Source organism: Castor canadensis, chromosome 6 (assembly GCF_047511655.1).
Source record: "Castor canadensis chromosome 6, mCasCan1.hap1v2, whole genome shotgun sequence".
In the NCBI taxonomy this organism is placed as follows: domain Eukaryota; kingdom Metazoa; phylum Chordata; class Mammalia; order Rodentia; family Castoridae; genus Castor; species Castor canadensis.
In genome coordinates, this window is record NC_133391.1 from 154,845,957 (window position 1) to 154,918,045 (window position 72,089).

At 33.8% G+C, this 72,089-nt stretch overlaps 2 non-coding genes across 2 annotated transcripts; both read left to right on the top strand.

Moving 5' to 3' along the window:
• Nucleotides 1-12,419: 12,419 nt before the first annotated feature.
• LOC141424338 (U1 spliceosomal RNA) lies at nucleotides 12,420-12,583 on the top strand. The gene has a single exon (XR_012449288.1). It is a non-coding gene; the product is annotated as a U1 spliceosomal RNA (small nuclear RNA).
• Nucleotides 12,584-35,151: 22,568 nt separating this feature from the next.
• On the top strand, nucleotides 35,152-35,258 carry LOC141424383 (U6 spliceosomal RNA). The gene has a single exon (XR_012449321.1). It is a non-coding gene; the product is annotated as a U6 spliceosomal RNA (small nuclear RNA).
• The last annotated feature ends 36,831 nt before the right edge of the window (nucleotides 35,259-72,089 follow it).

Consider the following 72,089-nt stretch of genomic DNA (forward strand, 5'->3'; position numbering starts at 1 on the left):
AGTCACCTTCCCATATGAATCCTGTCGCTTTAAGGTTACTGTATTAGCTCCTCTGCAGTGGGGACATCAAACACTTTCAAGTTTTGAGTTTCCTACCTATCCACAAACCTCCCTTATGTGCTCTCCCCTTAGTGTGTGAACCAAGTACAACAACATTACTGCCTTTGCCCTAGATCTATAGTCCACAAATGAGGGAGAAGATACGATTTTTGGACTTCTGAGCCTGGCTAACCTTGCTCAGCATGATGTTCTCCAGTTCCGTGCATTTACTTGAGAATGATAAGATTTCATTCTTTTTCATGACTGAATAAAATTCCATTGAGTATAAATACCACATTTTCTTAATCCATTTGTCAGTAGTGGGGCATCTTGGCTGTTTCCATAACTTGGCTATTGTGAATAGTGCTGAAATAAACATGGGTGTGTAGGTGCCTCTGGAGTAACCTGAGTCACATTCCTTTGGGTATATCCCTAGGAGTGGGATTGCTGGATCATATGGTAGACCTCTGTTTAGTTTTTTAAGAAGCCTCCACATTATTTTCCAGAGTGGTTGTACAGCTTCCATTCTCACCAGCAGTGTATGAGGCTTCCTCTCTCCCCACATCCTTCCCAACACCTGTTGTTGGTGGTGTTTTTGATGATAGCTATTCTAACAGGGATGAGGTAGAATTTTACTGTGGTTTTGATTTGCATTTCCTTTATTGCCAGAGTTGGTGAGCAGTTTTTCATGTGTTTTTTAGGCATTTGAAATTCTTCCTTTGAAAAACTTATGTTTAGTTCAGTTGCCCATTTCATTATTGGTGCATTGATTTTGGGAGAGTTTAGTTTTTGAGCTCCCTGTATATTCTGGTTATCAGTCGCTTGTCTGATGTATAGCTGGCAAATGATTCCTCACACTCTGAGGGTGGTCTCTTCAGTTTAAGGACCAGTTTGGTTTTTGTGCAGAAGCTTTTCAATTTTATGTAGTCCCATTTGTTCATACTTTCTCTTAGTTGCTGAGCTGCTGAGGTTCTATTGAGGAAGTACTTGCCTATACCTATTGCTTCCAGAGTATTCTGTGCTCTTTCCTGTACTAACTTCAGAGTTTCAGGTCTGATATTAAGGTCCTTGATCCATTTTGAGTTGATACTAGTACAACTCAAACAGAGTGATAAACATGGATCTATTTTCAGATTTCTGCAGGCAGACAACCACTTTTCCCAGCAACATTTGTTGAAGAGGCTGTCTTTTCTCCATCCTATGTTTTTGGTGCTTTTGTCAAAAATAAGGTGGGCATAGCTTTGTGGATTCATATCCAGGTCCTCTATTCTGTTTTACTTGTCTTCATATCTGTTTTTGTGCCAGTACCATGCAGTTTTTATTGCTATTGCTTTGTAATATAGTTTGAAGTCAGGTATTGTGATACCTCCAGCATTGCTCTTTTTGCTAAGTATTACGTTGGCTATTCGCGGTCTCTTGTGTTTCCAAATGAACTTTAAGGTAGATTTTTCAATCTCTGTGATGAAAGTCATTGGGATTTTGATGGGAATTGCATTTCACATCTAGATTGCTCTCAGCAGTATAGCCATTTTTACTATGTTTATTCTACCAATCCATGAGCATAGGAGATCTTTCCATCTTCTGTAATCTTCCTCGATCTCTTTCTTCAGGAGTTTATAGTTCTCTTTGTAGCGATCATTCACATCCTTTGTTAAGGTTACTCCTAGGTATTTGATTTTTTTTTGAGGCTATTATAAATGGAATTGTTTCCACATATTTTTTCTTAATTTGTTTGTTGTTGAAAGTGCTGAATCCTAGCCACTAGAACACCAGGGAGCGATTGTTCATTGTTGGTGTATAGAAAAGCTAATGATTTTTGTAAGTTGATTTTGTATCGTGCCACCCTGCTATAGCTGCTTATGGTATCTAGGAGTTTTTGGGTAGAGTTTTTTAGGTCTTTAAGATGAAGGATCATGTCATCTGCAAATAGGGATATTTTGACAGTTTCTTTACCTATTTGTATTCTTTTTATTTATTTTCTTGCCTAATTGCTCTATCTAGTGATTCCAGGACTATGTTGAATAGGAGTGGGAATAGTGGGCACCCTTGTCTCATTCCGGATTTTAGAAGAAACGGTTTCAGTCTTTCTCCAAGAAATATGATTTTGGCTATAGGTTTGCCATATATAGCCTTTGCAATGTTGAGGTACATTTCTTCTATTCCTAGTTTTCTTAGAGCTTTTATCATGAAATGCTGTTGAATCTTATTACTTTTTCTGCATCTATTGAGATGACCACGTGGTTTTTGTTTTGCTTCTGTTGATGTGCTGTCTTACATTTGATGATTTGCTTATGTTGAATCACCCCTGCATCCCAGGGATGAAGCCAACTTGGTAGTGTTGAATGATCTTTCTGATGTGTTGTTGGATTCAGTTTGCCATTATTTTATTATTATTGGTGATTTTTGCATCAATGTTCTTTAAAGGGATTGGACTATACTTCTTTTTGAAGGTGTCTTTGCCTGGTTTTGGGTTGAGTGCAACAATGGCTTCATAAAATGAGTTAGGCAGTGTTCCTTCCCTTTCTATTTCATGAAACAGTTTAAGGAGATTTGGTAATATTTCCTCTTTAAAGTTAAAGATAATCCACCAGGTCCTGGACTTTTCTTTTTTGGGAGAGACTTTTTTTTTTAATTTTTATTGTTTTGTTATTCATATATGCATACAATGCTTGGGTCATTTCTCCCTCCTGCCCCCACCCCCTCCCTTACCACCAACTCCGCCCCTCCCTCTCCCATCCACCCCTCGACACCCGGCAGAAACTATTTTGTCCTTATCTCTAATTTTGTTGAAGAGAGGGTATAAACCATAATAGGAAGGACCAAGGGTTTTTGCTAGTTAAGATAAGGATAGCTATATAGGGAGTTGACTCACATTAATTTCCTGTGCATGTATGTTACCTTCTAGGTTAATTCTTTTTGATCTAACCTTTTCTCTAGTTCCTAGTCCCCTTATCCTATTGGCCTCAGTTACTTTTAAGGTATTTGCTTTAGTTTCTCTGCGTTGAGAGCAACAAATGCTAGCTAATTTTTTAGGTGTCTTGTCTATAATCACACTGCCCTTGTGTGCTCTCCCCCTTGTTGTATTTGCCCTTGATCTAATGATTTTGGTCTTTTGGGCCAGGCTAACCTCACTCAGAATGATGTTCTCCAGTTCCATCCATTTACCAGTGAATGATAACATTTCGTTCTTCTTCATGGCTGCATAAAATTCCCTTGTGTATAGATACCACATTTTCTTGATCCATTCTTCAGTAGTGGGGCATCTTCGTTGTTTCTATAACTTGGCTATTGTGAATAGTGCTGCAATAAACATGGGTGTGCAGGTGCCTCTGGAGTAACCTATGTCACAGTCTTTTGGGTATATCCCCAAGAGTGGTATTGCTGGATTAAATGGTAGATCAATGTTTAGCTTTTTAAGTAGCCTCCAAATTATTTTCCAGAGTGGTTGTACTAGTTTACATTCCCACCAGCAGTGTAAAAGTGTTCCTTTTTCCCCACATCATCACCAACACCTGTTGTTGGTAGTGTTGCTAATGATGGCTATTCTAACAGGGGTGAGGTGGATTCTTAGTGTGGTTTTAATTTGCATTTCCTTATTGCTAGAGATGGTGAGCATTTTTTCGTGTGTTTTTTAGCCATTTGAATTTCTTCTTTTGAGAAAGTTCTGTTTAGTTCACTTGCCTATTTCATTATTGGTTCATTAGTTTTAGGAGAATTTAGTTTTTAAAGTTTCCTATATATTCTGGTTATCAGTCCTTTGTCTGATGTGTAACTGGCAAATATTTCTCCCACTCTCTGGGTGTTCTCTTCAGTTTAGAGACCATTTCTTTTGATGAACAGAAGCTTTTTAGTTTTATGAGGTCCCATTTATCTATGCTACCTCTTAGTTGCTCTGCTGCTGGGGTTCCATTGAGAAAGTTCTTACTCTTTCCTGTATCAACTTTAGAGTTTGTGGTCTGATATTAAATCCTTGATCCATTTTGAGTTAATCTTTGTATAGGGTGAAATACATGGATCTAGTTTCAGTTTTTTGCAGACTGCTAATCAGTTTTCCCAGCAGTTTTTGTTGGAGAGGCTGCTTTTTCTCCCTCATATATTTTTAGCACCTTTGTCAAAGATAAGTTGGTTATAGTTGTGTGGCTTCATATCTGGATCCTCTATTTTGTTCCACTGGTCTTCATGTCTGTTTCTGTGCCAGTACCATGCTGTTTTTATTGTTATTGCTTTGTAATATAGTTAGAAGTCAGGTATCGTGATACCTCCTGCATTGTACTTTTGACTGAGTATTTGCATTGGCTATTCGTGGCCTCTTGTGTTTCCATATAAATTTAATGGTAGATTTTTCAATGTCTTTAATGAATGTCATTGGAATTTTGATGGGAATTGCATTAATCATGTAGTTTACTTTTGGGAGTATAGACATTTTTACAATGTTGATTCTACCAATCCATGAGCATGGGAGATCTCTCCACTTGCTGTAGTCTTCTTCAATCTCTTTCTTCAGAAGTTTATAGTTTTCCTTGTAGAGGTCTTTCACATCTTTTGTTAGGTTTACACCTAGGTATTTGATTTTTTTTTGAGGCTGTTGTAAATGGAATTGTTTTCATATATTCTTTTTCAGTTTGTTCATTATTAATGTATAGAAATGCTAATGATTTTTCTATGTTGATTTTATATCCTGCTACCTTGCTGTAGCTATTGATGATGTCTAGAAGCTTCTGAGTAGAGTTTTTTGGGTCTTTAAGGTATAGGACCATGTCATCTGCAAATAGGGATATTCTGACAGTTTCTTTACCTATTTGTATTCCTTTTATTCCTTCTTCTTGCCTAATTGCTCTAGCTAGGAATTCCAGTACTATGTTGAATAGGAGTGGAGATAGTGGGCATCCTTGTCTAGTTCCTGATTTTACAGGGAATGGTTTCAGTTTTTCTCCATTAAGTATAATGCTGGCTGTAGGTTTGTCATATATAGCTTTTATAATGTTGAGGTACTTTCCTTCTATTCTTAGTTTTCTTAGAGCTTTTATCATGAAATGCTGTTGGATCTTATCAAAGGCTTTTTCTGTATCTATTGAGATGATCAAGTGGTTTTTGTCTTTGCTTCTGTTAATGTGGTTTATTAGGTTTATTGATTTTCATATGTTGAACCACCCCTGCATCCCTGAGATGAAGCCTACTTGTTCGTGGTGAATAATCTTTTTGATGTGTTGCTGAATTCGGTTTGCCATTATATTGTTGAGGATTTTTGCATCAATGTTCATTAAGGAAATTGGCCTATAGTTCTCCTTTTTGGAGGTGTCTTTGCCTCATTTTGGGATAAGTATAATACTGGCTTCATAAAATGTGTTAGGCAGTTTTCCTTCCCTTTCTATTTCGTGGAACAGTTTAAGGAGGGTTGGTATCAGTTCTTCTTTAAAGGTCTGATAGAATTCAGCAGAGAATCCATCAGGTCCTGGACTTTTCTTTTTGGGGAGACTCTTGATTGCTGCTTCAATTTCATTTTGTGTTATAGATCTATTCAGGTGATTAATTTCCCCTTGGTTCAATTTTGGATGATCATATGTGTCTAGAAATCTGTCTATTTCTTTAAGATTTTCAAATTTATTTGAATATAGTTTCTCAAAGTAGTCTCTGATGATTTCCTGGACTTCCATGGTGTTTATTGTTATCTCCCCTTTAGCATTCCTGATTCTACTAATTTGGGTTTTTTTCTCTCCTCATTTTAGTCAAGTTTGCCAGGGGTCTGTTGATCTTGTTTATTTTTTCAAAGAACCAACTGTTTGTTTCACTAATTCTTTGTATGTTTTTTTTGGTTGTTATTTCATTGATTTCAGCTCTTATTTTTATGATTTCTCTCCTACAATTTGTTTTGGGATTTGCTTGTTCTTGTTTTTCTAGGAGTTTGAGATGTATCATTAGGTCATTGATTTGGGATTTTTTAGTCTTTTTAATATATGCACTTAGAGTATATTTGATGAAATTGAGTGCACTGACCTTGGGTGCATATATGTTGACATTTCTTATTTCCTTTTGGTGTATTTCTCCTCTTAGTCATCTGGAGTGTTCTTCTTTATCTCGTTTGATCAATGTAAGTTTGAAGTCTACTTTGTCCAAGATAAGTATTGCTATTCCTGACTGTTTTCAGGGGCCATTGTCTTGGTAAATCTTCTTCCAACCTTTCACCCTAAGCCAGTGCTTGTTTTTGTAAAGGAGAAGGGTCTCCTGTAAGAAACAGATTGTTGAATCTTCTTTTTTAATCCAGTTTACCTAACAGTGTCTTTTGATGGGTGAGTTATGTCTGTTAACAATTAGTGTTTGTATTGATAGGTATGTGCTGATTCATGTCATTTAGTTGTTTTTGTTTTTTAAGGGTTTGATTGTGCGCAGCTGAATTAATGTTACTCTCTGATTCCTTTTCTTTTCTTCTCCTATGTTTTGGTACTGCATGTCCTCTCATGGTTTTGTTTGCTTTCATTTTCTGTATGCAGAATTCCTTGGAGACTCTTGTAGTGGCAGCTTGGTGATCATATATATTTTAGTTTCTGTTTATCATACAAGAATTTTATTGCTCCATTTATTTTGAATAATAGTTTTTCTGGGTAGGGTATACTAAAGTTGAAGTAATTTTAATTCAGTGCCCTGAATACCTCACTCCGTGTCCTTCTTGCTTTTAAGGTTTCTGTTGAGAAATATGCTGTTATTTGAATGGGTTTACCTTTGTACATTTTTTGTTTTTTTCTCTTTTACAACCTTCAGTATTCTTTCTTTATTCTCTGTGCTTGTTGTTTTAATGATAATATGCCATGGGGTAGTTCTATTTTGGTCAAGTATGTTTGGTGTCCTGGAGGCTTCTTGTACCTGAATGTGCATAGCTTTCTCTATTTCTGTGATTATTTTGTTGAATATATTACAAATCCCTTTTGCTTGTACCTCTTCTCCTTCAATTCTCATGTGTCTCAGATTTGGTCTTTTGATGGCATTGGTGAGTTCTTGCCTACTCCTTTCACAGGACTTGTGTAGTTTGATTAATAGCTCTTCAGTTTTTCCTTTAATTTCCATGTTATCTTCAAGTTCGGAAACTCTGTCTTCTGCTTGTTCTACTCTTCTGGAGTGGACTTCCATTGTGTTTTGTATTTCTGTTTCATTCGTTTTCTGAGGTGTTCCATATCATGGGTCACTTCCTCTTTAATATTGTCTATTTTCATCTTTAACTCATTTATCTCTGTATTTATAGTGTTCTCTTTATCACTTTGATATTTATTTAGGGCTCCTTTGAGTTCATTTATTTGTTTCTGTGTCTTCTTGTATTCTTTATTTTTGTGTCTTGAAAGGAGTGCCTCTTGTACGTTTTTATTAACCTTGTCTAGTAACATCTCTATGACATTCTCAGTGATTACTTGCAGGATTTCTTCTTTGACAGTGTCCTTGTAGACATTGTTGGGTTCCTTGGAGATGTTTATCTTTGTTTTCTTGGAGTCCAGAGCTGGGTATCCATTTTCTTCATTTCACTCTCAATCCTGTAGTAAATTACTTGTGGGCAGAGAATGGTTTCCATCTCTTCCTCATCTTCCCATTGCTCCACTTGGTATTGTGCAACTATGTTCTTAATAGGCTAGTTGGTGTTTCAGTCACATCTTGTCTTTCCCTTGGTTTAATTTTGTTTTGTAACTGTATTGGGTTTGTAGCTAAGTGTGTGTGTGTGTTATTTATATTCCTGTTCTGGTTATAATTTTGTATTTGCTAATTCACAATAATAAAACTAACAATAAAAAAATCAAAGAAATCAATGTGGAGAAATGAACAAGCAAACAAGAAACAGAACAAACAAACAGACAAAGAAACATACAAACAAAAATTCGAGGTTCAGGAACAATAGAATTACGTTCTTATTTTAATTTCTGGTGTTATTCCTCCAGCATCCAATCCTGGTGTTGGTATTTAAGCAGAAGCTCTGTTGTAGTGTCACCTGGTGTTTGGGTAGTGTTTGTTCATTTGATTTTTTCTTCTGTCTTTCAGAGCCAGCTGCTTGGTCAGCTCTTCCCTCAGTGGGGTATGGAAGTTTAAATTTGTATGCCCTCCTCAGGTTCTGAAATCAGTTCTGTAGACCACCAGCTGTCCCTCTTTGGAGTTGGGATTTCACTGTGCTTGATTACTGGGGGCTTGTTTCTTTGCCTTGTCCCCTTTCTCTGGGGCAAGGTCAGTGATCAGCCAGCCAGTCCCCTGCTGTCAGTGTTTTGTGATTGTTTGATTATTTTCAATTTTGCAGTGTCATTTGACTTCAGATGTTGCTCACTGGCTCAGGAGATGAGGTTTGTGACTGCTACCTGCCCTATTTCAGGCAGTAACTTATCCCCTGCCTTCTGTCAGTCCTTCTGCCTTTCCAGGCTTTGTTTACTAAAAGTTCACAAAAAGATCAGCTCCTTGCTCCTCCCCCTTTCTCTTGTGCACTTTCAGCAGCTCTGCCCCTCTACTGTGTGTTAGTTTTCAGTTCATTGTTTATTGTTTGGTTTTTTGGGTTTTTTTTTTTTTGCAGGGTATGGAGTCAGTCTACCCAGGGGGCTATGCTGGTTTATCCCAGGGTAGACTGGGGGAATACCACATGATGCTTGGTGCTCACCTGTTGGTCTGCTGAATGTTTCCCAAGCAGGTTTGGAACCAGCATCTGGAGGTGCAACAGCCCTCCTGATTTCTCAGTAACGTGGCATGGAGAACCTTTCCGTGGGTTAGGGGTTCCAGGTGTTGAAGCTTTGATTCTTCTTATTGCTTTATTTCTGCCAAGTATGGCTCCAGCATCTCAGTGAGGTTTTGGAGTCATGGAGCTCATCCTGTCTGCTTCTGTGCCCTATTCGTCATCTTGGATCTTGGCAATTTACTTTTAATGTGAGACACATACTCACATAATGGGCCATTCTTTAGAAATATCCCTAACTTTCACTATTTTCAACAATAAAGAACAAGATAGGATACCATAGCAACAACAAAAATGATAGCAATATTTTTTATTTTCACTTCATATGATCTGTAGGCCAGGGAAAATATAAAATTTATTAATGCATTTCAAATCTATTCTGATTATAACAGGAAACCTACAACTTTAAGAAATGAAATGATGATTCCTCAAAAGAGATAGTGAAACATGTCAAAACTCATGTCTAATGGATTAGTTCACGGACACCTTAAAATTCATAAAATGGATTCACAGTTGACAATTTTGAAAGAGAAACTCCATTATAGTAGTTGAACTGCTTTATGTTGTTCATGTTATCTCTGAACAACACTGCAAATGCCTAACTTTCTACTAAAGAGGTCTGATGAAAGTTTGAGAAGGTGAATAAATGATAAATAAGTTAGAGGGGAACATAAGTCATTGAGTAGAAGGTACCTTACCCAAAGAGGCTTTGCTTACCATGTGCTTTTAGCACTTTATAATTTTGTGACAAAAAGCAAATATCCTGACTCACCTAGAGAGTTTGTGATCAACATTAGTAATATTTATTTTTCAGCAAAGAACAACAAAAACCCTGAGCATTTAATTCCTAATGTTTGGACTCTGCTAGAGGAAATTTATGGGACATTTTAAGGTTTGTTATAAAAAAAAAAAGTCAGAAAATTACATAATCAGTTATAGGGAGTAAGCTCACATTTCCAACTTATTAAGTGTCAAAACAACAAAATTAAATGACTTTTACAAGATGCACATGAGAGTGCATCCACATGATAGAAAGAATAAGACACAGGAAGAGAAACAACAGGAAAAGGGAGAGTATGATCTAACTCTCTCTTACTCTGTTAAGCCCTTGCCAAAAAGATTGTGTAATATCTCCAGTATAGATCAGAGCAATAGATAATAGATCAAAGTCACAAAAAGAGCACATTATGTCATAGTGCAAACAACTTAAATCCTAAACCAGTCATATTATCAGTAGATTTTCAAGAATTAGAAGTGTGAGAAGACTTCTAATGCTTAGCTCACTAAGTATGGAAGCTCAAGGGAATATTTGATATTATTAAATGAAGATGAACTTCTATATCCAAGGAACATATTCTAACCATAGAGCTGAGGGAAACTCTTTATTAATATAATTATCAAAGTTTAGGAAGTGATTATGACCCTGAAATGACATCCTAAATGCAATCTTAAATCCCTGGCAAATCTACTCAGTAAGGATCAAAACATACTTGTTAATGTTTGATAGAAGAGACTAGAATAAATATTTTAGACCAGATTCAACATGCTAATAATATAAATTTTCTAAGCAGCTAAAAATATTTTATTTCTCCTGTTAGTTTTAAACTATGTAACCATGTATGTTGAGACCAAAGCATTTTAACACAATTAATTATGAATGATATGTAAGCTAATGACCACAAATCTGCATTGGAAGGTAGAATCCACTGTGAGAAAGAGAGGTTAATTTAAGGTTTCTGCATTCTGGAATTTATCTTTGACCATAAAGTTTTTGATACAGTGAGTGAGAGGGCAAGCAGATTTTCATACTGACCTATCACACAATATGTAACATAAATTTTACCATATGGAAATAGATCATGTGGAAATAGGTCACAATGAATTTTAGGTGAAATGATCCTATTCATTTCTTATTATCATAGTCAATCAATTTTAATTCAATTATTAAAGATTTTTATGGGAAATTGGTTAATTTGTGTTATGACCAACACCTTTAACATTCTAGAGATCAAAAATAACTATAAGGAACACATTGACTTACAGTGAACTCCTGGCATATGGCTTAGGTAATCTCAATGTTGCAAAAGTAATACTAGACATCATTATTAACTTGAAAATTATATAGCCCCAACCAAGGCAATTCTAAACAATCTTGAATTTAACTAATTAAATTTCATCACCAGTGTACCTGGTCCTCAAACTGCTTGTTTATTGATTTGTGAGAATGACAATAATCTTGCATTTTAGTCTTAGAGCAAAACAGTATTAGCATTCTGTTCTTCTGTTACAATTTCTTAAAAAGAAAACCAACTTGGCCAATGATTAAATTCTACTAATTGCCAACTTGATGTATTTAATTGATCACATACTATATATCAGGTTAGCTAGAAAAACTGAGATAAGTATTCTAGTTTCCTTTCTCTGTATATGTTGGGGTAAGTAGAGGTTATAAACACAAGTGAATCCAAAGCATCTATCTAGTTACAAATTCATCAGCTTTCAATAGGAGGACTATTTTTAAAGAGATGACATTGAACCTAGCCCCAAGTATATCCTGTGGATATGATAAAGATATACATCCAGAAAATACTATTTGCATGACTATATTGAATAGTAACCAATGTCTAATGTAGAACACAGAGGAGAAAGAAGTCTAGAAAAATTTCAGAATGTATGCTTTGTCAGAGTGTTTATAGTAGATGGACATACAACTTTTTAAGCATTTGGCTGACCCCATGGGAGTTAAATATGGTATCCTCTAAAATGATGGGTTGCAAAAGATATTCATGTTAGTAAAAATTTGTTAATGACACAAGGAATAAGATAATCACCATAAGAGTCCACAAACAAGAAGTAACCAGAATAGTCCACTATTCTGGATGGTGATATACAAAGCCAAAGCTAACCTAACAGGACAAGCTAATAACAGAAAATGATAAAATGGGAAATTATCTCTTGCACAGGGCTACTGTCAGAATATTTCTTAAAGTAATAAGATTAACTAGCTCAGTTTCTTCCAGCCATTCTTGAATGAACATTGATAGTTAATTTTAACCTTTAATGTTGCCTAATCTTTGTTGAAAGTATAAGCATTATTATTTATGTTAGATAGTTTCCAAAAGTGCAAATATGAAGTTGATCTTTATTCATTCCTGATTTTCATCATCCTGATGAGGAGGAACCAGTGGCGTTTATAATAAGAAGCAATGCTGCAATACCAGCATAACTCTGTGAGGTAAATTAAGGTAATTTTTTGTTTTGTTTTGTGTTTTGAGACAAGGTCCTGGTTTGTAGCTAAGGCTGATCTAGAACTCATGATCTTCCTGCCTAAGCCTTCAATTAGCTGGGATTAAGGGCAGGTGTCAACATGCCTGGCTTTGTGTGACCTAAAATTGGAGAATAAATTCATTTTAAAAATTGTCCTTACACTCTGATTCAACTCCACAGTTCCATTCAACTTCCTCTAATATTCTTCTTTCTATAAGCATTATACTTTCTATAAAAACTTAGTAAAATAATATGGCAATTCTTAGGGAAGGGCCATTTACCCCATAAGGTTCATCTGAATCTCTTGAAAAGAAGTATTTTGAAATGCTTCTCTTAAGCAAATTTCCCTATGATGGAAATTATTGGTCTTTATAACACATGAAAAATTTTCAACATGGGCTCTTTCTCAAAATAAGACAAAGCAATACTTACCTGGCAGGGGAGATACCATGATCATGAAGGTGGTTTTCCAAGGGTGAGGCTTATCCATTGCACTCTGGATGTAATGACCCCTGCAATTTTCCCAAATGTGGGAAGCTCGACTGCATAATGTGTGATAGTGGAGGATTGTGTTCGTGCTCTCCCCTTTGAAAAAAAAAATATGACAAAGCAAATCCATTCGGCATGAATTCTGATATTTCAACAAATGACTAACACACTGATGTGAACCAATCACTTCTAGGTTGACTTACATGTTTGTTGCTGTTTTGTTAGATTTGATAGGCAATTGTTCCTCTTCTTGAAATGCAAATCAGTATTCCTATTGTTTGGGCATTAGTCACAAAATCAGAGCTTGAAATTGTCATCACCATTGGACCTCAGAAGCAGCAAAAGTTGACATTTTAGTGTGAGTTGTAAAGACAAATAAAAAATTTGACATATGCATTTCAGCTATTCTGATCTCTAAACTGTAGAAGCCAATTGGCATTGTAGGCAATGACTGATCTGCAAAAGCAAATCTATTTTATTCTGTAACGTAGAATAAAACACCTATGTCTGACTTTGTGCTCTGTTATATGTTTCTGAAAAGAAAAATATATTGTTTAGAGAACAAAACAGCAACAGCTGGAGGTGGCAAAATTGTATACAGAAGACAGTGAATTGTGCTCCCCACTGCCAAGCCTGGAATCTAGAAGGTTGAAGTGCAAAAATAAACAACAACTAGTTGCTAGAATACAAGAGAGATTGTACTCTCAAGAATTATTCAATGATAAGGCAGAGACATAGATAAAACTACTAAGCATTAATAACAATATAAAATACTAAATATAGGAAAACAGTATTGGAAAGCAGAAGGTTTTGTGAGTGAGAGAAACAGTTATGTGGGTTTCATTAGAAGTAATGGAAGGAAATATTGCTGTGAAATAAGTGATTCATCAATTTTAAGGCACATAAAAATTGCCTCAGAATTTCAGTAAAGTGCATTCTGGTTCTAATGTTCAGAGCAGTGCTAAGGCATTCTAGTTCTTAAGAAACCTCCAAGTCAAGATAATGTTAATGTTTTCAGGTGATGATTTTTGTAGTGAAGCTATTAATCAGGTGACTTGCAAGCTTAGACTGTGGACAAGAGCAGGGATGATGAGAGGTGATGAAAGTGTCGTCTCTACTTAAGAAAGCTAAGCACAAGCTTGGCAGTTGAGAATTAGTAAGATTCTGCCAAAATGGGCACTTGGAGATATTTTTTGCTCAAAACTCTCAAAATGATTTGTGAGCTGCTTAAGGGAGGAAATCATGTCAAATTCTAAAACATTTTTATTAATGTTCAGGTATATCTACTTTATTTAATGAAAGTTTCAAAAAATGTTTCTTTGATTCACTCATTAATAGATGTCTATAAGGATCCATAGGGAAAATGTATTCATTCATGGTGAATTGCATTAAATCATAAGTTTTATATAAAAGCAATCACTAAATTTTTAAACAGTTGCAACTTATTACTTTGAATTAATATTATGCCACTTTTACTGATTTGTTCCATTATATTTGTTATAGCCACTTACCACAATTTTAGTTATATCCAATTTAGCTTTATGAAATTTATCAAATGTATGTCATTATTACCAAGACCAAAGCAGCTCAGAAAGTAAATTATAAATTTAACATGCACATATTTTGGAGTGGACTAACTTTGTTAGTACTAATTTTGTTCTGAATGTTGCTGGGTTATAGAACCCTTTTCATTTATGAAACAACCTTTGTTAGACTTACCTAAATCTGATTGGAATCCCATGGCAGCAGCAGATCTGCTAAGTGTCATCTGTACTTCACAGCATTAGTTGTAAGCAGATATAGTGGATGTATTTTGCATTCATACATGAAAATGGAGCAATGAAACTTATTGACATGGTTCTAAGAAGAGGGGATGAGGGAGAACAATGAAGGAACTAAATCTAATTAAGATATATTGTAAGCCCATATGGACCACAACACCCAACTTGTTTTTGAGATGGGTCTTGGTAACATTTTGCCTGTCCTGGTCTGGAACTACAATTCTCCTGGTCTCTGTCTCCTGTGTAGCTGTGATTACAGGAATGAGCCACCATATCTACCCTAAATATAGTGATATTAACAAACAATTGGGACTTAGTAGGAGACAAATACGTCAATGTGGATGAATCCTTAAAAGAGATTACTGATGATCTCATGTAGTGAAATAGCTCCATTGAACTGAGATGTAACAAAAAGAGCACTGGGTTATTTGGACTCTCCGATAACAAGAATCACGAACCATGTAAGCCTCATTCTTTATAAACTACTCAAGCACATGTACTTTGTTATGACAACAAGAAACAGACTTCTACAGACAGGTTGGTTGTATGTTTAGGGCTGGATCTAGTACAACAGTGTCATCATATTAGAACACACTGAATTCACAGGACTATGCAGGGTTTCAAATTATGCAGTAAGTGTAGAACATAATGATGTATACATTGGAAATGATCCAAGAGAGAAGATGAACAAGGTTATGACTCTCAAAATAGTTTCTCAAAGAATCAAGAAAACATGCCAAGGACAAGAACTGATAGGAAGCCACAGTCCTGAAGTTCTAAGAAGACGTCACACACCTGGAAGGGAGAAGGATAGAAAACCTAGTGAAATAGTAAATTGAAACTGTTTCTTGAAGCAGAAATGATCCTACACCACTAGTTTTTTATGCAGTCTCTTTAGCATAATAAGTAAAAAGATTTGCATGATTCAAATCCAGTGATTATCAACAAATAATTCAATTGAAATTATCTGGGGAAACATCTAAACCATGGGAGGCCCAAGACCCATGATCAATTAAATCAAAGTCTTAGAAGAGAACACTGTTGTTTTTAAACATTCCCCAGGTGATTCTCAATTACACCAGGATTAAAAGTTATTGATCTTATATACTAAGAAAGTTAACCAAAAACATAAGTTCTCCGGAGTTTTATCCAAGAAATTCATCTTTATTAATGCATCTGATAAGATGTCCCAAATGATACTCTATGGTTAAGTGAAAGATGTCTAATTTTTCCTTGAATATATTGAGAACTTTAATGAGTAAACTAGAAAGGAAAAGTAAGATAATAGAACATTGTGTGATGAGTGGGACACAAAATACACAGTTGAAGAAATGAAATTATCAAAGGATGGTCAACCTTACTGGTAACTGGAAATCACACTTAACACTAAGATGTTTCAATTTCACAGAGCTGGTACACTTTATTCATTTTTTGTCCATACTGGGAATTGAACCAAGGTCTTTATACTTGTGATTTGCTACTTTTGAGCTTCTTTTTTTGAACAATAACAGAGGTGACTCTATTTTGGATGAGGGAGACATTTTTAGAAACAGACATATAAAGGGGCACAAGAAACAACAGATTTCTCAGAAAAACAACAAGCCTCTTACCAAAATAACAAAATGCAGCTGCAAGATGTGGGTGGTAGACCCCAAGACCAGACTGAGCTGACCAGATCTCAGAATATTCTGTTCAATAAGGAGGGGATGGTTTGGTGGCTGGGTTCAGGGAGAAGTTGACTAGGCTCCAATCTACCACAAACATAATTTCAAGGAAGACTAGTTGGACCTAAGTCAGACAGAGACCTATATCAGTCTTAGATTCCAGCTGTACATCAGTTTAGCTTTCCCTAAGCCCTTCTCATACTTGTGGGGCTTGGCTGTTCTTTCAATAAACTTTGGGCTTGTTCTCCGCTTAACTCCTGGTCCAGCATGTTCAATCACTGACTTCACTCTGACATGAACTCAGAACCTAGATCTTTTGTTTTTAAGATAGAATATTGCTACCTTTGCGAGTTCTGGCTTCAAATTCACCCTCCTCCTGCTTCTACCTTTTGAGTATCTGGTATTACAAGTAGGTACCTCCATATCAGCATCATTGTATTGAAACGCTGTCATTCATTTCCAACAGGGAAATTATCTCTAACAATCCATTTCCTGCATGTCACATGATATAAAATTGTCACAAGAGGAAGTGTGAAAAGGTCAATTCAAACCGAGAACAGGTACTCTCCACTAGGTTCAAGTTTCCATTTGCGGGCCTCTTTCCATTTGGACCATCTTGGCAATCTCCTCCCCGAACTTCTTTGATAAAGCTTTGGTTCTTCTGCCCATGACTAATTTCTTCTTCTTTCTCCAGGTCTCCAGTGATTTGATCTGCCGCACAGCAATGATTGAATTTTTGCTCCTCCTATACCCATGAAAGCCTTAATTCCCAACCTGATCCTCTCATTCTTTTCAGGCCTACAGTGTCACCATGTCGCTGACAAAATCCACAGTGACCACATGCTTATGATGCCTCTCATTGACAGTAGATCTGAATTCTCTCAAGGCCAAGAATTCTGATTGCTGGGAAAAAATCTGGACTTTTCTCAATAACTTAAACACTTTTTCCTCCACAAAGACCTGGAAACCTGATTAAAAACAACGTAGGTCAAAAAGAAAGTTTCTATAACTGGGTGCCATAATGACAAATTTTAAATGTGATTCCTTTTATCTACCACCAGCATATGGAAATGTGTAAAAAGGTGTTTACTTAAAATTTAGTCACATCTTGATTTTTGGACTGTGACTAAAGTTTCAATGTCAAATTTGATGAGACAAAATTCTGAATGTCCTCCAAACTGAGATTTTATTTAAGAAGTATTTTTTGGTTACTCTTATGATCAAACAATTGCAACAAAATATTGTGAATAAAAATATATTTTTGAGGGTAACTGTTAGAGTAGTTTGAGAATACTCATGAACAATGGATTATAATTCAATTCTAATATATTTGTTGTATTGTAAAATCTTTGTGCATGCCATAATGTACCCCCACTCAGAACAACAATAAAAAAATTAGCAAAGTAAAATGAGTTATTATTAAGACAAAAAAAGATAATTTTGGGGGGGAGACTAACGATTTTATATATAGTTATACGTTTTATTTGTGTGTGGGTATCACCAAAAGAAGAATAGGAATCTACGGACCATATCAGTTCATTCTAACATGTTATTTCATCCTCTGAACTGTAATTGACACAGAAAATGATGAATTGGTGAGTAGTATATTTTCTGACTTTTAAAGTAACACCAAAAAAAGAGTCCAAATATAAGACAATGCTCTAGACACTTAATTAAAGATTTGGCCAGTCAAAAATTGATCACAATGAAAATAGTTTTCCCTGTAAGATATGATAATTTAATTATCAGTATAAATGTTCTAATTTATAATTGAAGCACTTAAAGTATAATCTGTAATATAAATTATAATTCATTCATTTGTTGCAGGCAACCAAACAAAAAAATTAGCTAATCTTATTTTGTATTTTGAAGGTAAAGTTTTCTGCTGTTGTAATGAAATTTGGTTTGGAATGGAAAAGAACTAATAACAATAACATTAATTGGATAGCTACTAATTATTGTGACTAATGAAAATTACATTGCTGCTTCTTAACTCTGGAAGATTTTTTAATATAAAATTGTCTTAAAGAGCACATGTTAATGTGAGGTTTCTAAAGAATGCACTTTCTAACTGATCAAAGTTTTTCAACAATCTTGGTGTGCTAATTATCTAATTTACTGGGACAGACAGTCCAATTATAATCCTGAAGTTCACTGGGGATGCATAATTATTTTTGTAATCATTAACTTGGCTTAATCACCTTTAACACTAGTTTTGTAGGTCCTCAACTAATTAGTTTTATTAGCTAATTACCAAATATGGAGAAATTTGATTTTCATCAAGATCTGATAATACCTATTATCTTCTGGGTAGGAATGGGAGGACATTGTGTGCATTATGCTAAATAAAGTACACTGAAGGTCAACTTTTGTCAAACTCAGAAATGTTAAAATATAATTGATTTATAGGGACACAAATAGATGCACAGAAAATAAGCTGCCATTAGCCTGTAATAGAATCTTTGATTTTTATCCACACATAAATCTCCTTCCATGTAAACTAAGTAATTTTGAAAAAGTCAATTTTGCAGGTGTAACTACAATGCTTTTTCAAAATGTTAAACTATTAAGGAAAAAACTAAAAAATTAGGAATATTAATGCTTTGTTTGGAAGTCAGTGCAATTTTTTAATGCCATGTTTGTTTTTACTTGTGGTTTTTTATTTATCTTAAAGTTTTTTTAGTTTTTCTTACATGGAATTTCTTTTTATTGATTTTCTCAATTTAAGGTCAACAAAAAATATTCTTAGCTTCAGAAATCAGTTATAATTATTTTTCTTCGCAGTATGTGATTCACTTTGAAAAGTCAGTTTTTGAAAGTCGTTTACTTTGGCAAATTATGTTCATTATGAATTCTGGAACCAAGTTCAATAGATATTTGTTCCCTTTGGATTATTATTTGGATGTAATACACAGATTTGGTCCCCAAAGATGAAACAAAATATTTACATATTTATGAAAAATTTGAAGTGAAGTATACCAAAATTATGCATATGAATACCCAGTGGCACGTACACTATAATTTATATTTATAACTTTGGAAATATTGCCACCTGTCTTGTAAACAGAAAGAGACCAGCCTAAAATATCTTCATGATTCATTTGCATTAAATTTTATTACTCACATGTTAAAGTATAAAATAATTCATAAAAATTGGGCAAATAATTAGAACATTAATGAAATATTGTCTTTCCTTTTATCATATTTGTGTTAGCCAGAAAGAAAGTGTTGTCTTTAAAGAGTTTAAAAAATACTGAATAAATTTACTAATGTCAAGGAGTACAAAGTCAGAACAATTAACAATCAACTTGTCGAATACTAAAAAGGTTAGCAATATTCAAACAATGACTATATGATGTATATTATTTGCCACAATCTACAGGAATGAAGACACTAAGATAAATTATTAAACAATTTGCTAAGATCATATGGCTCTATATCTTTAGCAACTGTCATATTCTTCCATAATCCTCAAACTTCTTGGACTTGTACAATTTTAGAGTGCTTCTCCCTCCAAGCAACAACCCAGAGATAGAACTGTAAAGTCTTTCTCTCCCTTGAGAGAAAGTTGTCAATTTAGTAGCAAAAGTAAATGCTGGAAAAATGATTTAAATATATAAGTAGAAATATATATAGCCATATTCATTAATTTAAGCCCACAAACTTTGGGAAATTCATAAAATTTATGTAAAAGTTAAATATTTTGGGTCATCTTTCTGTTCTGCAAAGTACAGATTATCTTAATTCAGAAAAAAAATATTTTGAAGAGTGAGAAATACATTGGAAATGTCTACATGCTTGGAAATAATTGTTATGTAATTGTATTTACTACTTATTAATGTAAAGAATAAAATATATTAATTGTGTGAAAAATTAATCAGTAAAATACATAGAGCACGCTTATCATGTTAGTTTTGAAAAGATTAAAGGATATGGTGTATACTGTAAGATTATGAATAGTTCATTTGCCTCAACCTTGTTTGCTCACTAAAGCAAACACTGTTTAATTACTATTATTTCAGAGATAACTAAGCATATATTATTTATTTAAAAATATGATAGGATATATCCTCCTTTTATGTACATTTTGTTCACTTCAAAGTATTCTTTCACATAAATAATTTTTGCTGGTTACCTAATATTGCTTTGCATGGATATTTTGTAACTAATTATCACTTACTCAGACATGAATGATGTTTCTATGATGAGCATTTTATCTTTGCTATAAGGCACATTCTATTAAATATTTTCACATCTACGTCATGTCATATATGTCCAGGTGTATTAATGGCAGCATCAAAGAATGTGATTGATTGATTGTTCTAGTTCTTACTTGCAGTTTATTCCACAAATTGCCAATTGGTAATTGGTCTGAGTTCTTCCTATTTGGTATTAATTTTATCTGTACTGTTCCAGCACTCTTGTATCCATCCATGTCCTTTGACATGTGACCTTGAAAGCAATCTCAGTAACTAGGTGGAGTTTATTTTCCTGTCCTCAATCCTGAATTCCACCTTTTAACTCTGGACCAAAGGAATGTTGGAGAAAGACACATCCAAAATTGATTGAGAGGTGAGAGAGATGCTTAGGCTGAGTCGCTCCAGCTCACAGCCAGCAAATATATCCCAGACCAAAGAAATACAATGGAAGCAAGACAAGACCAGACAAAACAGTCTAAATTACTGCCCCACAGTCAGTGAGAGTCCAAGTCCTGTGAATGGTGGCAGTTTGCTATACAGCATCATAATGGTAATAAAAAGCTTCTCTAAATGGCTGTTTTAAATTTTAATAAATATTGTGTTATTGATAAGAGTGATAGCAATTGCATTCTAACCAGTAAGATGTGAGAGATTATTCCATGTGTGTACTTACCAAATGCATCAGTTGGTTTAGACTTATGCTGAGAAGAAGCTGTTTTCATTTCTTAGCTATTGTAGATTATTCTGCAATATAAATGAGTGCAGATATCTGTCACATAATGATTTAATTTACTTTGAAGATGTGCCTAGTAGTGGCAATGATGGATTGTATTGTTGTTTTAGTTAATTTTGGTGGGGATCTATGTATTGTTTTCCATAATGGTTGTTACAATTTACATTCCCACAAATAGTGTGTTTCTACACCCTTGCCAAAATTTGTTATTATTAATCCTTTTGAAAACAGCCATTCTTACTGAAGTGATAATTCATTGTGGTTTTATTTGCATTTCTGTTGTGAGTAGCAATGTTCAGTATTTCTTATGTATTTGATTGCCCTTTCATATACTCTTTTGGGGAATATCTATTTATATCGAGTGTCCTTTTTAAATTGGATTATTTATTTTGTGTTATTATTGAGTTTTGCATTTCTTATCTATTGTGAATTATCAATCCTTGTTAGCTATATAGTTTGCCAATATTTCCTCTTATTCTGTTGGTTGTGTCTTCATTATGTTGCATTCTCTCTTTCTTTTTGGTTGATGCAAACTCATTTACTTAACTTTTTGCTTTTATTTCCTGTACTTTTGGGATCTTGTCCAAAAAATAACCTTTGCATATTACATTGTCCTAAAAGACTCACCTTATATTTTCGTCTACTAGATTCCTAGTTTTGGGGTTTATTTTTAAGTTGTTAATACATTTTTAGTTGATTTTGTAATTTATGTGAGATAGATCCATACATTCTTTCTTGTGCATGTGGATAACTAATTTTCTCACTTTTTTTTTGAGAAGACTGTGCTTTCTCCAGTATGTATTCTTAGCAACTTTGTGAAAGAACTAGTTTCTTGTAGATGTGTGAGTTTACTTCTAGGCTCTTATTTTTTTTATGTTAATACCACACTTTATTGACAAGTACACTTTTTTGGTAAATTTTAAAGTTAGATAGTGTAATGCCTCCTGCTAGTTCTTTTGCTAAAGATTGCTTTGTCTATTCAGTGATTTGTTGCTGGTATTCCATCCTTTACTGTGAAAAATGTCATTGGTATTTTGGAAGGGAATGATTGATATTGTTGGAGAACATCTACTATATTCTTGCTAAAAAGGAAAATGAAATCAAAGAAAAATGGGTGCAATTTTGGGGAGATAAAATTTTCATCTGTATATGAGATAGTGTAAAAAATGAATTATCCAGTGAGTAAATTGCTTCAATGGATAATGGAATCTCTTATCCTCTCAATGATTATATATGTCCTCAAAATCACCTGTAAGAGAGATCTTTACATTTACAGACTATTGCATTTGAAATCTTTTATGGTTTTATTTTATCTTAAATTTGAAGTTGAGATTTGTATTCAGGCTCACAGGGTGATACAGTGGATTAAAAATTATGTTTGATTATTTTCCTGTAAAGAGTTGTAGCATAAGAAATTGAATAAAAGTGTGCCCTTGTGGAGACATCACACAAAAGTGCATCCACTGTGTACATGAAGTTATCTCTGAATCTCTTTGAGATGCTTCATTTAGTTTTAAGGTAAAGTGAATGCTTGAAGTACAGAAATTGTAGAATATAAATATCTAATACAGCACATGTGACATCACTTATTACTCTTTCATTGTTTTCTTTTATTCTTTCTATTGTCGTATATTTAACAAATGATTTAAACTCTGTACTCCTTATTTACATTTCACGTATTTCCTTCTTTGTTATAATGCATACATAATTTAAAATAGGTAGGTAATTTGCAAATTTTCATGCTAGACCTCAAATTAAGCAATGTAGATATATGTTACAGGCCCAAGGTGAAATTTGTAAGCATACCTGCATCTAGGCCAGATACAAAAATATGCTTTGAAAGTAGAGCAATACAGTAATTTATTTATACATACACCATTTTGCCTAAAAAAATGACTAGCTCCTCTTGTAAGGTTAGTAATGGATATCATTCTGGAAGATGTGACTGAACTTGACAGTGGCTGGCACGAAAATGGTAAGAGTTGACATCACTTGCATAGGGCACAGTAGTGGACCTATACTCTGCATCAACAGAGTATAGGTCCACTACTATAGGCATTAACATGTCTAAGTTTTAGTGTCTGCCTTTGTAACTTTACATCATGATTGGTTAAACAGCCAAAGGAAGCCATGCATTCAAGACAGCAATGGATGATGACTACAATTTCAGATACTACATTTTGAATCAGGTAATAATCCTTAAAGTCCATATGCAAGAAGTCAAATATTTATACCTTGAATTTTTAAGCTAAAATTTCCTTCTGTGCAAATTTTGGGGCTGCTATTTGTTTTTTCACCTAAACATCTGAACTTAGATTTTCATTTTAAGGGCAATGAGTATTTGAAGATGAGGAGTACCAAAGATATGGATGTAGAAATGTAATTGATTAGGATTACTTTCTTTAAGCAGCAGATTTATAATTTAAAACCCATTTCCTGAAAGGCAACACTAACTGAATCCATGCAGGGGAAGTGATATTTCAGTGAGTAGATTAGAAAAATTTTTAAAACAGCTTTGGTTTCAGATAAATTTTCATGTATGTTAATATAGTTGTATTACAGTATAATTAATAAAGAATAAAGTAATTTGAAACATCTTTAATAAAAGTAAAAGACACAAAGAATTCAGATCCTCTAATGTAATAAACTTAATTCAAATTAAACAGTTTCTAGTAGTTTCAATTACATTATAGCTTTTTCCTCCATTTTCTCTACAATTGCACATTTTTACATTTAAATTAAATTAAAACATCCATCTAAAGTTTTATTTCCTCTTAGTGTTAATTAATATTCCTTTGTGCACTCTAGACTATTTTCTGGCAGAAAAAATTCTTATAATCTCCTGATAATTCTATAGCCTCTAACTTTTCCTAATAAGTTTTCTACTTTGTAAGTATAAAAACAAGTTTATGGTGTATATTCTAAATCATATACACTTATAAAAGCACAAGGAAATTCTTTGGAAAAAAATCTTGACTAATATGAAGTAGAAAAAGTCCTAAATACAAGGGCTATTTTTTATTTAGCTGCTTCTTTAACCTCTCAAAATTTTACTTTGATATGTCAAATTTTTCACCAAAAAAGTTGCTAAATATACAAATGTCAGGATTACATTCATTCTAGTGAGTGACAATTTGTGAAAATATTAAAAATCTTATTGAAAAGTCCTCTCCTCTTATAAGTTATTATCTTAGTATATGAGAGGAATGTAGGTATGAAGAATCAATTAAGATTTGAAAGATAGATTTCCAAATAATTAACTTTATATCTCAAATCACTTAATGCAGTATGGAAGTTTATTATCAAGAAGGTCCTTTTAATGCATACTTTATTATAAGAATAGTAGCAATGATAATTTTTATTTATTGAGTCAAAAACAGCACCAAGACAGCTACAGTTATTATCATTTCTAGGTGATAAGATTCAGACTAAATTGATTAAATAATTAGTAAAAAGTGCACCACACCCTTTATTTTGCATACCATAGGGCAATATTGTATTTTCAGAGAAAACATACTATGTATCTATCTGATAAAACAGTGAATTATCATATTGTAGATGATCAAAAATGTAGACTAGGGCTAGGAATATGGCTTTATAGCAGAGCATGAGATTAGCATGTCAGAATCCCTGGGTTCAATCTCCACCCCACAAAAAATGTAGTATAAAATGAATTATAGAAAATATATGAAAAACATGGGCCAAGTAGCCTGGGATGTAGCTCAGTGGTGGAGCATTTGCCTAGCATGTGCAAGGCCCTGGGTTTGATACTAGCACCAAAAAAGAAAAGACAAAAAAATGGGCAAAGTACTGCTAAATTAGAATGAAACAAAGACTATACAGAGAAGCATACTGCAAATTGTTGAAATTATTAGTGCAGTTTCCCACATATCTCCAACATTTTCCTTCTGGACAAGTGTTGGATTTGTACTTCATTACAACCTTTGAAGGTGGATGCATTCTGGGACTTGAATGTGTCCCTCTACAGGTGTTGCAGGATAAACTCCAATGCAAAAATGTTGAGAGGTGAGACCTCAAAGAAATGCTTATAATATCATTCTTATGGTAATGAGTTGTCATTGTGAAAGTAGAATTGCTAAAATTTAAATTTGTCCCTCTCTGCCTTTCTTTGTCTCCCTGTGTTATTCTGTCCCTCTCCTTCTTCCCTTTTTATATGATGCCTTCTGCTATCTGATGCCTCAGCTTGAACCCTCACCAGAATTTCCAGCCTATACCACTGTAACAAATAAAGCTGTAATTTATTCATTGCCCATTCTCAACATTTGTGTTACAGTATCTTTAAAAAGGTTAAAGGATTGAACATAAAGAAATCGAGATGATAGTTTTAAATCTTTTATTAAGTTTTAAAATGTAAGAATAGAGGATTCAAGATGGTGGTTAGAGTAGGGAATCAGAAATCCTAAGCTTTGTGACAAGAGAAACCATCCTGAGATGCTGGAGCTACACTTGGGTAATTCTGATTGCTTCTAGCCAAAATAATAACACACCAACCATTAGGTGCACATAAAACTCAATGACTGACCCTTAAATCAGCTTTTAATTGCACCCAATAGCTGAAACTCCCATGTGGCACAGCTAGCAAGGCATGTTCCACCTTGGTAAAAATGTCCCCTGGCCATTTATTTTTTTTCACCCAACAATCAGAACACGGAGCACTAATCAGAACTCTACAACATCCTGGACCTTTAACCTGTGCAAAACCTTCCTATGCAGCACCAAACTGAGAAAAATGATGCCATTTCCCCCTCCAGCTGTTTTAAAGCTGCTTAAATCTGTACAACAACAGGTGGGCATTGCAAGTGATTCTCCTACTCGTCCTCTGGGGAACATAACCCAGCACAGCCTCTGGGCAGACTGAACCCCTCCCCAACAAAATTGAAAAGCATAAACAGTGAACTGAAATCTGACACTGACAGCAGAGGTGGGGTTGGACTCTTGAAACTGCACCAGAGAACAGTAGTGGGGCAAGAAGCTGAACTCTCAGTGAAGAAACACAAAAAAAGCAGCAAAGATGGACAGCAGGGGTGGAGCAACAAGCCAAACTCCCAAAGTGGGGAAGGTGGTGGATTCCAGACCTGGTCTTATGGGACAGGGGGCCGCATTCAAAACTGAATTGCACCATGTTGCTGAGGGAAGAGTTGACAAAACACAGTTGCAGTTGTAGGGCAATGTAGCTGCCACCTGGTGAAAACAGTATTATTAACTTCACTATCACTATTTTTTTCATCCCTATTCTCACTGGCTTCACTTTCCCTCCTTTTCCTATTCTACAATCCATTGTTCTCCAGCCCAACTACTCTTTCTGCCATTTCTCATCCACTCTCTCACTGTCTTCACATCCCCTTACACTCTTTCCACAACCTGTAACCACACTGTCCCTCACTCCTACATACACACACCACTCACTGACTATGCTACTGTACCAACTGTACACCACCCCAGCCCCCTGAAATCCCTAACACAAGCACCCTCCACTGCAGCAACAGAAATATACAAAATATGCACAAGGGCCACAAAAACCAGCAGGTTGCATAACTTATCCCCATACCCCCTTTTCCAGCACCCCTCCATGGTTATTGCTACCTTTACCAAATCCACAAGGTTCTAAATGTAACCTAATAGCCATGATTGCCCCAACTCCCACAGTTAATTGATATTATCAACATGGGCTTTTCTACATAATGTGTGAACAGCTGGTCTGGCACTGAACATGTGAATTTGTTACTTCTAAATTATACCTCCAGGGCTGGAACAGAAAGAGCACATTAACCTAGCAAAAAACCAAGTCAATCACAACACAAAAATTAAATTAAGGAGAAGAAAATAGGCAACTAAAACATCCAAGTAGCCCATGAAGAACATAGTTGCACATCACCGAATTGAATGATGGGAAGAAGAAGAAAGGATGAGAATCACTCTCCTCAAAAAAACCCAAAAAAACAAAAAAACAATCCATACAGATTCTGTGGGTAATGAAGAAAATGGACACCCAGTTCCTGTCACCAAGAAAACAATGATAAATGTTACTAAGGATATAAATGGCACCCACAAAAAACCCTCAAAAACGAAATCTTGGAATAAATCACTGAGAAATTCATGGAGAAGACAATAGACATGGTTAACCAGAATGTAGAAGTGATGCATGGATGACACGTGCAGGAATTTCAGGTGCTCAGGGTTTTTGAGCCTGCTCTGATAATGAAAGCAAAGACAGACTCTAACAGCAGAGGTTCAGAAAGATTTTATTTTTAGAGAATTTAGTTGGAGAAAAGAGAAGAGAAAGACTGCATATTGGGAAATGCAGGGGGACCTGGGTGATACTGTGGGCCAGGGTGGGCAGTGGGTTTTATATCTATCCTATTTTTGCATTGCCTGAGTGTGCAGATGCCTTTCAGATGCAAACAGGTGTTTTCTAGGGAGGAGAAATGTCTCCTTGACCACTTATCACCTTTTGGGACCTCCTGCAGCCCCTCCTTCAGTCCTTCAGAAAAAGCACTCAAGAATTTCAAGACACCAAAAATAAACAACATGAGAAAACACAGAAACAAATAAATGAACACAGAGAGGACATCTACAAACACCAAAGTGAAACAAAGGACAGTATAAAAAAAGATATATATGAATTAAAGGTGACAAGATATATATGAATTATATACAACTATTTGGAAAACATCAGAAAAAAGAATCAAACAGAAATCCTGGGAATAAAAAATCCCTTTAGTCAAACAAAAAACACAGTGGAAGTCCCCTCCAGCAGACAAGTGAAAGACAGTGCTTGAAGATAAAATACAATTTAAAGAAAAAACAGAAGAACTCTTTGTCAAACAACTGAAGAGCTGTGAAAGTAATATGCAAGAACTAAGCAACTCCATTAAAGACCAAACTTGAGAATCATGGACATCGAAGAAGAAGTACAAGCCAAAGGGATAAAATAATAACAGGGAATTTCTCAAATTTTGAGAAAGTTTTGCCAATTCAGGTACAGGAAGCCTCCAGGATACCAAACAGACTTGACTAAAATAGAACCTCTACACAGGATATTATTATTAAAAAAACAAGCACAGGGAACAGACAAAGAACATTGAAGACTGTAAGAGGGAAAAAAATCAAATAAGGTATAAAGGCAAACTCATCAAAAAGTAAATTTCCCAATGGAAACCTTAAATGCAAAAAGGGCATGGACTGAACTGTTTAAGGTACTGAATGAAAATACTTTCAGCCCTCAGATACTCTACCTAGCAAAACTATTAGTCAAAATAGATGGAACAATAAAAGTCTTCCATGATAAACAGAAACTAAAACAATATATGACCACCAAGCCACCACTACAAAAGATTCTCCAAGGAATTCTGCACACAGAAGATGAAAGGAAACAAATCCATGAGAGGACAGGCAGTACCAAACCACAGGAGAAGAAAAGACAAGGAATCAGAGAGTAGCATTAATTTGTCTGCACATAATCAAATCCTTAAAGAACAAAAATAACAAAATGGCAGGAATCATCACACACTTATCAATATTAACACTGACTGTTAAAGGACTCAGCTCCCCCATTGAAAGTCACTGTTTAGCAAACTGGATTAAAAGGAACAACTGATAATCTGTTGTTTGGAGGAGATCCACCTTATTGACAGAAATAAACACCGGCTTAGGGGTAAATGCTGGAAGAAAATTTACTAAACCAATTGCCCTTGAAAACAGGCAGAAGTAGAATACTTATATCAGACAAAGTAGACTTAAAATGTACATTGGTCAAATGAGACAAAGAAGAATACTTCATAATAATAAAAGGAGTAATACAACAAAAATATCAACCTATATGCACAAAATATCTGCACCCAATTTCATCAAACATTACATTGAAGGACTTAAAAGCATATATAGACTCAAATGTAGTAGTAGTGGGAGACCTTTAATACCCCTTTAATACCAATAGATAAGTCATTTAAACAAAAAATCAACAAAGAAATCCTGTAAATAAATGACACCTTAGATCAAATGGATCTAACTGATGTTTAAAGAATCTTTCATCTTAGAACAGCAAAATATACATTGTTCTCAGCAGCCTGTGAAAGTTTTTCCAAAATAGATCATATCTTAGGGCACAAAGCAAGCCTTAGCAAATATAAGAAAATAGAAATAACCCACTGCATTCTATTTAATCACAATGCAATAAAACTAGAACTCAAAAACAAAACAACAGCAGAAAATACACAAATAATTGGAGGCTGAGTAAAAGATTGCTCAATGATTAGTAGATCATAGAAGATATAAGAGAGGAAATCAAAAGTTTCCTGGAACTTAATGAAAATGAAAACACCACTTACCATAAGCTATGGGACACAGCAAAGGCAGTTCAAAGAGGAAAGTTTATAGCCATGAGTGCATATATTAAAAGGACAGAAAGATCTCAAATCAATGACCTAACCCTACATCTGAAACTCCAAGTAAAACAAGAACAAGCAAAACCCAAAACAAGCAGAAGGAGAGAAATAAGAAAAATAAAGGCTGAAATTAATGAAATAGAGACAAAAAAAAAAAAGACAAAGATCACCAAAACAAAAAGAGGCTTCTTTTCAAAACTAAACAAGCTTGACGAGCCCCAGGCAAATCTGACTAAAATGTGGAAGGAAAAGATCCAAATTAGTAAAATCAGAAATGAAAAAGGAGAGGTGACAACAAACACCAAGGGAATCATCACACACTTTGAGAACCTATACTCCAACAAGTTGGAAAATATTGAAGAAATGAACAAATATCTAGATACTTATTACCATCCAAAACTGAACGAAAAGTAAATGAACCACATAAATAGATCATTAACACTCAATGAAATTGAAGCAACACTAAAGAAACTCCCAAAAAATAAAATCCAGGACCTGACAGATTCTCTGCTGAATTCTACCAGGTATTTACAGAAGAACTTATACCAACACTTGTTGAAATTTTCTACAACCTCCAAAGGGAAGGAATGTTGCCTAACTCATTTTCTGAAGTCTGTATTACACTGATTCCAAAACCAAACAAAGACACGTCCAAAATTGAGAACTACAGGCCACTCTCCTTAATGTACATTGATACAAAAGTCCTCAATAAAATAATGGATAACTGAATCCAACAGTATATTAGAAAGATCATTCACCATGATCAACTTGGCTTCATCCCAGGGATGCAGTGATCATTCAACATATGCAAATCAATAAATTTTACACAGCACATTAATAAAAGCAAAGACAAAAACCACTTGATCATCTCAATAAACACAGGAAAAGCCTTTGATAAGATCCAATACCATTCTATAATAAAAGCTGTAAGTAACTAGGATTAGAAGGATTGTTCCTCAACATTATAAAGGCTATATATGGTAAATTTATAGTCAACATTGTACTTAATGGGAAAAACTGAAAACCATTTCCCCTAAAGTCAGGAATGAGACAAGGATGTTCACTCTCCCCACTATTATTCAACATTGTCCTACAATTCCTACCCAGAGCAATAAGGGAAGAAGAAAAAATAAAAAGAATACAAATAGATAAAGAAATAATCAAAGTATCCCTATTTGCAGAAGACATGATCCTATACCTCAAAGATCCAAAAAATTCCTAGACACCATAAACAGTTTCAGAAATATAGCAGGACACAAAATCAACTTAAAATAATCAGTAGCCTTTCTATAAACCAACAATGAACAAATTGAAAAACAATATAGAAAAATACATCCATTTACAGTATCCTCAAGAGCAATCAAATACCCAGGTATGAACTTAACAAATGGTATAAATGACCTCTTCAAGGAGAAATATAAACCACTGAAAAAACAGATTGAAGAAGACTACAGAAGGTGGAAAGATCTCCCATGGTCATGGATTGGCAGAATCAACATCGTAAAAAATGGCTATACTACCAAAAGCAGTCTACATGTTCAATGCAGTTCCCATCCAAATCCCAATGACATTCATCACCAAGATTGAAAATTTACCCTGAAGTTCCTTTAGAAGCACAGAAGATTGTGAACAGCCGAGGCAATACTGAGCAAAAAGAGCAACGCTGGAGGTATCAAAATACCATACTTCAAACTATACTACAGAGCCAAATCAATAAAAACAGTTTGCTTCTGGCACAAAAACAGATATGAAGATTAGTGGAACAGAATAGAGGACCCTGAATCGTTGCTCCTACACATACCTTATTTTTGACCAAAGTGCCAGAAACATACATGGAGAAAAGACAGCCTCTTCAACAAATTTTTTCTGGGAAATGTGGTTATCTGCCTACACAAAACTGAAACTAGATCCACACCTGTCACCCTGAACTCGTATCAACTCAAAGTGGATTAGGATCTTAATATCAGATCCAAAACCTTGTAGTTAGTACAGGAAAGAGCTGGGAATACTCTGGATAAAATAGGTATGGGAAAGTACTTCCTCAGTAGAAATCAAGCAATCCAGCATCTAAGAGAATGTATAGACAAATGGGACTTCATGAAATTAAGCAGCTTCTCACAACAAAAGAAATGGTCTCTAAATTGAAGAAACCACCAAAAAAGTGAGAGAAAATTTTTGCTAGCTATACATCAACAAGGAACTGATAACCAGAATTTACAGGGAGCTCAGAAAACTAAATTCCCATAAAATCAATGAACCAACAAAGTGGTTGAATAATGAAAGGGAGGGAAACCTAAAGCTTGAATGTCGTTGATGTTGTCACTGTAGAGGAGTGAACATAGTAATCTTAAACTGGCCAAGGCCACTATAGGAAGGGGACTTGGAGGTAGTGAAGAGGTGTGGTGGAGATGAACCAATGTGAGTTGTAACAAACATGTGCATGGAAGCAATGCTAGGAATTTCTCTGTATAACTATGCTTATCTCAAACTAGCAAAAATGCTATGTCTTTCTTATTATCTCTTGAACAAAATTGGAGAACGAGAGAGCAAAACAGGTTCTCCCTAGAAACAGGGTTGTGGGGAAGGTGGCCCAAACAATGTACACACATGTGAGTAAATGTAAAAATGATAAAAATTTAAAAATATAAGAATAAATATATATTTACCTAATGTTGATAAAAGTAGAGAAAAAGTTGAAAGGAACTTCATAGACTTAAATTTCATCATCATTTTTACTCTCTGAAAATAATAAAATGCTAACTAAAGGTAAATTGTTTTACTTTATTTCCATTTAATAATTTAGCCACTTACATAAAATTCTTTTAATATGCTACTAGAGTGTACTTGCATAACTCAGTGCTATATATTTAATATTTCCTATATGTATTTATAATTGTTTTTGTACTGCTTAAAGTGTTTGACTGGCCTGTTGAAATAAAAAAGGGAAATATTAAATAATTTTTAGTAAAGATAAACTCACAGATTGATCAACCAAAAAAATCATTCATAATCACAGTAAGAAAGAATTGCTATTTATCAAACAGCAGTGTATTTCACCATATCATTTCATTATAATAATGAACACATGTTTAACCTTGGTACTGCTGATTGAATTTAAATGAAACACATCTGTGAATAAAACTAATATTAATTTTCAAGCAAATATAAGCTATTTTCCAGATGATAGTTTCATGGGGGACAAAAAATTAAAAATTACAAATATATCTGTATGTCAATTCTTCTACTGTTGGTAGTTGATGCTTTACATAGTAAGAAAAGTTTTTTTTTAAATAAATTACTATACAGTAACTATGAAACAAAATTAGGTGATTTATGATTCTTTTAATAGAAGTTCCAAGGAGGGATTTAGAAATAAATATGGGATGTTCAACATATGAAGAAATAATTTACAAAGCTATCTCTGAATTGAGTAAACTTTTTTTTTTTTTTTTTTTTTCATTTTTCTTTTATTATTCATATGTGCATACAAGGCTTGGTTCATTTCTCCCCCCTGCCCCCACCCCCTCCCTTACCACCCACTCCACCCCCTCCCGCTCCCCCCCTCAATACCCAGCAGAAACTATTTTGCCCTTATCTCTAATTTTGTTGTAGAGAGAGTATAAGCAATAATAGGAAGGAACAAGGGGTTTTGCTGGTTGAGATAAGGATAGCTATACAGGGCATTGACTCACATTGATTTCCTGTGTGTGGGTGTTACCTTCTAGGTTAATTCTTTTTGATCTAACCTTTTCTCTAGTTCCTGGTCCCCTTTTCCTATTGGCCTCAGTTGCTTTAAGGTATCTGCTTTAGTTTCTCTGCATTGAAGGCAACAAATGCTAGCTAGTTTTTTAGGTGTCTTACCTATCCTCACCCCTCCCTTGTGTGCTCTCGCTTTTATCATGTGCTCATAGTCCAATCCCCTTGTTGTGTTTGCCCTTGATCTAATGTCCACATATGAGGGAGAACATACGATTTTTGGTCTTTTGAGCCAGGCTAACCTCACAACCTAACAAAAGATGTGAAAGACCTCTACAAGGAAAACTATACACTTCTGAAGAAAGAGATTGAGGAAGACTATAGAAAGTGGAGAGATCTCCCATGCTCATGGATTGGTAGAATCAACATAGTAAAAATGTCGATACTCCCCAAAGTAATCTACATGTTTAATGCAATTCCCATCAAAATTCCAATGACATTCATTAAAGAGATTGAAAAATCTACTGTGAAATTTATATGGAAACACAAGAGGCCACGAATAGCCAAGGCAATACTCAGTCAAAAGAACAATGCAGGAGGTATCACAATACCTGACTTCAAACTATATTACAAAGCAATAACAATAAAAACAGCATGGTACTGGCACAAAAACAGACATGAAGACCAGTGGAACAGAATAGAGGATCCAGATATGAAGCCACACAACTATGAGCAACTTATCTTTGACAAAGGAGCTAAAAATATACGATGGAGAAATAGCAGCCTCTTCAACAAAAACTGCTGGGAAAACTGGTTAGCAGTCTGCAAAAAACTGAAACTAGATCCATGTATATCACCCTATACCAAGATTAACTCAAAATGGATCAAGGATCTTAATATCAGACCCCAAACTCTTAAATTGAGTAAACATTTGAGTCTAAAAATTATAAAGATTTACTGAGATAAAGTAAGCCTGATTTAAAAAAAAAAGCTATTCACCTCTATATATCCTTGTAAAAATTATGAATTCTAGGAATTAAAAAGAAAGGAAATCTCTTAAGATTATTTTTGTCATACAAATTACTTGGAGAGAAAAGATTCAAATACATTAAAGTTCTCGTAGTTCTGACACCTGGAGCTAGAAGAATATATGAAAAGACTCCTGTACCTAAAATTCATATACCAAGTTAAAATAGTATTTTCACATATATTTCACATTCTCAATTTGGAAGAGTATTTTAAATAAATTTTCAAAGATTCAAAACCTATATCAACATGTATCTCACGTACAGAAAATACTTAACTGAGAGCTCTGAACAGGATAGCAGTGTAATAAGAAAAGAAGAAACATCAATACAGGTATATAATCAAGAGGAACTTGAATGGTGAATAATATCCTCAAAATGCAGGAGTACGTCTTTGTGTTTGTACGTGTGTGTGCGTGTGTTGATGTTTGTTTGAGATAGGGGTTATAGGATTTAAATTAAGATATAAACCTGAAATTTTAATACCAATGCAAATAAAATCCTTTATTAATTTGAATTATTGTACACCATGCAAAATTATAATTCAAACCTGAATATATTAATTATCTTAGTAAAACCTAGCAATTGATGGAGTTTGATAGAAGTAAAATAGTTTTTGAGGGGGTTCTATTTTTTTATGTTTTTTATTAGTTGATAATAGTTGTACAGGGGGATTTACTGTGACAGTTCCATCTATGTATGTAATGTACCTCAGTTTCCATTCCACTGTTTTGCCTCTCCCTACTCCCCCTGCTTCAAATGACTTCAACAGGTTTCCATGTTCCATATTTATACTTATATACTTATATAGAAAACACATCATCTATATTCATCCTTCTTTATTCTCCCTCCTCCCTCTAGAATCCTTCCCTTAATATGACCTGTTCTACGTTCCTATCCTGAATTGTTTGGAACTGTCTGCTGATTATTCAGTTTAGTTTTGCCTTGGAATTTACTTGTAAATATATTATACTTTTATCAGTCTAACTTATTCTTCCTTACCCTTGCTCTGTACCTTATATTGTTCAGCAGTTTTTAGTGTGTTTCACTGTGTCTTATTCTGAAACAGATGCCACATGTATCAATATTATTCACTCTCTTTGTTCTCTTCTTCTCTCCTCCAACAGTCTCCTCTAACAGTCCCACTCTTAGAAATGCATTTTGGTGCTCGCTTCGGCAGCACATATACTAAAATTGGAACGATACAGAAAAGATTAGCATGGCCCCTGCGCAAGGATGACAGGCAAATTCGTGAAGCGTTCCATATTTTTAAAAAATGTATTTTGTATATGTATGCACATAAGATAATGCTTGTATCTGTATCTATCTTCCACACATGAGAAAAAACATGTGACCTTTGTCTTTCTGAACCTGACTTATTTCATTTAACATGATGTTCTCCAGTTCCATCCAAAGAAGTAAAATACTATAAATATGACATAGTGTGAGAAATCCAGTGAAATAAAAGTATCTTAACACCAACGGGAAATGAGAGGTGGTGAGAAAAGTGGGTAGTAGGATGAATACAGTGGAAATACTGTGTACACATGTATGTAAATGCAAAATAAAGCCTGTTGAAAGTGTTCCAGAAATCGGAGGAGGGAGAATGAAGGAGTGGTGGAGGGGGTGAATTCAAATATTATTTATTTGACATATTCTAAGAACATTTATAAATATAAATGCCACATATACCCCCACCCAGCATAACAATAAAGGAAAAAAATGTGAAAAATGAAATATTGTCATGACAAGGTATAAAAAAATTGAGGAACACTGTGCTTATTGGGATCTGACAAACATTATTAAAACTTTTTCTCAACAGTTTGGATCTCCGCATTGGAAGACTAGCACCCTGTGGAATCAGCTGTCAGCTATGAGTACAAAGTTGACAGAGTACTGTTAATTTTGGAGTAGGGGGCTGAATTGTAATATGAAAGCTGTGTGTCCTATACGACACATTAAGCAGTATGAAATTTGGTGGATCAAGCACAAGTTATTGCAAGAGCTCTATGGTGTGACCTGCCAACTCTCTGCACTCTTTTTGATTTTTACAACTGTATTGAATATTGAATAAGAAAAAGTGGCTGAGCTATGACTGAACATCTTAATGAATCTTCAAAAATTCAGCACACCTGTTTTACCTGTGCACAGTCAAGAAACTACTTTAGCAGCATCCTCAGAATCACTCTTGATTCTTTCAGCATGGTTCTCATAGAAAATAACTATATTCTGTCTTCTTCCATGTGGTGTTTTTACCTTTATTTGAGTTTCATGTAAGTAGAATCAAATGATGTACATATTTTTTTACTTTACCTATTTAATATTCCTTTTGTGAGAGTTACAAATATCATTACCTAAACTTTCAATTTTTTACATGTTGATGCATTTTATTTCATAATATGAACACAACTGTCAATCCAGTCTGATTTGAAGAATAATTCAGAATTGTTTATTTGCAGCTGTTATGAATGGCATCACCCATGCTGAATACATGCATTATAGTATCATGTATACATTGTCAAGAGAATTACACAATTATGATGATTCTTCATTTACCAAAGTAGTAAAAGATAAACTAAAAGTTAAAATAAGAGCAAAACTAATGTTTGTATAATAATAAAGCATTATAAGTAAAATATTAGCAAAGGAGGTAAAATTTCAAGCACTAAAATCAAATTTAAGTATATATTTTTAAAATTATATCTTATAACAGTTTCAATTATTTAAGCATACAGATTTCATACTAATAATTATACAGATTTTAGTACTACAAGGAGATAATTTTAAGTTATAGTATATCATCATTATTATCTCATTTTGCAAATTCTGTAATAAAATACTATCTTGTCACGTAGTCAACTTTAAAATGCAAAACTTTTGTCTACTCCAATCCCATTTTGTCTCTTTTTAGATCATATACCTCATAAAAATACCTGGGTAAGAACCCTTATGGAACTTTTGTAAGATGGAGGATAACAATCCTGACTACATCTGTAAAATGTTATATTGTTTCATTTTGTTTCTAGAATACAAATTCCTGGTTCATAATTAGGTTATGCTAATGTACAGTAAAATATAAGGATTTCTATTAAAGTCAGATAGAAACAAAGATCCAAATTTGAGCTATAGAATACTGTAGTCACAGGGAAGAAGAGGAGTGAGAAGCAGTACAAATGGGAAGTAGCTCTTATTAAGAAAAGAGTAAAGGAGGAGATTTGGTTTAAAACTGAAATTAAGAAACAGATTGGGAATTGACTTCTGAATTCTGCAGAGGGAGGTTATAATTTTGAAAAGTTGGATTAATAGTGTGCTGGGACAAAATCCTAATTACAGAACTTTAATTAATAGATTTTGAGAAAGTAGGACAATCAGTACAGATGGCTACTGAGGAGTTTTGTTATAATAGAAAGTAAAGAAGAGGGATCAAGGGCAAGCATTATTGTAATTGCAACCTCTTCTTGGTGATTGAGGAAATGAATGATTTAGGAGGGTAGTAAATATAATGCTACCAGAGCAAAACTGGATGACATATAAAATCCATCCTATAAAGGAGCACACACTCTTCACCTATTTTAATAGGAAAGAAACAAAGTAGGTAAGCTCAAGTGTGATTTGAGGGAAAGATTTCATGGTGAGAGATGAAAAGTTTCATCTTGATTCCCTATGTTTATTTTCTCCAACAAATAAATAGTGAAGTAATATTTATAAAAGTAGGAGGAAAATGACTTTTATGTGTAAAGTCATGAGAAATTGTAAAATAGTTAACTCATAACAGGAAAACAAGTTATTACATACGGTCATAAATTCAAACTGCGATGATCCTTAACACTTGTGTTTCCCCTCAGCAAAAACAGCAACTGTGTCTGAAAAGGTAAAATTAAAATTCTACTTAATGGAAAAGATGAAGTACTGAAGGTAGTTTTTGTTAAGTAAACTAACAAATAACTGAAGTTATTGCCTTAAACTAGAAATTGACCCATTGCAATAAAAATGGAGCAAAAATAAAATATTAAATTAATAACATTGAAAGTAAATATAAAAGTGTCTTTCAAAGCTATTTTGATGTGAAAAAGATGTAATCATAGGTATGAAAAAGGTTGATAATTATCTTCAATATATGTTATATATCCAAAGCCAACAGATTATTAGTCCTTGTCAAAGTACAAATTTTGCCATGATAGACATAAAATCTAAATAGTCCTATGAAGAAAAAATTTCATGGAAAAAATGGGTATTTGATTTCTAGTCAAAGTCTCACTAAATATTCAGGAACCCATATGTCCATAATTATTGAAGTCACTCCAAAGTTTTCTTGTTATAAAACATATATGAAATCTTTCTCAAGTAATTGTTTTAATGGAAAATTACTAAAAGAAAAATATAAAGTAAAAATAACAAAAAGTGAAAACTACTGAAAAAAATCTCATTTTATCATTGCTTTAAAAAGAATGAAATTAATTATAAATTAATGCTTCTAGAATCATAACAAGATCTTAGTCATTATAGATATGAAACAACTACAAACTATAATCATGGAGAAATACAAAATAAGATTTAAATATTGCTTTCCTGTATGTAAGAATTGTGAGAAGAGGATACAATTTATTAATTACAAATTCCTATGGAAAAATATCAGAGATAATAAAATTTCATTATGGTAAATATAAATTTTATCACTTGTGTAACTTATACAAGTGGCTAATATCACTTATATCAGCTATATACATAATGGGATTAAAGAACCTTTTCCTTCCTTTCCTTTCTGTCTTCCTCATTGCTTCACTTCATTCTTCCTCACCTCTATTTGGACTTTATATTTTTAGGGCCACAGGCATGGTTCAAGTGGTAGAGCACCTGTCTAGACTTCACATTTTTAAATAACACATGTTATCTATGGTAAGGATTAAATGTTAACAGTAATAATATTAGTGATTAATAATATTCAGTATTAAAATTAGTCAAATTCATAGGGAAGAGTAGTAGGGTGTTCACTTGCAGACAAGGTCACCAGTCAGTTGGCCTTAAGTGTGTGCCATGGTAAGATAATAGAATGATTTACACAGATTTGGGAAATGTAATTATTTTATGAATCATCCCAAACTTAACTTGTAATATCTGGAACATACAAGGAAGAAGTTGAAATGGAAAAGGGCAAAATTACACTCCTGAATCCTTTGTGGAAGTAAGAACCATACAAGAGACAAGACAGAATTGTCCATATTAAATATCAGATCTTACCCTGTTTGTGACCCTACTTTCTTGTATTTAGGTGTTCCCTAGAGTATTGTTTTGGTTTATATGGCTCTGTGTTGCAGCAGGTGACATCATTGCTATTGCAGTATATTCTTTTCAAACTTTAGTTTTTTTAATAGTCAATTTTTATATACTTTGACATATATTTGATATGCAATTTCGTAACAGCAACAATTCCTTAACAAATACCCTATCTTATTGAGGAAGAAACTAAGAAACAAAATTAAATATAGCTTATGAACGTGGGTAGCTAGTCAATGGCAGATATGGAAAAGAATTCCATGCAATTACATTCTGAACTCCATTTTCTAACCTACTGCATTGTTTCATTATCATACCAATAGCAATTGAAAGTCATGGGCCGAGTCCAAGGTCTTTTTGCATGAGAACAAAGTCATTCATCCATCCATTCATCAAGTCACTACCTTATATATAGGTTAGGCAAGAGATTAGACACTACTAATCTTCAATAAACAAACAGCAATATTTGCATTAATTTCTGCCAATTAGACAGTACTCAGCCTGAAAGTATAAAATATGTAATAGTAAGGGTGATAAATAAAAGTATTAAAATGTCTATTGCTAGGAAAATTGGTTAGACTCAGCAGAAAACTACATGATTATGAATTAGAAACAATTTGCTAAACGTAAGAAACTGGATTTTAGGAATCTACCAGGGCATAACCTACTGTAACCTATCAATTCTGAAATGACAAGTCAAGAATTTATCTGAAAGTTTATCTCTTCTGTTGAAAGTTTGTAGGTTTTCTTTTATAAGCTCTGTCTTTGCTTTCGTAAGGGCTCCTTCTTCCTCATATAGTCTATGCATCAGTATATTCCCTAGTACTTAAGACTAATTGCCTTTAACTTCTACTTTGCACCTTAACAAGCAGTAAGTATGAAGATTCTATTTTTCTTTTATTACTATCTTTAAAGGACAAGAAACTTACTTCCAGTATAGACACAATATAGCTTAGAAAAAACATGTTAAATTTATTACAGTGAATATTAGTTGGTGATAACGTTACACAAAAGAAAAAGTAAAGAAGAGAAGGTGTTAAGGTCTGTGCCTATGAGAAGTGGCCAACATAGTTTTAAAAAAATGACATTTCTTGAAGGCTTCCTTAATGCTTTTATTTGAGCTGCTAGAATAGTGTCTAGGAAATAGGGTCATGTTATGAGGTTTGGATAGGATAGAGAGAGAGATAACTTATAAGGACCATAAGGATCTATAACTTTGACCCTCTTCTCTCCTAATAGTGCAAGTTTAAACATGAAGAAGTAGAATGAAAAATTACAATTCATAGAAATATGAGATCACACTTGACTCCAGCCCACTTCACTATCCATAGCACATTGCTTTCCAATGGGAAAGTAGGTTTAATTTGTATATATTTAAGGAATTAATGACACATACACAGTCCCCAAGAAAGGAACATAAATAATATCATAAGCCATTGAGCTTAAAATGTTTATTTTGGTGGTGTACACTAAAATAGTCTGAATTCCAACAGTAGCTTGTCTAGAAAAATCTATATTCTTTCATTTTTTGTAACAATAATCAAAATATTAAAATATACTACAAAAACATAGGAAGTATTCCTTCAAAAAATAAGGATTCTGTCTGTCAAAATCCTTTGTCTAATTTTGATTATGATTTAAAACTTGTATCATGCATCAGAATGTAATTTTTCTTTCCTTTTGTTCATGGGAATTATGCACAGAAACAAGATGCCAATTGAGGAAAAACAAACAAACAAACAAACAAGTAACCTGGAGTAGCTTTCTAAACATCTGTGTTTGGGGGAAGAAATTCTTTTTTAAATAGAAATTTAGTAAAAGCAAACTCTCAGAAAAATCAAACAGCAATTTACATAAAAGTCAAAACTAGTTTCCTTTCCTAAACTAAATTCCCTTCCCTTTTTATTTGACTTGCTTTTAAAATCACATCTATCTAGCAGCTGGTCACAAATCTTTTTCCTTTATCTTCTTCATACTTTTCACCTTAGATAGTTTATTTTAAAAAATAACCCCTTTTGTAGGTAGATCTTTTTTCTTTTGCTTTGTTATACTGGTGCTCAGAGTCTGCCTATCCTCTTCCAGACACTCTGAACCAAATAAATCATTCTTTCTGACTTCTCATGGGATATGCTAAATCTACCAATATCTTTTGGCTTCATCTGGTTTCAAGTTTTCCTTTTAATTTTGTTTTTAAAGTTTGTTCTTATTTTAACCTTTTTTAACAACAACAAAAACAGGAAAAAGCAAACAAAAATATCAACAAAATCTTAGGAACAAAATGTTTCAGTATCCCAGAATTTCAGTCATTTTTTAAAGGCTTTTTTCACCATGGAACAACAGAGTCACCTAGTAACTGCACTCGCAACTGAGCTTTGAGTGAGAGTTGAGTCTGTGCATGTTTTATTCATGTCCCTTCTGTTTCCCTCATGTGATCAGTCACCACAGCCTGTGAATATCAAATTGATGGTAACTACTTCTTGGCAGGGAGTCATGATGTGAAAACATTTTTAGTTTTTCTTTTCACTAGGTAATTTCTGTGGAAAACCAACATTTTGTTATCTTAAATACATACTTACCCACATAAAATTCTGTTTCCAATTTAAAATCTCTAATAGTATTTGCTAATGAAATGAATTATAAACTCTTTAGCATATCAACTCTCTTTTCTTATACAGAACAGTAAGGTATATCTTATTTTTTTATTTACGGTATTTCTTTGCATGACTGATATGCAATATAGGCAGAAGAATATTCATATTCAACTGATTTAAGTTGCTATAAACCTAATTTACTGCTAAGTTTTGCCTTGGGGTTTGATATGTTGAAACAACTACAGAAATTTCCTTCTATAAATTCTACCTCTATGAAGTTGTGGACAATATACTTTGTTATGTTAATTCATCAATGGTTAAAAAAAGTTTTCTGCGTATCTGCATAAATAGCAAAACTTAAATGTCTTAATTTATTCTGAGACCTAATAGATTGACTCAGATGTCACCTCCATTTTTAATGATCACTGAAATAATCTGAGTTTACATGTCCTTTTAACATTGTATTGTTATCTATCTATACACCTATGCATCTATTATGAGTCAAATTTTATCCCCTCATACGTATATGTTGAGATCTCCTTAAGACTTGCTATCTCAGAATGTAGTCTTATTTGGAATAAATGTCTTTGCAGAGATATTCAAGTCAAATTCATTTTGACTGGCATCATTATTTTAATGATAATGTGGGCACAGAGGCAGACCTGCACAGAGGGAAAACTACATGAGAGAAACAGGAAAGTATCATACAAAAGAGGAGGACAGGTGGGTACATGTAATGTCGAAGATGCTTGGCAAACCTCCAGAAGCTAGAAGACAGGTATAGACCAGATTCTCCTTCTCCAACCTCAGAGGAAACCAACCCAGACAATAGTTTGATTTCACATATGTAGCTTCCAGAAAAGTGAGATAATACATTTCTATTATTTTAAAGCTATCAGTTGTGATGCCCTTGGAAAAAAATAGAGCTATTTATTTGTATATGTACCTATCTACCCATCTACTTATCCAGTTAACTAGATAATGATCTATCATATGTTATCTCAGTTACATATCTGCCTTACTAATATCTGAGCACTGTTTAAAAAAACATTGAAGAAAGAGTTTGAAGACTACAAAAAGTGGAAAGATCTCCCATGCTCATGGATTGGTCGAATCTACAAAATATAAATGGCTAAGCTTCCAAAAGCAATCTACATGCTCAATGGAATTTTCATCAAAATCCCAATTACATTCTTCACAGAGATTGAAAAATCTACCCTAAAGTTCATTTGGAAACAAAAAAGACTGCAAATAGCCAAAGCAATACTGAGCAAAATAGCAATGCTGGAGGTAACACAATATCTGACTTCAAACTATACAACAGAGCTATAGCAATAAAAATAGCACGGTAATGGCACAAAAACAGACATTAAGACCAATGGAACAAAATAGAGTACACTGATTTGAATCCACGGTTACCATCTCCTAATTTTCGAAAAAGGTACCAAAAATATAAAATAAGAAAAGACAGCCTCTTCAACAAATGTTGCTGGGAAAAGTGGTTATTTGTATACAGAAAACTGAAACTAGATCCATGACTGTCACCCTGTACTAATATCAACTCAAAGTGGATTAAGGACCTTAATATCAGACCTGAAACCTTTAGGCTAGTACAGGAAAGAGCAGGGAATACACTGGAAGCAATAGGCATAGGAAAGGACTTCCTCAATGGAACTGAAGCAGCTCAGAGCTAAGAGAAAGGATTGACAAAGGAGACTTCGTGAAATTAAAAAGCTTCTGCACAACAAAATAAATGGTCTCTAAATTGAAGAGACCACTCACAGAATGGGAGAAAATCTTTGCTAGCTAGCTATACATCAGACAAGGGACTGAAAACCAGAATATACAGAGAGGTCAAAAAACTAAACTCCAAAACATCAATGAACCAATTAAGAATGGAACTAAACAGAATCTTTTCAAAGGAAGAAGTCCAAATGAAAAAAAAAAAAAAGTGAAAAATTCTCACCATCCCTGGCCATAAAGGAAATGCAAATCAAAACCACATTAAAACTCTACCTCAGTCCTGTTAGAGTAGCTATCATCAAGAACACCAACAAAAACAAATGTTAGCAAGGATGCAGGAAGAAGGAATCCTCACACACTGCTCAAGGGAATGTAAACTAGCACAACTACTATGGAAAACAATGTGGAAGCTTCTTCATAAACTAAAAGTAGATCTGCCCTATGATCCAGCAATAACACTCCTAGGGATAAACCCAAAGGAATGCAACTCAGGTTACTCCAGAGGCAACTGCACACCCATGTTTATTGAAGCATTATTCACAATAGTGAAGCTATGAAAACACACAAGATTCCACACTATTGATGAATGGATTAAGAAAATGTGGTATTTACACACAATGGAATTTTATTCAGCCACAAAGAAGAATGAAATTTTGTCAAACACAGGTAAATGGATGGAACTGGAGAACATTATCTTAAGCAAAGTTAGGGTCAGAAAATCAAAAATCACATGTTCTCCATCAAATGCAGATTATAGACCTAAAACAAATTCAGTAATGTTAGTGGACATGAATCACACTAAAGGGAGACCATGCTCAGGAGGGATAGGGCAAGGGAAGGAAACCAAAAACTTGAATGTGGTTGATGTGCTGACTATATAGGAGTGAATATAGTAATCTTAAACTGGCAGAGGCCACTATGGGAAGGGGACTAGGAAGTAGTGAAGAGGTCTGGTAGAGATGAACCAATTCAGGTTGTAATACACATGTAGATGGAAGCAACAAAAGTTATCTTCCTATGCAGCTGTCTTTATCTCCAACTAGCAAAAATGGCATTTTTTTGTTATCTTTTATGTTTTTTCTTCTACAAAATTGGAGAACAAGAGGCTGAGGAGGGGTGGGGTGAGGTGGTTCAAATAATATACTCATGGAAGTAAATACAAACGTGATACCTGTTGAGACTGTTCTGCAAATTGGGGTAGGGGGAATGAAAGAGAGCAGTGAAGGGGTTGAATTAAAATATGACATATTTGATACATTGTGAGAACTTCTGTAAACGCTACAATGTGCCTCCACCCAGCACAACAATAATAAAAAAAAAAGTTAGAGAAATAACAAATGTTGCTTATTGCTGCACTAGCTGTTTTATCTTCTAAGTATCACTTGTGTCATGGAGACATGTGGTTTTCAACAATAAGTTCTTATATTTAAGTTTCTAAACAGCCCATGAGGCTGCTTAGATATTTGGAATCTAAATTAGACACATCTTCAATCTGTTTTTATTCAAAACAGAATTTTCTTGGGTGTACACAGATTTTCATTCTCAGACCCATGCTGCTTTTGGACAAACTTCATTGTACTTCGAAGGAGGTCATTGAGATAATACTATCTCATACCTCAGTGTAACTCTGTTTTGGTAACTTACATGCTCTTAGTCATTGCTGACTTTTGGTCATTTATCTAGTGTACAGTAACTCTTGTGCATCAAGATCTGAGACCAAAATGGGAAGAGAAATCTCAGTTCCTGTTCTCTCATGAATCTAATATGTAAGTTATTTCACCTATGCCATTGTGCTTTTGTAAGGATAATAAAGTACCTAGTAATATTTGATAGATCACAAAAAAGTAAATACATCTTGTTACTTTCATGTTCCAGAGCAATGAGTGCCTAGTTGTATGTCATTCACTAAACTATCTGTATAGTGTTTAAAGTGTGTATAAGTTAATTAACCTATCTATTATTGTGTGTACACATACACATAATCTACAAAACCAAACAAAATTTTGAAACTAGGATAATATGATATTTATTGGAATAATATCTAATTGAATTATAATTATAGGGCTAGACCAATAAGTCCAATATTTTGAAAACCATCTGATCATGTGGATGACATTTTCTCAAATCAAGTCATTCACTCTCCAATCATCTCCTAAAAACAACATTAATTTCACCTAGTGAGACAACTCTGGAAAGATATTATAAATTAATGTTGGCAGCATTGATTGAACAGAGAAATGTTGCTCTTGGAATATCAAAAACAGGTAGCATAAATCTACTTTGCTGCATAAATTTGGGATTGCTTGCTAAGATTGGTTTTCTCTCTCTGACTAGTCATGTAGATGCTTACCAATACTGCAAAATATCTACATATATTACAGTTGGAGACCAGAATACAAATCTAGATTAATGTCAATATTGTTAGAAAGGTTAGTTCAATATAATAAACAATTAAAAGTATATATTTTCAAAGCAGATGTGCTCGTGGTTCAAGTATTAGTTTATAACTTCTATGTAGTGATTAGGAAAAATTTTAAATTTTAATGAAATAGTACAGATAATTTTTTACTTACAACTTTGGGCATGTGCAATTTTCAAGAAATTGTATAGGAGTATTGAATAAAAATACAAAAATGAAATACTAGAATATACTCCACTTAAATTATCATGATCAAATCTTTTTCTAAAATTCAAGTTTTAAATTCAACCTATTTTCTGTTAATTACAGACTTACCTACAATTTGTAATGTTTCATAAAAAATGAGAACTTGATCATTATATTTTAAGACAAATATTATGTAAATTGTGGCAATCAAAGAATTTGATATATATTGTTTCAACTTTTGTAATTCTCAATATTGCCATTTTTATATAAACCTTTTAAGGCTATATGACACTTCTAGGCATTATTACAGATAAAATAATTTTGAATGAAACAAAAGAGAATACTGAGTTTTGTCTATAATATTGACTTTTATATGCTTAAATGATGATTAATAAACACTCAACATCCCTTTTTGAAAAAATATTGACATTTGTATGCATACATATATATGTCACTTATTATCTACTTGCTTTGCGACATAGACTCCACGATGTCACAATTTTTGTATAGCCATATATTAATTCAGCACTAAATAAACCATCAAGAATGGTAGATTTTGAAGGGAATTTTGATAATTTCTACATTTATTTTTCTGGTTTTGTTTTTGACATTTGAACAGGTGATCAAAGAATATGCAACTGAAAAGTGAATGAAATAATGACTATATGTATATATGTGTCACAAAGTAAATTATTGCATTTTTGAGCATAGTTTTAACTAAATCTTTTAAGCAGACTTCTTAGTATAAAAATATTTGCTAATTACTTATGTTTCAGTTTATGTGCTGCATTGCATTTCTGAAAATCGGCTCCACGTGGTGCACTCGTGATACACCCTTTTATTTTTCAACTCTGTTGAGTATGTTCCTTTATGGAGGCATACAAAATAACCTGTGATTTTTTTTCCTTTTTGTAACATTTCAGTTTTTTTCTTACTTTATTGTTATGCTAGATGGGGGACATATGGCATTTACAAAAGTTCTTATATCCACTTGAAGGCACATGACCTAGACTTTCAAAGTCTGGTCACATTTAAATTACTGCCTTTCACTTAACTTCTTCCTCTAATTTTCCCTGCCTTTTCTTTCCCTGCCAACTAGTCTCTGGTTGTAGTTTCTTTGCAATTAATTTTTTTCCATGGGGAAGTTTTCTTACGTGAGGGTTCTAAAGAGTTGATATGCTCTGTAGACAGACCAGAGGTTCTGTCTTTGTCCAATATAATCTTTGAGAAAAACAGTACGTTCTCATTTATTTCTAAATAAACAAAAGGCATCACTACAGAACACATACATTCTTTTATCTACTGTTAAGAGGGCAACATATTATTTAAAAATATATAATTTCATAGAATATCTTTGTGTATCCACATAATTTTTCTATTTACACATTTTTAACTTCTATAATAATTCTATGCTTGAAGAAGCTTAACCAATGACAGTATTAAATTGTATGCAATCCAGTATCTCCCTGAGAAGAAATTTAATGAGGTTGACATTTTAAAAGCTTTAGATAAATTTTGATGTTATTTTGTCTACAGAAAAAACTTACATGAACTTTTCAACTAATATTTGTTAATTTGTTTAGCAGGCATCCTAATTACTCAGCCCCTTTCAAAAGTTTCAAGTTTTATCATTTTTATTTTATCACTTTTACTGGAATCACCTTAAGTGTACATATAACTACACTGGATTGAAATTAGTGAGCAAACTCTTTTTCACTGAGTTAATATAACAACAATGTGTTCATCCCTTTAGAATACTAACAAATAAAGTCAGTAAAAGAAATCCAATAATTCTCATGATTTCCTGTAAGCCATCAATATTTTATTTCTCAATATTTCATCTTGCAAGAAAATTTCTTCTGAGTGATGTAACAGTAGGTAGGCCATAGGTAGTTACACCATTAAAATGAGAGTCGCAGGCAGCATGGTTCAAGTAGTAGAGTGCCTGTCTAGAAAGCAGGATGACCTGTGTTCAACCCCTGGTACACCAAAAAAAAAAATGTGTAAGATGAGTTATGTAGCTGGGCACCAGTAGCCCATGACTATTTATCTTAGCTATTTGGGAGGATAAGATTGGGCAAATCATAGTTCCAGCCCAGTGCAGGGCAAATACACTTGTGGCACTCTATTCCAACTGAAAAATGCTGAGCAGGGTGGCTCCCACTTGGAGACAGAGAGAGCAAGAAGGTATAAAATATGATGATTTTGGTACAGACTAGCCTGGGCAAAAAGTGAGACATCTTTTCCTAAAGAACAATAGTAGACAGAAATGGAGGCATACTTCATATGGTAGAGAGCCTGCCTAACAAGTACGAAGTCCTGAGTTCAAAACCTTAGTACCATAAAAATATAACATAAAATAAAATAAGATAAAATAAAATAAAATAAAATGACTGATGCTGGACTGGGGTTTGGCTAAAGTGGTAGAGGGTCTGCCTAGCAAGCATAAGGTCCTCTGTTCAAATTCAGTATCTCCAAAAGCCAAACAAACAAAAATATGACTGATACTTCTGCCCTGATATCCTGAATACAGTCATGTACACCCTTAGATGGGAAATGATCATATATTACAGATTAACACTAGTTCTTAAGGCTTCTTTCACCAGGACAAAATTTTCACCGTGACAATTTTTTTCACTTAAAAAACTTAGTCTAGAGTTTAGGTTAGGACTGGAGGTGTAGTTCAAGAGGTAGAGCACCTGCTTGGCAAGTGCAAAACCCTGAGTTCAAATCCCAGCCCCAACAAAAAAAAAAAGGACATAGAGTTTAGGTTAAACACTTTGATGACAAGTTTGCTACACTCATGTGTATATTTTAAGGTTCAGAGCTGCTACCTCAAATATCCTAACATGAAATATCTTCAGTATCCTCAAGTTGAGCCATACTAAGCATGTATCCACCAGTACTTCATTCACCATTTTTTAATAGATCCTCTAGGATGGCTTGTTTCCTAAATCCTGCTTCACTTACGTGGTGGTCTATGCAGAGTACATTCAGCCTAGTCTACTGCTCAGTGGAATCGGGTAGAAAAAGTCATAAAAACTGAAACAACCATAACAGTGCTTCTGAGAGCTCCTAAAATGTTTGATGGGGAAGTAAAATGCTACAGACCAGAGAGAATGCACAATTTTCAGAAAGATGTTTAAATAGATGATGTTTTTTTTTTCAATTTTCTGAATTTTATTTTCCAATATGGTAAAATTTTTTTATTATTCATTTATTCACATGTGCATACATTGTTTGGGTCATTTCTCTCCCTTACCCTCCTCCCCGACTCTCTCCCCTTTCCCCCCTCAGTTCCAGGCAGGTCCTGTTCTGCCTTTATCACTAGTTTTGTTGAAGAAAAGAGACACGCATAATAAGGAAGACAAAGTTGTTTTTTTAGTTAAAGATAGCTATCCAGAAATATTCGTAGCATTGCTTTCATGTACATGTTTTATGACCCATGTTGATTCATTTCTAACTGATCTTTACTCTGGTTACTGATCCCATTCTCATGATAACCTCTGTTGCTTTAAGGTTTCAGTATTAGCTCCTCTGAAGTGGGGACATCAAATGCTTTCGTGTTTTGGGTTTTCTACCTATTTCTATATCACCCATATGTGCTCTTCCCTTGTCATGTGGTTCCAGTCCAACCACATTGCTGCATTTGCCCTAGATCTAAAGTCAACATATTAAGGAGAACATATGATTTTTGGTCTTCTGAGCCTGGCTGACCTCTCTCAGATGGTTCTCTAGTACCACCCATTTACCTGGAAATGATGAGATTTCATTCTTCTTCATGGATAAGTAAAATTCAATTGTGTACAAGTACCACATTTTCTTGATCCCTTCATTAATAGTGGGGCATCTTGGTTGTATCCATAACTTGGCTATTGTGAATAGCTCTGCAATAAACTCCAGGTACCTCTGGAGTAACCTGTGTTGCATTACTTTGGTTATATCCCCAGGAGTGGGATTGCTGGGTCATATGGCAGGTCTATGTTTAGATCAGTAAAATCAGAACTGCAAAAGAGGAGATAAAAACAAACACCATAGAAATCCAGGAAATCATCAGATACTACTTTAAGAGCCTATACTCTAATAAATTTGAAAATCTTGAAGAAATGGACAGATTTCTAGAAATTTACAACCACCCAAAATTGAACCAAGAAGATATTAATCACCTAAATAGATATATAACACAAAAAGAAATTGAAGCAGCAATCAAGAGTCTCCCAAAAAAAAAAGAAAAGTTCAGGACATGATGGATTCACTGCTGAATTCTATCAAACATTTAAAGAAGAACTAATACCAACTCTTCTTACACTGTTCCATGAAATAGAAAGGGAAGGAACACTGCCTAACTCATTCTATGAAGCCAAAATTACTCTTATCCCAAAACCATACGAAGGCACCTCCAAAAAGGAGGATTATAGGCCAATTTCCTTAATGAATATCGATGCAAAAATCCTTAATAAAATAATGGTAAACCGAATCCAACAACACATCAGAAAGATCAGACATTATGACCAGGTCAGCTTCATCCCGGGGATGCAGGGGTGGTTCAACATATGCAAATCTATAAATGTTAATACATTTATAGATTAAGACAAAAACCAGCTGATCATCTCAATAGATGCAGAAAAAGCCTTCAACAAGATCCAACACCACTTCATGATAAAAGCTCTAAGAACACTAGGAATAGAAGGAATGTACCTCAACATTATAAAAGCTATATATGACAAACCTACAGCCAACATCATACTTGACAGTGAAAAACTGAAACCATTCTCCCTAAAATCAGTAATGAGACCAGGGTGCCCACTATCCCCACTCCTATTCAACACAGTACTGGAATTTCTAGCCAGAGTAATTAGGAAAGAAGAAGAAATAAAAGGAACACAAATAGGTAAAGAAACTGTCAAAATATCCTTATTTGCAGATAATATGATCCTATACCTTAAAGACCCCAAAAACTCTACCCAAAAACTCTTAGAGGATGATCTTGACTTTTGCCTGTCTCTGAATCATACTTCATTCAAATCTTCTTGTCCCCTCTTTAGGCATTACAAAGAAAATAGACTCTTTTCTGTTGGCTGACAAGCCAAAAGTATTCTCCCCAAAAGATATAGAATCTAAGAAATATGCAGGACAAATTTTATCATATTCACTGAAGCCATTATCACCTCATGTTTTTCCCTATCATGTCTAAAACTACATTGTGAAAAGCATAACAATAAATTTGTTAATTTCCTGGCTGATTTTAAAAGAATAGAAACCCACTATATTGGTCAAAATGTTCCAAGATTTCATCAAATTTCAGTTCTGTAACCTACACATTATGATCATCAAAATTGCTATTTCTTTTTTATTGTTTTGGTCAGCTGTTTTATAATATCACTGGAGGAAAGTCATCAAAATTATGTGTTCTCTCTTACTTATGTGTCCCTATTTCAATGCTTAATTCCCAAAGAATGTTTCAAAAGAAAAGTATAAAACAAGTTCACTCATTATATATTCAATCAGATTAAGACTAAATTACCAAATTTGGAAAGCTAGCTCTTTTCTGCATGTGCATATTCAAAGGTCTTTTGTACACTATTGTATGTTGTTTGTGATTTCTATTTTGCTGCTATAAGAAACATATCAACTCCCCAATAACTTAAGAACAAAAATAAATACAGTAGTTGTAAATATGCCAATTTTGAAAAGTTATTAATTCCTATGAGGAATAAAATGTCTGCCTGTACACATATGATTTTTCCATGTATAGTACATTGATAGGGATAATTCAATATACTTTAGATAATTATTTTGGCATTAATTAATAACAATTGCAGTGGACTTAAAGCTTCATTATTTTAAACTTTGGAAATTCCCTATGTTGAAAAGAAATTTTATTTTTTAACTCTATACTTAGAAATATACATTTAAAATAATAAATATGTGATTATACTTCTGTGTATATACATGTGTGTATATGTATACATTTATACATGTATACATATATATACATATATATATATATATATAGTCGTACATTTTATGGAGTAATGGCTTATAACTTTGCCATAAATTTTATATTAGTAAATACTGACCAACTATTCCAAAGTATGTGCTAGGATCACAATATTTTTGTCTACAATCCAGTTATAATCTTATATTGCATGTAATTCTGTTTCAAAACAATATATTTAATATATATTTTGGAGGGGTTATTTTCATTTTTTAAAAGGAAGATTTATTTGACAAGTTTCACTTAGAGCAATAAACCTAAAAGGAAAACAAAACACAGTGAAAGTTTTAAATCAAGGCCTCAGAATTTCAAACAAACACCAAGATGAAAATGCTAAAATATTGGTATTACTTATCAAAATTTCCCCCTTCACTTAAAAAGGCATAAAGTCATGTACCTTGCAGGATATCAAATGGCACTAGAATTAACAAGCATGCCAAATGTTTCACTTTTAATTGTAGACACGGCTCCTATTTTGAGTTTTACAAAAAAGCATGTCTTTCAACTTGCATCCAGTGTTCAATGTAATGCGGTATAAGAGCAACATTTAACATAATTCAATTGCTTTCACCTAAATATGCTTACTGCTTAAGTACATCCTATAATATTAATAACTAAAGAAAAATTGACAATTGTTTTAACAGTTGTAGTTTTCTCAACCTCTCTGGTACATCTAGATAGCTGCTCTGTTCATCACTAACTCCCAAATCCTTAAAACACTCCCACTTTCGACTTTTAGAGTAAGCATAAATCACAAGGCTGGACTACAAAAACTGTTAAACTGAAGGATCAATTATGTTTGATCCACCACTAATACTGGACATGCTAGGCATCCTTCCCATTTCATTCACGCCCATAGATGCATGGCTTCCATTACTGAAATAGCTGCTGTTCATTGCTCCTTGGCTACCTATGCAATGTTTGATTGAAAATTACTGGAATTTTCCTGTAAAACATGGTCATATCCACTCATGCTGATCTGGCCTCCATAACCACCACTGAGCTGCTGGCTGGCTGGACTACCATGACTGGACTGGTTTGCAAGCCCATATTTCCCAGAATTTGGCTACCATAAGCATCACCACTTGTTCCTGCTGCAGAATTCAAGAGATCTACATAGATTCCTTGGCATTGCTAGCACTGTAAGTCAGGTCCTAACGTACAAATCTCCACAAGGCACATCCTACATTTCTAGGGCTTAGGAACACTAGACAACACTTCAAAACTATGCTTGATGGCCATTTTATAGTCAAGTTTCTGCCAACATCTATTTAAAAAGAAAAAAAAACATGCAACTAAACAGACTATGAAAAAGACACTTGAGATTTAAAACAGCAACATAACATTGTCATGTTCCACTTACCTGGGAAAGGTAGTACATGCAAGATGTTTCAAATGTTTTAACCTTGTACAAATATCTGAAAATGATTAACCCTAAGGACATCCCAAACATTGATTTACTGGTTCCAAATAAATTTCAGAAATTAAGAGAACTTGAAAATTTGGAATATAGAAATAATGAGAATGAAGTATAGATATGTGCACACAGAACATTGATTATAATAGAAACACACACATCTATGCTGTGTATCATATACAACAAACAAATTGACAGTTATCAACTGGCAATATTGCCATACAGCTCAGAGAAATGAGGGCTGCACATGTTACAGGTGCTATTTTTCCTTCTGTATTAAATGTAAATGTAAATGTTGGTATCAAGAGAGATTATTCCAAAATTACCTAACTAGTAGCCAAGAGTAATCCTTTTCTCTATTTTTATTTTTAATTGAGTATTTTTTTTCTGAAGTCTTCTGATAAAAACTGAGCTTATTTAATATTTATGTTGGAAAACTTTCAAGTTGGTACTAAAAAAGTTGTTTAAACATTGATTGCATTTCCCAGGATGATAAGACTCACTACTTACTGAAATAATAGTATTGAAACCTAGTGTCACATACAGTTTTAAGGAAGGAAATCTCAAGTTAAAATTTAAAATGTTTCATTAGAGAAGTTATTATTATTTTTAAAAATAAAAATCCAGTGTGATGCATTTGTTAAGAAATTTAATACACGTTAATTACAAGAGCTCAACAAAAATCCAGTGTCTCATTTTGTCTTTCCATTAATTCATTTAGATGAGTAGTAGCAAGATATACTTCTAATAAACAGCATTTCAATAATTTTAATACTTGCCTCATGTAAGCCTGTTTCATAATTTAATAAGCATTGTTAGAAAGCTTCACTGCAAAATTGTAATTATTTTAAGGTATGTTACTCAAAAATGTAGATATATGAGACAATTATTGACATGCCTACACATAGAAGAAAATGAAGATTCTTGAGCAAATAATTTAAGTCAGATTAATATTCCTTATGAAGTCAGGTTTTTATAAATACACAAATGATAAATATTTGACAGATATGAGTAATATCTAAGAAAACTATTAACATACTGAATAATATCTTCATCTTTTTGCTAACATCAAGAATATGCTGAATATTAAATTAATACAGTTTTGAGGAATAAGAATGAGAAGTTACTTATAGATAACTTCTAGAGGGATAATGCTAGCAATAAAGATAGCATATATATTTTATAATCAGATATTTATAGATATAAGGAACAAGCAATTGTATAGAAAAAAGAAACAATAACTGATTTTTAACGTCCAATGCAGTGATCATCAAGTACATGACTTATAAACAAAACAAAACAAACACAATACAGAATTCAGGGGAGGTTTCTGCAACCCTAACTTCATACTCAAGCCAAAATGTCATAGCATTTGTACTCACATAGAATTTCAAGATTCATAGTTTTATTTCTCATTTTCTAATTTTCTTGAAAAAATATGAGATTTGCATACAAAAAGGATGTTTGTCATTTCCCAGCACATACTTAACTTAGAGGATTTGTTGATAAGAAACCAGTATATCAAGCACTTTCACAACTGATTTCATGAGCTGGTCAGGTGGAATCAGAAATTTCACCATTTGAGATGAATTAACCGAAACAGCTGCAAAAATACAAAAAACAATTAATGCCTTTTAGATGTTTGTAATGAAATAAATCATTAAACATAACAGTTAATCAAAATGTAGAGATTGACATTTCTTTTTTGTTTCACAAGGTCATAATAAAAAGTAAATAATTCTGAATTTTAGCTATATAGCCACCAACTAAACTGTTAAAATGAAATTTCCCTCATAATAATAGTTTATTATTGAATATTTCATATGCTTACTTCACTAAAAATACTATTGTGTATTGCTCTTCATTTTGTGTCACTACTCTTGAGACTAAGCTTTCTCTGACATTATATATCTGCTTGTATTCTTGAAAAACAGAAAATAATAAAAATCTAAAGCATGGAAGCAATATAATACTTCTTAATATTATGTTCATTTGTAATTGCAAAATAAATTCAAAAGCATTGTTTCTAATAATTATAGAATGAAGACATATAAGCCATTTTTAACTCTATAAATAATAATGTAACTCATAAACATTATTCAAATTTAGAAATTGAAAGGAAAGTATGATAAATGCTGCAGCCTGGGCAAAATTTACAGATATTCTACTAAGATACAGAATAAATAAATCAGGAGTTAAAACATACATAATGTATGATTCCAGTTTTATGAAGTATATTGAAGAGGTAAATACATGGAGGTAGAAGATAGATTATTCTATGTCTAGGGAGGTGAGGATGAATGAAGGAAATGGGTGTGATGCTAATGAGTTTGAAATATTTTTAGGTAAGGTGTTAATTAAACATTTTAAAATTGCAATATTTTCACAAATCTGTCAATGGGCTAAAAACAGTGTATTGTATGCCTAAAATGGGTACATTGTATTTATTGGGATTATTCATCAATAAAGCTATTATTTTATAAAAAAAAGAATCTAAGTATAGAACTATACAAAATTTATCAGATAAATGCTGAAATATATTTTCTAATAAATAAAAATATAGGGTAGCAATATTGTAAACTTTCTGATAACTAGCCAACAGAAATCTGTAAGTTTATTTTTAATTTGATAGTACGTGGGCTCTAATCAGATAGCAAATAGTAATATTCAACATAGATATGTCCGCCTAGAGAATTAAGCAACCATATAGAAGAGTAATTAAAATGTTCTCCATTAAAATATATAACAATATGCTTATATGGGATTTCAATTTTTAAATTATTTTCTTTGAATATTATGCAAGACAAGAAAATAATTTGGCTACAGCAGATTACTAAACAACTGATATGTAGAAGTTATTTGTTTATGTTATTAATAAAAATGCTCCTTTATTTTTCCTTTTGGTTATTTCAAAGTTTGGGAAATTTTAGTTATCACCCTCCATTCCCCCATTGACCATTTGTAGTCTCAAAAGATAGTTCTTGATCATGCACACTATTTTAATCATAGTTCTCTAGATAAATAAAATAAATAACTGAATTATCATAAAAATATATACATGATCATGGATACAAAGAAATCCTATAATCATTCACCTGCACATTGGGGAAGCAAAAAAGAGAGTGATGTTATAAAGTCCAAGACTGAAGTCCTGAACACTAGCAAAGGAGTTTAGAAGTTCTACATCTTGATCTGTGCCCAAAGACACAGGAGTTTGACCTGAGGACAGGAGATGAATGTTTCCACTCAGAGAGAGTGAAGTTCCTGCTACCTTCACTATTTTTTTGTTGTTATTCTACTAAGCTTATCAATGGATGGGTGATCTCACCTATATTCCCAAGGATGATTTTTTTATAATCATTCTGAATTTCTTCCACAAATACTTTCTATACAAACTCAGAAATAATATTTTACCAACTTATGTAGGCATACTTTATCCAGTCAAGTGGAGTATACAACACATAAAATTAACAATAACAAATACTCAAACATGCACACACACACAGACACATAGAACACTGATACTATTTTGTTTTGTTTATAATCATTTACATTGGTACAGCAATAAGTCCATAAGTGATAAATCAACACATGTAAACCTTTTTGAATATGTCATACTAAATAAATTAAATTTGAGAATAGTTATTTCTGTGTAGAAATTATTACAAGTTATCTGATTGGATGTTTAAAATATTCTCACTTTGCTCTCTATTCTTGGGTTATAGACCCAGATTTAAAAATCTCTTTTTGCCAGATTCTATAAAATACATATATTTACAGGGAATTAATCCCCTCTTGAGCTTTCATTAACATTTGAAGTCTCCTGTATGATCAGAAAATATTCTGTATGAATTCTGAGGCTGGATTCCTGGAACTTGGGTAAGGGGAGATGTTCCCAGTAAATGTCCATAGGCACTGGATCACATAAAGTAAAATCCCTTCTCATGACAGTCACCTCATCACATGGACTTGATTAAAGAATTCCTTCACACACTTATCTCCTAGTGAACAGGAAGAATCTTATTCAGCCTTTTCATTTAACATACCAAGAAAAGTACAGAGACCTAGCAAAATTACTTTTTTCTGAATCATGAATACTGAGAAATTACTAAAAATATAATGCCATAAACATTTTATTTTAGCTTACAAGTGCAACTAAGTTATGGTTTAGGAAGAGTTACATGCCCACATATTATATAAAGGGTTTAAAGAAGAACTTTATATGTTGGTCCTCTGTTGTTTATTTCTTAACAACAATTGAGAACTATTAGCTCAAAAGTACACTAGCATCAAACTCAAGTTTAAAGACAGTCAATTGCTTTAAATACAAATTAAATAAGCATACCTGTTAGCAATAAATAACCCTGAGTTCACAAAAGACCATAAACCACCATGGCCCATCAGCTGTATTATACAAAAACGATCTTCATTTTGCTACTGAACAACATCACCTAGACATGTAAGCTCTTCTCCATTTCCCTTTTTTTCAGTAATTCCTTTTCCTATGCCTTTCCTGAGTGATGGCTCCATGGCTTTCACTTTGCAATGTCTTTCCTTAACTAGGAGACATTTCCTTTCTCACGCAAACTTGTCAAAGTATGATCCAAAAGAAGTTCATAGTGTTTAACAGACAACTTGTGATGCTTTTCTTTTACCTTAATTGTTATTGGGATCCCGAAAATCGTTTCACGTGTTATTAATTAGGGCATTAAGATCAGTTCTAAATTCATCTCTAAAATTCATAAATATCCCTCATTAATCTATAAAGTGATTGTGATTAATTATGTTACACTGTATCGTACTTTATGTCTTATTCATAAGGTCATTTGTTTCTGGACTTAAATGAGTCCTAGGAATCTTAGCTGAGCTTAAAACTTTGCTCCCAAGAACTACCTTTTAAAGAAGCAATATAGCTGATACATTCCCTCATGCTCAAAGAACACTGGCATTTGCAAAGACATATATTCAGCCTAGAGCTTATACCAGAGCCTCTGGGCAACCCTCAAAAGAAAGGAAAAAAAAAAACTACCTACTAGATGACACAATCAAATAGTAATAATTAATTTATTGCAGTAGCCATCACAATCAAAATCGAAAAGTAGGAAAATTCTCTTTGAGGAAATAACAAGCTCTTAAGGGCATGTGGTTTAAGCATTTGTTGCCATGCACAATTCATTTCCATATCCTCAAGGAAGCAATATCAAATATAAATATTATCAGAGTCCAAAAACATAGATGGGTACTTTGTAGTATATAAAAGAATCAAAACCACGTTTTAAAATAACATTTGATTTTCAAAGACTCAGTCCTCTTATATTAATTAGAAATTAAGCAATATCTAAAATATATTTATCAGCTCAATGTAATATGTGCATATGTTTTACATATAATGAAATATTATGAAAATTATGCTTTCATTGACCCTCAATAGAAACTAATTACTATTCTAGCACAGTCAGAACACAGTCAGAACTCCATTGCCTTCAACATAATTTTAAAATTTATTATTAAGTGAAATGTAGTAGTAATTCCAATTCATTTGATGCATAAACCAGTATTAGAATTCTGGAAAAAAAACATAATTAGAGTGCATAAAGGAAAATGAAACAAATACCTGGAAAAAATAAGCAAAATGTGTTTTTTCATTCCCCATATTAATTAAAAATAGGAGAGGCATGTAGATGTGTATTGATTTTTATGCAAAAAATATTTAATAATTCTAGTTTATCCAAAGGTTCATCTTAAATACATAAACTTAAGAAGTATATAATAATTCACCTAAACTCTTAACTTCTATGAACATTATTTTGTTTCAAACATTAGCATATTTACATTACAAAATGGTAGTTTCTTTAAATTTCCTAGGATTCTGCACCTATTAGACTTATCTAAGCACTGAGGAGTGTTTATAAATATATGAAAACAAGGTTTGTTTCAGAAGATTTAAATTTAATGATATTCTATAGAAATAAAAAATAGTTCCAAATGATGCAAACAAAAAATATGTCAATCACGGACTGATATACATCCAGATGTTTAGTCCTTCAATCTCACTTACATCTAAAGGATGTACTGAAAGACAAAACTTACTGGCTCAGAACTTTTGAACAGTTTACCATATTTTGCTTCTTTTTGAAAGTTATACTGGTTTTTTAATTGCTGTGCTGGGTGGGGTACTTTGTGACATTTATAAAAGTTCTTACAATATATCAAATATATCATACTTGAATTCACCCCTCCATCATTCTTTTTTATCCACCTTGCCCCCATTCCTGGAACAGTTTTGATAGGTCTCATTTTTCCATTTACATTCATGTGTACACGCTATTTGCACCGTATTTACCTTTCTACACCTTTTCCCCACACCCATCCTGCTCCCACTGGCAGGATCTGTTCCACCCTCCTGTTGTAAAAGAAAATAAATGACATATTTTCTTGTTTAAGATAGCCAGGCAGGATGTTTCTTTGTGGCACTTCCATGTATATATGTATTATAGCCCATTTTGGTTCATATTCCCTATTTTACTTCTCATAAATAGACTAACATATCATAAGAGGGAAAGGTCTACAAAAATCATTTTTCTTTCATCTGCCCAAGGGACAATAAATACCAAATAGTCAGGCCAAATATTTATGGCCAAAGACTGGAATTTAAAAAAAATTCAGGGTAGTAGAAGTGTATTTGGGGTTGGAATTCACTCATGGGATAAAAGCAAAAGTAGACAGTAGATTAAATATGATAGGGAAATACATATAGAAACAGAAGAAATTGATTAGACAGACAAAGAGAGAAAAAGACAGAGAGAGAAAGAGACACACAGAGAGAGAGAGAGAGAGAGAGAGAAAGAGAGACAGAGACAGAGACAGAGAGACAGAGAGAGATGCTAAAACAGCCTGTAAGATGTGTTTCTGAGTTAAGAAGGTTATCTGGCTTTTATAGCAGAGTCTACTTGGACACAAGGAAAGATGATCGCTAAAGTTTTCTACATATAATTTCCAAAGTATTCAAAAAATGACACTCATACAAAACAGAAGGAACTCATCACAAAATGTGTTCAGTCATTTAATTTATTATGGAACAAAGAATATTTCCAACTTGGTTCAAAGAAGAATAAGAAAGAGAAAATTTTCTATTCAGCCATTCAAGGGAGAATTAAAGTTCAATTTACAAAATTACCCTCTTGCAAAAAGCAACTAAAAATGGGAAAAAGGTATCAAAATGTTTTAGACTTTGGACAGCAGAACAGAAATGTGATCTCTGTAAGGGTTAGTCCAGCTTTCTACCAGAAAGCAATTTCCAAATCACAAGAAAAAACTGAAACACTTAAGATTGCCCCATGAGCTCATTCAGCTGAGGAGACAGATTGAGTTTGAGGGAGGCTAAAATGACTAATAATTTTGTGCCAAAATATCAGGGGGGAAAAGCAATACAAACAAGAGAGATAAGTTGCTGAGTCTTCTGTAACCTGTAGCTGAAGATTTATATTTGTGGGCATAGAGTAACTCCATGAGGATGGTGAAAAAAAATCACCAGTTAGGTATCAAGTACCTAGATTCTGAAATGCAAAGATGGTGGGAATAATTCAAGTTCTAAGATGAGAGATCCACCCAGAAATATACAGAACACTGACATATCCAAAAGAATAAATTTTAAGATAACCAAGCTTAGCCTAGAATAAATATTATGCTACATTCATTCTAACAAAGCTTAGAAGTAAACTCTAAAAAGGTTAAATATGTTGAAGAAACATGTTGGAACAAAAATCAAACACTCTGGAAAGATACAATAAAATTCGACAACTTACAATGCAAAGTTCACTTTTCCAAAATTCTAATCTTCTGCTCTGTATGGCACAATATTAAGAAGATAAAAATGACAAGTCATACAGTGGGAAAAATTTTGCAAAAGATGTATCATCTAATTAACTTGTCATAATAATAAACTCATAATTCAATAAATAATCTTTAAAAGGTTGGTAAAGATATGAAAACAAACTTCAAAGAAAAAATATGGACCACAAATATGTACGTTAAAATATATCAAATACATTAATTTTTGGTGAAAAATGCAACTTAGTCACAGTGATATTAAACTGTATACTCACTAAAGTAGCTAAAATTTTTATCTGAAAATTTGGAAATAAGAAGCTGAGAAAATGAAATATAATTATGTTATAAAGAATAATCATAAAATGAAATATATATTTCATTACATATTTATATATTTCATTATATGCAATTGTATAATTATATAATGAATATACTTTTATTAGAATAAAGGTATATCTTGCTGATTTTTCACCAGGCACTTCCAATAAGAATACTATAAGAAAATATGGCATGAAATCATAGAAGGACAGCTTCATTTCTGAACATAGTACAATGGTAACTTGGCAAACTATTCTGATTTTCAAAGGATAACTAAAATACTCCCTCCTTGTAGTAAAAGCAAGAATATCTGTCCAGTCAAGCATTGTGTTATGTGCCTATAATACCTGCACTCAGAAGACTGAGCCAGGAAGATCATTTGAGTCCAGAGATTTAAGATCAGCCTGGCAACACTGTGAGACCCTATGTCTTTTTCCCTCTCTCTGTCTGTGTCCTTCACACGCACACACACACACACACACACACACACGACATTCAGTTTTTTTTTTTTTACTTCATTAAGTTTATTGTAAGGATTAACACAGAACCTGGTAGTACAATTTAATTTAAAACAAAAAATTACATGAATATATAACTTTTATTAATCTTTATAATAGACTTTTTATTTGAATATGACATGATGTTTTGAAATAAATACACACAGTGGTATGGCTAAATCAAGCTCGCTAACATATGCATTACCTCACATGTCATTTTAATTTTTGCAGTGAGAAAAACTTAATTTACTATTCTTTTCTTCAAATCTGTTACCTTAGTGATTTTCACAAATATATTACATTATTAACTACAGTCACTTGCTGTACAAGACTTCTTGAGCTTATTCCTCCTAAGCAAAATTTTATATACTTTGACCAATATCTTTCCAAACATACCCCATCCTGATAACCACTCGCCACTTCTATAAGTTAAACTCTTTTTTACACTCCTCATATGAGTGAGATCATAACATATTTGTCTTTCCGTGCCTGGAGTATTTAATTTAACAAAATGTCATTCAGGTTTATATATGTTGTATAATTGACAGGATTTCTTTTTTTCTAGAAAGACTGAATAATTTTCCTTGTGTATAAATACCTCATTTTCCTTACCCATTCATCCATTGATGGGCACTTACCACAATGGACAAGGAGTGCAGAAAGATATATCTTCAATATACTGATTAAATTTTCTTTGATTATATATCCTGTAGTGGGGTTACGGCATCAAATGGTAACTCTACTTTTAATTTTTAAGTAAGAACTTTATTTTAGAGCAATTTATGTCCACAGAAAACTTGTGTAGGCAGTACAGGGATTTTCCATCTATCTCTGCCCCTGCATATGCTTAGCCTCCCTGCTATTCATTATCTGCATCCATTGATTGTTCAAAAATTAAAATGCAAGGTGTCATAGGGATTTTTTCTTTTTTATTGAAGAAAAGGAATTATATTTATTGAAATATTTTACACATTTACATAGCATAGAGCAAACCATATAGAAAATTAACACAATGTTAGCGTGCATCAAGCTTATTGTTTTTTTGTTATTCTTTCTTTTCTTTTTTTAGAGCTTAGCATGTTTTAATGTTGATTTAAGTCTTTTTTAAATTTTTTATTCATTTATTCACATGTGCAAACATTGTTTGGGCCATTTATCCCCTTTGCCCCTCTCACTTCCAGGCAGAACCTGTTCTTCCCTTTTCTCCAGTTTTGTTAAAAGGAAGTCATGAGCAAGAATGAGAAAGACAAAGCATTTTTGCTAGTTGAGATAAGGATAGCTATACAAGAGATTCCTAGCATTGCATTCATGTACAAATGTGTTACAACCTAAGTTGATTCATCTCTATCTGACCTTTCCACTAGTTCCTGATCCCTTCCCATATTGACCTGTGTCACTTTAAGGTTTCTGTATTAGCTCCTCTGCAGTGGGGACATCAAACACTTTCATGTTTTGGGTCTCCTACCTATCCCCCTATGTGCTTTCCTCTTACCATGTGACCCAAGTCCAACAACATTACTGCATTTGACCAAGATCTAAAGTATGCATACAAAGAAGAACTTACAATTTTTGGTCTTCTGAGCCTGGCTAACCTTGCTCAGAATGATGTTCTCCAGTTCCATCCATTTACTTGAGAATGATAAGATTTCATTCTTCTTCATGGCAGAGTAAAGCTCCATGGTATATAAGTACCACATTTTCTTAATCCATTCTTCAGTAGTGGGGCATCTTGGCTGTTTGTATAACTTGGCTATTGTGAATAGTGCTGCAATAAACATGGGTGTCCAAGTGCCTCTGGAGAAACCTGAGTCCCATTCCTTTGGGTATATCCCTAGGAGTGGGATTGCTGGATTATATGGCAAATCTATGTTTAGATTTTTTAAGAAGCCTCCACATTTTTTTACAGACTAGATGCACTAGCTTGCATTTCCACCAGCAGTGTACAAGGGTTCCTTATCCACTACATCCTTGCCAACACCTGTTGTTGGTGGTGTTTTTGATGATGGCTATTCTAACAGGGGTGAGGTAGAATCTTAGTGTGGTTTTAATTTGCATTTCCTTTATGGCTAGAGATGGTGAGCATTTTTTCATGTGTTTTTTAGCCATTTGAATTTCTTCTTTTGAGAAAGTTTTGTTTAGTTCAGTTGCCCATTTATTTATTGGTTCGTTGACTTTGGGAGAGTTTAGTTCTTCAAGTTTCCTGAATTTTCTGGTTATCTGTCCTTTCTCTGATGTATAACTGGCAAATATTTTCTCCCACTATGAGGGTGGTCTCTTCAGTTTATGGACCATTTCTTCTCTTGTGCTGAGCTTGTTAGTTTTATGAAGTCCCATTTGTCCATCCTTTCTCTTATTTGCTGAGCTTCTGGGGTTCTATTGAGGAAGCCCTTGCCTATACCTATTGCTTCCACCATATTCCGTGCTCTTTCCTGTACTAACTTCAGAGTTTCAGGTCTGATATTAAGGTCCTTTATTCATTTTGAGTTGATACTAGTACAGGGTGATAAACATGGATCTAATTTCAATTTTTTGCACACAGATAACCACTTTTCCCAGCAACATTTGTTGAAGAGGATGTCTTTTCTCCATCATATATTTTTAGTGCTTTTGTCAAAAATAAGGTGGGTATAGCTGTGTGGATTCATATCCAGGTCCTCTATTCTGTTCCACTGCCTTCATGTCTGTTTTTGTGCCAGTACCATGTTTTTTTTATTGCTATTGCTTTGTAGTATAGTTTGAATTTGGGTATTGTGAAATCTCCAGCATTGCTCTTTTTGCTGAGTATTGCCTTGGCTGTTCACAGTCTCTTATGTTGCCAAATGAATTTTAGGGTAGATTTTTCAATCTCTGTGAAGAATGTAATTGGAATTTTGATGGGAATTGCATTCAATACATAGATTGCTTTTGGTAATATAGCCATTTTTACTATGTTGATTCTACCAATCCATGAACACAGGAGATCTTTCCACCTTCAGTAGTCTTCCCCATCTTTATCTTCAGGGGTTTGTAGTTCTCCTTGTAGAGGTCATTCACATCCTTTGTTAACTTTACTCCTAGGTATTTGATTTTTTTTGATACTAATATACATGAAATTGTTTCCATATATTCCTTCTCAGTTTGTTCATCATTTGTGTGTAGAAAATCTAATGATTTTTGTAAGTTGATTTTGTATCTTTCCAATTTGCTGTAGCTATTTATGGTGTCTAGGAGTTTTGGGGTAGAGTTTTTAGGTCTTTAAGGTATAGGATCATATCATCTGCAGGTAGGGATATGTTGACAGTTTATTTACTTATTTGTATTCTTTTTATTTCTTCTTTTTCTTGCCTAATTGCTCTGGCTAGGAATCCCTGGAGTATGTTGAATAGGAGTCAGAACACTGGGCACCCTTGTCTTGCTCCTGATTTTAGAGGAAATGGTTTCAGTTTTTCACCATTAAGTATGATGTTGGCTGTAGGTTTGTCATATATAGCCTTTACCTTGTTGAGGTACTTTCCTTCTATTCCTAGATTTTCCTGTTGGAGCTTATCAAATGCTTTCTTGCATCTACTGAGATGTCATGTAGTTTTTGTCTCTGCTTCTACTAATGTGCTGTATTACATTTATACATTTGTGTATGCTGAACCACCCCTGCATCCCTGGGATGAATCCGACTTGGTCACGGTGGATGATCTTTCTGATGTATTGTTCAATTAGGTTTGCCATCATTTTATTGAGGATTTTTGCATCGATGTTCATTAAGGAGATTGGCCTACAGCTCTCCTTTTTGGAGATGTTTTAGTCTGGTTCTGGTATGAGTGTAATACTGGCTTCATAAAATGACTTAGGCAATGTTCTTTCCCTTTCTATTTCGTGGAAAAGTTTCAGAAGAGTTGGTATTATTTCTTCTTTAAAGGTCTGATAGATTCAGCAGAAAATCCATCAGGTCCTGGACTTTTCTTTTTTGGGAGACTCTTTATTGCTGCCACAATTTCATTTTGTGTTATAGATTTATTCAAGTGATTGATATTTTGGTTCAATTCTGTGTGGTCATAAGTATCTAGAAATCTGTCCATTTCTTCTACATTTAAAAATATGTTAGAATATAGGTTCTCAAAGTAGTCTCTGATGATTTCCTGGATTTCCATGGTGTTTGTTGTTATCTTTGCTTTTGCATTTCTGATTTTACTGATTTGGATTTTTTTCTCCTCATTTCGGTCAGGTTTCCATGGGTCTGTCAATCTTAGTTGTTTTCTCAAAGAACCAGCCTTTTGTTTGTTTTGTTTGTTTGTTTGGTTTCTATTTCATTGATTTTGGCCCTTATTTTTATTATTTCTCTTCTTCTGCTTGTTTTGGGTTTTGTTTGTTCTTGTTTACTAGGGCGTTTAAGATTAGCATTATATCATTGATTTGAGATTTTTCTATCCTATTAATATACGTACTCATGGTTATAAACTTTCTTCTTAGGACTATTTCCCATATTTTCTGGTAGGCTATGTTTTCATTATCAGGAATGTTCAGGAACCTTTTAATTTCCTTTTTATTTCATCAATGATCCATTGATCATTGAGCAATGTGTTATTCAGCTTTCAATTGGTTTTTTTTTTTTACTGTTTTTTTTGTTATTGAGTTCTAGTTTTAATGCAGTATGATCAGTTATAATGGATGGGATTATTTCTGTTTTCTCATATTTGCTGAGGCTTGCTTTGTGCCCTATGATATGATCAGTTTTGGAGAAGGTTCCATTAGCTTCTGAGAAGAAGGTATATTGTGCAGAAGTTGAATGAAATATTCTATAGACATCAGCTAGGTCCTTTTGATCTGTTGTGGATTTTAGTTCTAGAATTTCTTTATTGATTTTTTTGTTTGGATGACCTATCTATCAGTGATAGGGGTTATTAAAGTCTCCCACTACCACTGTGTGGGGGTTTATATGTTTTTAGGTCCTTCAGAGTATGTTTGATGAAATTGGGTGCATTGATGTTGGGTGCATATAGGTTGATAATTGATATTTCCTTTTTGTTAATTCCCCTTTTATTAGTATGGGGTATACTTCTTTATATGTTTGGTCAATGTAAGTTTGAAGTCTACTTTGTTGGAGATAAGTATTGCTACTTCTGCCTGTTTTCTGTGGCCATTGGTTTGGTAAATCTTCTTTCAGACTTTCACCCTAAGTCAGCGTTTACTTCTGTTGATCAGATGGGTTTCCTGTAAGAAACAGATTGTTGGAGCTTCCTTTTTAATGCAGTTTTCCAAATGGTGTTTTTTGATGGGGAAATTAAGTCTGTTAACATTCCATGCTAGTATTGATAGGTATGTGGTGATTTTTATCATTTAGTGATTTTTATTGTTTAAGGGTTTGCTTGTGTGCAGCTGAATCAGTGTTACTCTCTACTTTCTTGCCTTTTCTTCTCCCGTGGTTTGGTACTGCCTGTCCTCTCATAGTTTTGTTTGCTTTCATTTTCTGTGTGCAGAATTCCTTGAAGAATCTTTTGTAGGGGTGGCTTGGTGGGGAAGACTTTTATTGCTCCATCTATTTTGAATGATAGTTTTGCTGGGTAGAGTATCCTAGAGTTGAAGTCATTTTTATTCAGTGCCCAGAATACCTTACTCCATGCCCTTCTTGCTTTTAAGTTTTCTGTTGAGAAATCTTTGGTGATTTTGTTGGGTTTATCTTTGTATGTTATTTGTTTTTTCTCTCTTACAGTCTTCAAAATTCTTTATTTCTCTATTCTCTGTGTTTATTGTTTTAATGATAATGTGCCATGGGGTAGTTCTATTTTGGACAAATCTGTTTGGTGTCCTGGAGGCTTCCTTTACCTGAATTGGCATAGTTTTCTCTAGATTTGGGAAATTTATCTGTTATTATTTTGTTGAATATATTATGAATTTCTTTTGCTTACAACTATTCTCCTTCTTCAATGCCCTTATTCTCAGGTTTGGTTTTTGATGGAGTTGGTGAGTTCTTGCACATTCCTTTCACAGGCCCTGAATTGTATAACTAATACCTCTTCAATTTTCCTTTAATTTCCATTTTATCTTCAAATTCTGATAGTCTGTGTTCTGCTTGTTCTAGTCTGCTGGAGTGGCCTTGTATTTTGGTTTGCACTTCTGTTTGATTCTTTTTTCTGAGGTTTTCTATATCATGGGTCACTTTCTCCTTATTATTGTTAATTTTCATCCTTAATTCATTTATCTCTCTAATTATGATGTTCTGTTTCACTTTGCTATTTATTAGGGCTCCTATGAGTTCATTTATTTGTTTTTGTGTCTTCTCATATTCCTTTTTTTTGTTGTCTTGGAAGTTCTTGAATGCTTCTTGTATGCTTTGTTAACCATGCCTAGTAATATCTCCATGAAATTCTAAGTGAATACTTACAGAATTTCTTCTTTCAAGGTGTTCTTGTAGGCTTCATTGGGTTCCTTAGCATAGTTTATCTTTGTTTTGGTGGAGTTTGGAACTTGGTATCTGTTTTCTTCATTTCCCTCTGAATCCTGTATTAGTGTATTTTTGTGGAGAGAATTTTTTCCATCCCTTTTTTGTCTTCCCATTGCTCCATTTGGTGCTCTTTCTATCCCTGTTCTGTGTATAATTTAGTATTAGCTAACTTACAATAGTAAAACTAACAAAAAAAGAAAGAAAGAAAAGAAAACAGAAAAACAAAGAAATTAAGAGGGAGAGTTGGTAGACAAACAAACTGGGAATGAAACAAACAAGCATAAAAATAAATTCCAGGTTCAGGAACAATAGAATTTCAGCCCTAGTAGTTCTGGTGTTACTCCTTCAGCATCCAGTCCTGGTGTTGGTATTTAAATAGAAGCTCTGTCTTAGTCTCACTAAGTTATTGTGGAGACCTGCCATTTTTTTTTTCTTTTCTTTCAGCAGCAACTGTGTAGTCAGCTCCTCTTTCAGTGAGGTGTGGCTTGTCCTCAGGTTCCAGAGATCTCTATTACCCACCAACCATCCTGCTTTGAGTTAGGTTTTTCACTACATTGGTTTATTGGAGGCTTGTTTCTTTGCCTCACCCCATTTCTCTGGGGCAAGGTCAAAGATCTGTCAGTCAGCTTCCTGCTGTCAGCCTCTTATGCTTGTTTGCTGATTGTTTTTCAGTGTTGCAACATTGTTTGACTTTGGATGTTGTTCACTAGCTCAGGAGATGAGGTTTGTGGACTGCCTTCTACCCTATTTCAGGCAGCAGCTCATCACCTGCCTACTGTCAGCCCATCTGCCTTTCCAGTCTTTGTTTACTGAACGTTCACATCGAGGTCAGCTCCTTGCACTTACCCCTTTCTCCCTTGTTCTTAAAGAACTCTGCCTCCTCTGCTGCATGTTCCTTTTCAGTTTCTGGTTTATTATTCAGTTTGTTTGTTTGTTTGATTGTTTTTGTGGGGGGGGTGTCAGTTTGTCTAGGGTCTGTGCTGATTTATCTCCCACATGGGGGAATGCCATGTGCCTCTTCTTTACTCACCTGTTAGTCTGCTGGATATCTCCCAAGCAGGTTTGGAGCCAGCATCTGGTGGCATGGGAGCCCTCCTGTTTTTTCAGTGTAATGTGGCATGGAGAAGCTTTGTATGGGTTGGGAATTCAGGGTGCAGATTTTCTGATTCTCCTAAGTGTTTTTTTTCTGCCAAGTGTGGCTCTAGTGTCTCAGCAAAATTTTTGATTTATGGAGCTCAAGCTGTCTGCTTCTGTACTCTAGTCGCCATCTTGGATCCCTCCAACATTCAATTTTAATCACTAAATAATGAAAGGGAAGAAAGAATGCTGCAATTTCAGCTGATGTCAATTTGTCATCTGACTTTTAAATACAATATTGTCAGTCTATTGAAAGCATTGTAAGAGTTCAATTCTCCAAGATTTTTTTTTGTAAGAATAAATGGCACTGTCTCTAGGTTAGTTGGATTTTAGTCAGAGTAAGAAATATCTAAGAAAGCTGACATAATACAGAGGAAAGATTAGTTTTAGCTCATAGTTTTGGAAGTTTCAGTCCATGATTCCTTGATTTATTGATTGAGGTCTGCCATGTGGTATAAGATCATAGTACAAGTGTTCACAGTATGATCAGAGCAAAGCAGCTCACTCCATTGCCAGGGAAGAAAAACAGTGAGGAGACAATTTCGTTCATAGGCATGCTCTCAAAGCCCCAAAGACATCCCATGAGTCCCCACACTTAAATGTCCTGAAGGTGTACAATGTGATAATTGTTTATTTTTTAATTGTTTGTTTGTTTCTCTTCTCTTTCATCTTTACAATTTAGGATTGTAACTTTGTTTCTTCCCATTCCCTGTTCTATACATTAGACTAACTATAGAATTATTCAAAAATTCACTGACCCTTTCCCTGTGCTCTCCCATTCCTACATTTGTGGAAAGACCAGAACTAAAAGGTAGTTGTCTGAAAGTATAAAGAAAACTCTCTGTGATGAAAATCAGACACATAGACCTTTAAACAAAAAGCTTTGGAGCAATCATATTTTCTTAGATTCACTTGTCTCAGATGCAATATAAGATGTTTACAACCGACATTATACAACTGGCCATTTCTTTAAACTAATGAACCACTCTCACATCCACTTGACTGAGACTAATGTAACACTCCTACAAAAGATGCTACAGAAATCTTCTAGTGATTGTTCCAGGCAGGATAGTCATAAATGTTAACCACTACTAAAACCACTTCATCTTCTGTCACCATCTCTCAAGTGATCAGCTTTCTTAGGCAATGTCACAACCAGAACTCTCATGGTTACAATTCCAAGACCTACAAAGAGTGTCACAGATGGATTTTTGGCAGATATTAAACATTCAAACTATAGCATTAATCCCCTTAAACCTGTGCTTCCTGTCTCTCTTATAGTGAAAGTGCATTCTTTCTACCCTTAACATCACAAATCTTGACATTTTCAACACAGATCAAAAGTAGAAGCTCAATGTATCATCTGTAACAAAAGACAAACTTAACTTATGAGCTCTGTAAAAATCAAGAAGAAAGTTATATACTTTCAAGGTAAAAGAAAAGAAAAGGCACAAGGTAAAAAAAATTCTTATTCCAAAACTAGAATCACATGAACAACCCCAATATCTGCCACCAGCATGAACTGTATCATGACCCACTCGAAACATAGCTGCAGCAATCTGAGCTCCTTTCCAGCTCAAGTTCGGAAAATGAACTCTGAAATAATTCAGAAGATAGTGCTGGCTGGGTGGGGCACCCCCAGAGCAAACTTCATGACAGACACTATTCTACTGAAAATCTTTGAAATGATTTGTGTTTCTACATCTGTGGTGAGTGTATTTGATTTGGAAAATTCTGGAAATGCTCTCCAGACATTTTTTTCTATTGTCCTGGTGTAAAATGGTTGGCTTTAGTTTATTAGCACTAATCTCTTCAGCAAATGCACTTTCCTTATCTTCAACTATACCTGCATTTGTATTTTCTTCAAGCTGCATGTTTCCCAAATCTTTTTACTCTGCTCCTGATTCTCCCTACAAATTTAGCTATAAGTAACCAATGACATCTATGCTGCAGCTTGCTCCAGTCCATTGGTTTATGTTTTCTTTATGACATAGGGTCTTAGTAAACGTGCTGGTCAGAATCTTATGCTCCTCCTGCTTCCATCTCCTGAATATTGTTATTAAAGGTATGCACCACTGCACCCACCTTACATCACCTTTATGTTCATTCTCCCACAAAGTATCATGGCATGAACAAAAGGCAGAAAAATTCTTTGCCACAGTGTGACTAACAGAAGCTTTAATACAATGATCAATAGAGTATTCATTTCCATCTGAAGCCTCATCAGCATCATATTACTGTCCACATTCTCCTTGCCTTCTGGTCTTCTGAGTCCCT